At 37.9% G+C, this 72,089-nt stretch overlaps 3 protein-coding genes across 5 annotated transcripts; 2 read left to right on the top strand and 1 right to left on the bottom strand.

Moving 5' to 3' along the window:
* Positions 1-15,338: 15,338 nt before the first annotated feature.
* nsun2 (NOP2/Sun RNA methyltransferase 2) lies at positions 15,339-38,774 on the bottom strand. The gene is made up of 19 exons (XM_081377255.1): positions 38,503-38,774; positions 38,126-38,283; positions 36,263-36,367; positions 36,057-36,162; positions 34,598-34,669; positions 34,385-34,469; positions 34,087-34,279; positions 32,698-32,772; positions 32,063-32,193; positions 31,527-31,600; positions 30,502-30,632; positions 30,144-30,240; positions 29,704-29,912; positions 29,127-29,219; positions 28,519-28,654; positions 25,249-25,329; positions 23,756-23,894; positions 20,182-20,221; positions 15,339-16,040 (listed from the first exon to the last, which is right to left on the bottom strand). Exons 1-19 carry the CDS (start codon positions 38,584-38,586, stop codon positions 15,725-15,727), a joined length of 2,325 nt encoding a protein of 774 aa, XP_081233381.1. The 5' UTR covers positions 38,587-38,774; the 3' UTR covers positions 15,339-15,724.
* A 437-nt stretch (positions 38,775-39,211) lies between these two features.
* Positions 39,212-46,603, top strand: srd5a1 (steroid-5-alpha-reductase, alpha polypeptide 1 (3-oxo-5 alpha-steroid delta 4-dehydrogenase alpha 1)). Of its 2 annotated transcripts, XM_081376907.1 has the most exons (6): positions 39,225-39,370; positions 39,461-39,634; positions 39,759-39,925; positions 41,039-41,140; positions 42,138-42,288; positions 43,633-45,069. In XM_081376907.1, the coding sequence occupies exons 1-6, from the start codon at positions 39,324-39,326 to the stop codon at positions 43,697-43,699; spliced, it is 708 nt and encodes a 235-aa protein (XP_081233033.1). In that variant the 5' UTR covers positions 39,225-39,323; the 3' UTR covers positions 43,700-45,069. The 2 variants fall into 2 exon arrangements, with proteins under 2 accessions (XP_081233032.1, XP_081233033.1); XM_081376906.1 differs by having other exon boundaries at positions 39,212-39,634; positions 43,633-46,603.
* Positions 46,604-47,829: 1,226 nt separating this feature from the next.
* On the top strand, positions 47,830-69,578 carry tent4a (terminal nucleotidyltransferase 4A). Of its 2 annotated transcripts, none has more exons than XM_081376453.1 (13): positions 47,830-48,778; positions 52,624-52,747; positions 52,858-52,904; positions 53,703-53,823; positions 53,973-54,080; positions 57,142-57,270; positions 57,519-57,732; positions 58,925-59,051; positions 59,212-59,318; positions 60,551-60,732; positions 62,732-62,878; positions 62,970-63,125; positions 67,066-69,578. In XM_081376453.1, exons 1-13 carry the CDS (start codon positions 48,081-48,083, stop codon positions 67,210-67,212), a joined length of 2,307 nt encoding a protein of 768 aa, XP_081232579.1. In that variant the 5' UTR covers positions 47,830-48,080; the 3' UTR covers positions 67,213-69,578. The 2 variants fall into 2 exon arrangements, with proteins under 2 accessions (XP_081232579.1, XP_081232578.1); XM_081376452.1 differs by having other exon boundaries at positions 67,063-67,341.
* Positions 69,579-72,089: the final 2,511 nt, after the last annotated feature.

Genomic DNA, 72,089 nt, shown 5'->3' with positions numbered 1-72,089 from the left:
GAAATCTTCACGCATGTACATTTATGCTGCAAATCTTCAACATGGATGAATCTTAGCATTTTCTGACTGCAATCAAATATCCAGGTGAAAACTAACTTGACGAACTGGACCTGAAAATAAATACGTGCTAATGAGGTACAAGCTGACACATTGTTAACTTTATCCCTTCAACAAACAAACACAAATAAAGGGATATAAGGTTTGTATACCTCTTTTGGAGATATTTTTTGGTCATCTGAAGAAATTAAAGCTTACAACTTTTAATATATCACACACAAACAATTATCAAATATCAAAGTCAGGGTTTTTTTTTAAATCAGGAATATTACAGTATATATTATAAATTATTTATCTGTGCACATCATGCCCTCAAAATATCTTCTCCTCCCACTTGCAACGACATCTCTTGAAGGACAACCTGTCATTTACATGGCATCACAGCAATAGAAATCCACAATGATCCAATCAATTCCCAATGGACAAAATCAAATCATTTTTTCTAGTTCAAGTTGCCATTTCACTCGGATGTATGTCACAATAGTGAAGAAAAGACTCCCGCAGCTTATATTTCATGCCTTTTTTAAATGTATTCAGCTGCTTTTTACATGTAGCATATAGTTCAGCACTTACTTTATCTGAAGGGTGCTATTTAGCTTAACTAAGTGTTCTCTAAAGAAGTTTGTAGCTTATCTAACTACATTCTTTCATAGCTTGCCCAACACTAACAATTCCTTTAAGACCAAGTCTCTATGCGTTCATGATAAACAGATAAAAAGCCATTCTGCATACTGCTCTCCCTCAAAGACTAAAACGGTTTACTTTGAATGAGAACAGATAATCGATATGACAGAGAACAATTCATATACAACATTAAAGCCCCCCCTGGTGTACTCCCAGATCGCAATGCAGACCAGACTAGATAGCGAAATTCACTTTAAACCGCAGTAAACAAACACTGCTGGACGGCAAACAGCAGATAGGCAGCAGACAATACAGCTCCAGCCTTATTTTCCAGCCCTCTGAAGGTTTTTTCTTCAAAGAGCAGACAAGCCCAGTTGGCTGAGATAAAGGAGTGGGTGTATTTCCATTTGAATGCTGCTGGGTGGTGCTAATATGGTTTGCAGTGTTGCTGCACTTCCCAGAAGACAGTCACAATTCTGATTTCCTTCTGACCTTTGGGCCATGATGACTGTCACGGTCGACGAGGCGTTATGAGCAATGAGCGTGTTTCAAATCACACTGCTCTTTAATATTCATATTAGGCCTTCACAGAATTGTAGAAGCAGACCAGAAGGTCTGTGCAACCCCAACCCGAGTAATCATTGCTCCTAGTGAAGACATAAGTTACATTATTAATGAAAGAGGCGTCCATACATTTACATCTGAGAGGCGAGCAAAAGCATCCAGAGTGGGAAGTGAGCCTAATATGGTTTTATTTTGTTCTTTTATTCAAGTACTCTAACTCAAGGACTTCACGTAAACTAACTTAATTCAAATGTTCTAAATTCATATATATATAGTAAAAATGTTGCTGTGGAACGCAACAGTTTTCGCACTGCAGCAGTCTCTGCAATAATAATGTCCATGTAAATCTCTTTCTTAAAGGAATGGCCCTGGTTCAACACAAATTAAACTCTATTGACAGTACGGCTTGTGATTAATTAGCATAGAAAATTATTTAGGCACTCAGTTTAGACAACAGAAAATTTGTTTTCATTAATGCACATAATATAAATTTAAGCAAAGCCAATTCAGAGGGTTTAAAAGCAAAACGGTGCAGCTCATTTTTTAAAGCACTTGAATTTATTACATAAATTAAAATGTGTTTATTTTAGCTTTTGAGTTGTCTAAATGTTCCTTTTAGCAGTGGAACTGCTGTTCTAGACAAATAAATGTATGGTTTCTGGAAAGAAAGTTCTGTGCGTGGATGTAAAAAGTCAATCTTTCCAAGCATATAAGGTTACAGAGTCTATTGACTTTCAAGAATTGAAATTGGATATGACTTTGCACAGACAAGGTTACCAAGTGATTTTTTTTTTCATTTTGTCTAGTATAAAGTTAACAGTCTGTAACTACTATACTATACTATACTATACTATACTATAGTATAAACTAATAAGAAGAAATGTTTTGAAGACTGGAGTGATGATGCTGAAATTTCAGCTTTTACCATATGAATAAATTATATTTTCAAATATATTAAAATAGAAAACAGTTCTTTTAAATTGTAATACTATTTTACAATATTACAGTTTTTACTGTATTTTTGATCAAATAAATGCAGCCCTGGTGAGCATGAGAGACTTTCAAAAAAGCCTTCCCCAATACCTTCAAACGGAAGTGTATACAATTTACATACAATTTTCTTGTTTTTGGAATAATTTTCACAGATTAGTCATTCATAATAAGACCAGGAACACACATAAGTAAATATGAATGTATGCTATGTCTAAAATAGCTTGATATGCAGTCTTGTTAGCTATATAAAGCAATATATTTCCTCTGCTGTCACCAAACAACAGCAGCCACAGTGAGAAGTGAATGTGCATTTAGTCATTGTCTGAAGACCTCCATATCCTACACTAAAATATATTGATGTGAATGTGTGAGAATGTCCTGGTTGTATAAGACTGCAGAGAGGAAGGCAGATCGACAGCAGGGCAGAGATGAAGAGCGCTAATGTCACCATGCACTGCAGCATGAGGATAGACTGGCTGTTGATACGCGTGTCTAAACCTGCGCCCTCATCTCAGACTGCGGCTGGCGTATTATGTAAGCGTCTCTCTCTCTCTCTCTCTCTCTCTCTCTCTCTCTCTCTCTCTCTCTCTCTCTCTCTCTCTCGCTCTCTCTTTTTTCCAGTGTTCTCTCTGAGCCAACTAGCTAGCAACCTTGTGAATATTTCAAGACTGTTGCGTCAACGCCAGTGTAGCAGATTGTGGTGGACTGTAAATGTTTTATGACACAGTGCATGTGGGAAAATGTATTTTTAGAGCCTTGTTGAAATCATGAACGTACTGTAACTCTGTACATTTCTCTCTTTTTTCAGCCAGGATGAGGACACTGACAGTAATAAATGAGTCGCTGTCCCGCTGCATCATGCAGGAAGTCTCACTCAAGGTGATTCCACGATTCTTCAGCTTTCTGCTCTCCAGAAGGATTTCCGTGATTTATGAAATGCTCCAGTTTGGGAAGGAAAAGGACACAGAGGACAGGAAGGAGGGGGATTATAATGACATCACATAGGCAGAGCTAGAACACTATGATCTAGCGATGAGTGATAACATTTATTTTCTTTTTGATCAGATACCAACCAAGTACTTTCAAGACCCATTTTGATATCAGTACTGAGAACAGAAATTCCTGCTTTCTAATAGAGAATATAAGCGTATATATAATATTAAATAAAACAAACAAACAAATCTGTCATTATTTACTCACCATCATGTCGCTTAAAAGCTCTATGACTTTTCTTTTGTGGAACACAAAAGAAGATATTTAGCACAATGTGCAAGCTGCTCTTTTCTATATAATGAAAGTCAATGGGGACCAAAGCTGCTCTAGTTCCAAAAAGAAAAGCTTGAACATTCTGCTAAATTATATCACCTTTTGTGTTTCACAGAATAAAGTCATAATGCTTCTTTACACAACCAAGTTAAGGCTGCTCTTTGCCTGCTCAAAATTCAACATTAAGACGCAATGCAAAGCAGAACCTTATTTAACCAAGTGGAATCAACATATTTGTTGATCCTGGGACAACAATCCAATCAACCAATCAGGTATAAGGGACAGGTTTACAGTTTATGTCAAGTTTAAGCTTACAACCGTGTGTCTTCATCAGTGTAATTCACCTATCATTTCCCTCTGATTTTAGGGATAAATAACTTGTGGTTAGGTTTAGGGGGGATATGGTTAGTATTACATTTTCAGACAGGAATATAGTTCCAGGATCAACAAAATATGCTGACCCAGGAATGCATCTCTGCAAAAATCAATACGTGCCAATGCCACACTGATCTGACCCACTTAGTATTAAAGTATACAATTATAACTTGTACATTTTTGCCACCTCTGAACAGCATCAAACAGTCTATGTCAAGACACCTAAATGCCTTCAGAAGCGCTTATGTGCCATCTTTTCAGTATAAATTTGGCAAAACAGGTTCAAACTGACATAAATGATAACAAAAAATTAATTTTGAGGTGAACTACCCCTTTAAATAAATCTAAACGGCAAATTATCAGACGTTTTGATTGTTTTCCATTCAGTAATCTTAATCCAGTCCAAAGGAATGGAAGAAGGAGATAACATTTTCTTTCAAAGTTTTGAAAGATATGCTCTAAATTTCAGGGTAAATAAACAATGAATAAAACATCATATTAAAAAAACGTAGTATCAACATTATTACGTAAGGATTCACCCATCCAAACAATCCACACATGCTCAGTTCAATATGTGTAAAACACATATTGATCTGCCAATCTCAGTTATCTTTGCTCCGTTTATGAAAAATGGACTGTGGTTTAACATAGGCGAAGGAGATCATCCACACTGCACCGGTTGATATCGAGGTTGCTATAATGCTTCTGTAGTTTAGTTGAATAATCTCTGCATGTGAAGGAAATAATCCTGGGTAATGCAGGTCAGGATAATCTGGGCTGGTTATATTGGGCAAATAATCTCACCGCATCAATGTGCTGAGTAAACCCAAATGATTCTGCTCTGTAATCTTCAATGAGCTGAGTCAAATGGAGCTCTGAGAAATGTTCTAGGCTTATGTGGCAGTTTTCCATCTCTATATTTTAGACATTAATAAAGCAATAAACAAAAAGAGGATGTCAAGAGTTGTTATTATTAATAAAAATCTGAAGAAACATCTCTTGCACCAAGTAATACAAGTAATAAAAAGTTCTTGAACTTTTAAAAATCATGTCCTTCATTAAGTTGCATCAAACTCAAAATACAGTGGAAAGTATGAGGTCAATGCAGTTGTCACCAAGGATAAACTCAAGAGCTCATTTCCATATGTAACAGCCGTACAGGTTTATGCAGAGGGTCATAGGGTGACCATCAGTCATTAAGGCACATTAATATTCATATGCTTTGGAAAACACAAATGAACACTCAAACAATAGTGGAACACTTGACTGTTTCTGATTACCTTAGAAATAATTTGATAAAGGCTTCTGCTTGAATGCTTACTAAAATGCTTTACAAAAAGTAGTTTATTTCAGTTTATTACTTTGTTTAGATTATAATATATTATTACATGGCTTGGTTGAATTCCAATGTAGAATGCGGTCTGTTATGTAAGGGTTAATGCCCGACGAGGTGTCCATTATAAGGTATTAATGGACGACGGCGAGGCGTGCGCGTCGGACGGTTGCCTCCGCCGAAGTCCATTAAAACCTGACAATGGACACCTCGAAGGGCATTAACCCGCTTATACCATGGTCACGTACGAAAGAAAGAAATATTTAATCAATTAATAATACTTTAATGTGTTTTAGAGTAAAAATCGTGAGGGTTTTTATTTATTAAGTCGAGCGCACTATTTAATATCTCCCGTATACAGGCGTTGCCAAGCAACGTGGCCACAGCGACCCGACCGCAGCAGTTGATCAGTGAGTTTGAGCCAGCGCAATCATTTAGAACTGTCATCAGGCAAATTGACGGGACGCCTTTCCCAGGTGTACATTATCACTTTTTAACGGACACCCTGCAGCCAATCAGAATCGAGTATTCACCCAGACCATGGTATAATTCTTGATAACAGACCGCTGCGAATTATAACACACTGTTGCCATGAAAAACAGAGCGTTGCCATGGACGCGGAACGGACTATTTTCTTAAGCGGAAGCAATACAATCGTTTTTAAATCAATAAACTCCTTTTTAAATCAATAATTTGTGTCAAATTATTTATTTATTTTGTAGGTAGCCATGTAATAAGCGGGATAATGCTTCGCGTCGGGGTCCCGTTCAGCCTGTCGGGGTTGTTATTCGCTATAACAACCGCCTCGCTATAACGTTACATTATCCCTTACTTAAACACGCGATAATATTTTTATTATGGATTTTATATGGGTCTATTACGGTGGCCGAGAGAGCGACTGAAGAAAACACATGCAAAAAGAAAAAAAAAACAGCAAATTGAGAAAACATCTCCATCAGTTTGACAACACCTACTGTCTATGGACAACACGTGCTGCAAATACTCACAATGCAACCAAACACAGTTCAAAACGCTGCAAATATTCACAACGCACACATAATCAGGAAGTGAAAATAAGCGAAAAACTCACCTTTCAGGTCTTCAACAACACCACTGACAAGTAGATATTGAACAATAAGCATGTCAGTTCGTCGTTGTTGTGTCCCATTGAAACATTTCCATTGTGGTCTGTGCTATTTGCAGTGTGTTTCTGTATTTGGTTGCGTTGTGTATTTGCACCACGTGTTGTCAAACTGATAAAGATGTTTTCTTAATTTGCTGGTGTTTTTTCTTAGTTTGCAGCGTGTTGAGCTCTCTCAACCACCGTAGTCTAGGACAAAGGTAAAGCAATAAAATGTGTATATAAAAGCATAAAAAATTTTTTAAAAAAATGGGGGTTGGGAAGATTTTTTTCTTAAAAAATAAATAAAAGTATTTTATGCTCACTGAGGTTGCACTCCTTAAAGGAATAGTTCACTCACCCTCAAGTTGTTTCAAACCTGTATGAATTTCTTTCTTCTGTTGAACAGAAAGGAAGATATTTTGAAGAATGTTGGTCACCAAAGAGTTGATGTACCCCATTGACTTCCACAGTAGGAGAAAAAAATACCATGGAAGTCAATGGGGTATATCAACTGTCTGGTTACCGACATTCTTCAAAATATCTTCCTTTGTGTTCAGCAGAAGAGAGAAATTCATAAAGGTTTGAAACAACTTGAGGGTGAGTAAATGATGACAGAATTTTCATTTTGAAGTGAACTATTCCTTTAATATGTTTGTGGAAACAGTGATGCATTTTTTTCAGGATTCTTTACTGCCACTATTGATAAATTGAATGCATCCTTGCTGAATGACAGTAGTTTTAACCTCAAACTTTTGAACAGTAGAGTATATATTTAGAAAAAAAAACAACTACTGGGAACTTGATTCTCTTCATTCTACTTGATTCTCTTCAGAGAATCAAGATTGACATGCAAAATCGTCTCAACCTGCAGTCATAATAGACCGCCATGCAAAGAGAAAGTCGGTTTCAGATTTTCCTATGTTAGTTCAGGTGAGATATGAATGAATGCAGCAATACATCATCAGGACATGACAGTGTGCAAACTGAACTCCAGACAGAAGTGCAGAAGAAAAACCATGGCAACCCTCAATCGTTTATCATCTCTGTGTACAACAAAAGATTTCTTTGTAGCTCCCGCTCCACTTTTCTCTTTTTGTAAAAGATCCCTTCTCTAAGGCCCATTGAAAATATCACCAAGATCTGAAAATGAACACACTCTTCATTTCTCTCGTGGCTTTTGTGCCACCATTGGAGTTTGTCAAAAGGGTGATCAGTCTGGGGGAGACTGAAGGTTTGTGGGGTTGTGAAGCTAGATGTACGTCCCCTCGGGCCTCCACCCCCAACCTGTTACTCCTGTTACTAGGCAACACCTGCTGGCATGTGCTAAATAAAGATTAGCACCAGGCGAACTGCCTGGCAGCAATGTAAAGGCTTCTAAGAGACAAAAGCACAGCCCCTTACAACTTTCAACGTCCACCTCACAGTCTCTTTCTTAAAATTACAGATTAACAGCCAAAAGCACATGTTCTAGTTCCTGTGGAAAAAATAGCATGCAAGACCAGATATGTAATTATAGTTTTTATCCTGCATATATGGCAAGTACATAAGACATCAGTGTACAAAGCTGTCTACCTTACCCCAATTTGCAATGCTAAGCTAATAAAAATGATTTATAATTTGAGCTGTCGGGTCCGATTTCACTGTAAATGTCAATTTGACGTCATTCATCTTAGCATGGTCACGTTACGTCCGTAAACAGAAAGAAGACCATTGTGTTGAGTATTAGTTACGTCTCGTTGGTTTCAAATGGATTTGTTTTCGATTTGAATTGGTTAATTTTAAAAGTAGACATTTCAATGTCTCTCATGTCTGTGCGGCAAGTAGGTTTTGGATCATTTTTGACACGCTCCTGGAAGTAGTTCACGGATACCGAGACGGCAGAAAGCGCATGCTGCTTGTTTTCTTTATTTTACAAAAGCATTTTGACTGTTATCATGAAAAATCCTGTCATCTAGATGGCTGCTTTTGACAAGTCAATGCATGACTTGTCATCTAGATGGCTGCTTTTAATCTAGAAAGGTCTAAACAATCATCATCTAATCACCTGTTGTCAAAACCAAGAAACCTTAAACTGCGGAGAGCCTGCAGTCAACAGAGGAAAGCGACAGAACAGTGCTAAAAAGAGAGTAAACATCAGCATGGCTTTTGAGAGGTGGTGCCAACTTCGAGATCTGAAGAGATTGAAGACTGACGCAGAGATTTTTCCCCAACCCAAGACATTTTTGGAGTAGCTCAAAAGATAGCTAATTTGCTACAATTGCTTTGAGTAATCGTTAGATCTAATAGTTAGTAGTGATAAAAAATTTAAATAAAAATTCATTTCATTTGGTCAGAACAAAAGTGGCAGATCTGTTACTTGCTTGTTCAGATTAAAAAATGTTTTTTTCAGATATGCATACTAGGGCATACTTATTGGCTACGTTCAGGCTGCAGGGAAAAGTGGCCCAAATCACCAAAAAATAAATCATAACAGTGTGAACAGCACAAACTACATGTAATCTGATCTTTTCGATTCTGATTTGGCCCACTTCCAAATCAGATCCAGGTCTGATGTTTTGCAATGCAACCTCAGTCTGAAAAGAATTTTCATGCGAATTCTACGTCATTTTAGATCATCATTCGTCACAGTTCATCTGATGGGAGTCACACACAAGATTTTACATACCGGTAGTTCTTTCATCCATGCAGAGGAGCAACAACCCATGTAAAAAAAAAAAAACAAGAACTCCGCAAGTAACTTGCAATTTTATCTTTCAAACAGAGTTAACGAAAAAGAGAGGCAAAAGTTCCGTACTGCACCTTTAAGTACTTCTGAACAAGAACAAACAACAATCACAGACTTTGGGAACACAAAAAACATCAGCAACTAATCGACAGCATAGCAAAACTTATACCATAATGATTGATGGTTGAAAAAGTGTTGATATGTAGTTTCTAGCGTGTTGGTCAAAAGAGACATAATAATGATTAATACTGGTCATTTTACAAAGTTAAAGTGAGATGTCTAGGTATATTTACAATTGGAGTCGTGTGATGTTTGAACAGGTGTGACTGGGTGTACAGGGTGGAACGGAGTGAATGTGAAATGGGAGAAATGGGAGTGAACGTGAGAAATCTGCATGGATATAACTGCTGAACGACTGAAAACATGGAGGAAAAATGTGTCTAATCCTCACAAAAAAACACAAGCTCATCCGCCGGAGCTCTCCTTCTGTGGCTGGCAGCCATTGCATAACCCTTTCATTACATAATCCCAAATGTACATTCATGACAGAGGTTTATCTTTAGCACTTTTTAGCATGAGGCATCCTGGAGTGTCCTATATGAGAGGAGGGGAAGGGGAGAGAAAAAATGGGCCCACCAACACCCCCGAACGTCCTGTTTTAGCAGCAGAAGCATCATCATGATAAGGGGGACGCTCGAGTGATGCTTCACCCTCTTCCCACATACGAGGATTGCTTTGAATTTAAAATAAGAGCAAAACATGACAAAACCAAGCATGAACGTGGGGGCGTTCGGTTCAGGAAATAGAGACGTTTAAAGCTGGAGAATATAATATCTTCCAAAAATCATTTTGTCTGGGGCTGGTGTTTAAAGATTTTAAACTAGAGAAAGCAACTGAGTCAAAACTGCCCAATGAATTGAACCAAACTGCTCTAGATGGTGGATTAGCAAGACAACCAGCCAATGACATTGCAAAACCACTTTAAGCTGGTATATGTTTTTTTCTCAGAAGAATAATTTATTCAGAAGAAAAAATATGTTCGATGTTTGCCTTTTCGTACATACTGCGTATGCTAACTGCGATGGTTAGGTTTAGGGGTTGGGTGATGGAGCTTTACGCCTACTTTTTTCTAAAAACTCTAAATTTTACAAATTATACAAATTCGGCAAAACATGAAATAGTTGCGCTTTCTCATGAGATCGGGTTGGGGGGTTGCAATGCTTTGATGTAATTTTCAAGTCTTTTGCACCTGGGTTTCTGCCTAAAGGAATGTAATTTAAGACTTTTAATTAAAGACTTTTAAAGCAAATTTCAAAAAGAATTTAAGACTAATTCTACAACACAACACCAATAGCAATACAAAAGCTGATAAATAGTGATGTGTTAACAGGGAAACATAATTGTACACACCACATCAGTCAATGCTGTTCTTGTATGATTGAGATGAGGATGATTTAGCCTTTTGATGATATTTAATAAAAAAAAATTCTGGAACATAAAAAGATATTTTGTGAAATTTCTCACTGAAGAAAGAAATTCATATGAATGCCATATGAAAACTTCTGATACAAAAGATACATGAATGAAAGAGTGAATTTATCAGTCTCCGCAAAAAAATTAAAATAAAATAAAAATGTTTTTATAAGTCCCCCTGTGGTGAAAATCAAGTTTTTAATGTTGTCTATATGTCTATATGGTGTTTTTAATATGCTTTAAGACAAACCATGTGCAAATTCATAAGTCAACACCAGTGTTGAGTATTTTCTCTTTAAAACCGCAGTGAACTAGAGAGTCTCAAAATCGCTGGTGTTTCTGACTTCACAAACTACCTTGTAACCAATCACTTCAACGTGTGGATCTCTGAGCTGGTGCGAGTGAGTGGAGGCGGGGCTAATTATATTCATAGAACCGCATATACTAAATGAGGCAAGGGTGTAGAGTTACATGCAAGCTATTTTAAAGCACAAAGACATTTTTTCAAGGAAAAAACATTTAAATATGTAATTTTGGTGATCAAAGATGAGTTTTAAGGGATACAATTATTGACTACAGGGGGACTTGAGTTTCAGTTTTCAATACTGAAGGCAGTAAAAAGTCTTTGATACTTCAAGGACCTTGTGCATAAATGGTACAGGATATACTGTATAATCTGAACTTTTTCAGGTGGTAGAAAAGTGGTAGTTGCATCGACTGTCAATGGAGGGACAGAAATCTGTCAGATTTCATTTAAAGGGATACTCCACTTTTTTCGGAAATATGCTCATTTTACAACTCCCCCAGAGTTGAACAGTTGAGTTTTACCGTTTTAGAATCCATTAAGCCGAACTCCGGTTCTGACGGTACCACTTTTAGCATAGCTTAGCATAGATCATTGATTCTGATGAGTCCAGTAGCATTTCTTTCAAAATGACCAAAGAGTTTCAATATTTTTCCCATTTAAAACTTGACTCTTCTGTAGTTAAACCGTGTATTAAGATCGACGGAAAATGAAAAGTTGCGATTTTCTAAGCCTATATGGCTAGGAACTATACTCTCATTCCGGCGTAATAATCAAGGAACTGTGCGGCCGTACCATGGGTGCAACAGGCGTAATGATATGACGCAGCGCCTGAAAATAGTTCTAATAGGTTAGACAAACTTAGTCCCGTTCACGTTGGAAGAAGTTACCGAGCTGGGGACTATTTTCAGGCGCTGCGTCATATCATTACGCCTGTTGCACCCATGGTACGGCCGCACAGTTCCTTGATTATTACGCCGGAATGAGAGTAGTTCCTAGCCATATAGGCTTAGAAAATCGCAACTTTTCATTTTCCGTCGATCTTAGTACACGGTTTAAAATATTGAAACTCTTTGGTCATTTTGAAAGAAATGCTACTGGACTCATCAGAATCAATGATCTATGCTAAGCTATGCTAAAAGTGGTACCGTCAGAACCGGAGTTCGGCTGAATGGATTCTAAAACGGTAAAACTCAACTGTTTAACTCTGGGGAAGTTGTAAAATGAGCATATTTCCGAAAAAAGTGGAGTATCCCTTTAAAACATTTGTGTTTCGAAGATGAACGAAAGACATTTTTGGGTGAACTAAACCTTTTTATGGCAATGGAGTTGAGGGCATCTTGACTAGCGAGAACCTCTTCGGTCAGGACGTCGGTGTGACTCTGTTAAAGGGATACTCCACTTTAAAATGAAAATTCTGTCATCATATACTCACCCTCATGTTGTTTCAAACCTGTATGAATTTATTTCTTCTGCTCAACAGAAAGGAAGATATTTAGAAGAATGTCAGTAACCAGACAGTTTCTGGTACCATTGACTTCCATAGTATATATTTTTTCCTACTATGGAAGTCAATGGAAGTCTGGTTACTGACATTCTTCTAAATATCTTCCTTTCTGTTCAGCAGAAGAAAGAAATTCATACAGGCTTGAAACAACATGAGGGTGAGTATATGATGACAGAATTTTCATTTTAAAGTGGAGTATCCCTTTAAGGGGCATATTGGAAGGTGGATGCTTGGGAAGTAGATGGCTGGACCTCAGCTTTTTCATTCCCGTCGGCTGGGTGTGGATTTTCTGCAAGGGCTGGTGGAAGTTCTCAGATGTGATGTCCACTGCTTAAATGCATTTCTTAAAGATTTATTTTGGATTAAATTACCATGTTGTAATTGCTCATGGATTAGGTCACTTTGACCTTCTGTCCTTTCTATGCCACTCAAGCTTGAATGTCCTATTATTGTAGTCATCCTTTCGTCAAAGGCAGATACATCCTTTGTTGAATTGAAATGCTTCCTTTTGCATCAAACTTTATATCAAACCAAGTTTTTCTGGAAAAGCTCTGTGTTGCAGAAAGCCCTTAAATTGAGCTGGTATGGGCATGTATTATGCAAATTACTAACCTCGGTCACGTGGTCGCTCATTTAGAATACTCCGAATTCAACAACATCAGAACGTGGTTAGGAACAAATTGCTAGGTTTTAGTGAGAGTTATATTAGATCTCTTTCATGTGCTGTGCTATGACATTCCCTGCATGTGGTGGTTGTGTCTGTGTGGTTAATTATGTTCGAGCTCTCTGCAGTGACCATAGTAACAATCTCCAAGGTCTGTAGGATCACTGCCTTGTCTCTAGAACAAACCAACACGCCAGTGAAAAGAGAGAGGGTTGAGTCTGTCAGTCAAAGCAGGAGACCAGACAGCTCCTGTCAGTCCGAGAGAAAGAACACCAACTAATAAACAGGAAGTGAGATGGATGGCTGCAGGGAAACAATCACCATGAGCTAATGAAGGGAGATAAACCAAACAGCTAGCATTCAACCCAAGACAGACAGAGAATTAAAGGCTAAAAAAGGGCAAGATTGTGATCATGCATTACCCTACCCAACAAGTTTGAGTTAGGGAAGGACAGTGAAATAATACTGAACGGGATTGAACCACGACAGACAATACCCTGATCCTGACGAATCTGTGTGAAAACCAGAAGATGGATAGTTAACAGAAAGGTACGATTTTACAGACTTGCCCATCCCTATACTGCTGCATGACATGCTCACTAGAGCAGGGGTTTTCTAACCTATCCTGGAGGACCTCCTGCAGTGCACATTTTGTAAATCTCCCTTATCTGACACACCCACTTCAGGTCTTGCAGTCTCTTTTATAGATGTCATGAGTTGTATGACAATGTCTTTACTGCCTTTCTGGGGCTTGAAAGTGGTAATAACATTGCTGTCTATGGAGGGGTCAGAAAGCTGTCGGATTTCATCAAAAATATCTTAATTTGTGTTACGAAGACGAACGAAGGTCTTATGGGTTTTAGAACGACATGAGGGTAATTAATGACAGAAATGTCATTTTTCGGTGAACTAACCCTTTAAGGAAATCATCACTAGCTATGTTTCTACCCAAAGATGCGAATTTAACTTGCACAAAACCTTTGCTATATTGGAATACCACATAAAACATTTGCGAATAAAGCACCATTTCCATCCAGACGAAACGCAAAAACGTGATCTTGCTTTCAGAGGCGAATGCCTGCTGTTTGGGAACGCAGTCATGTACGCAGTTCAGGGAGGCATTTACACCGAACCACAGAAATCAGCATTTCAGATGCTGTGCAACGATATCTGTTCTCTGGCTAATCCAGTTATGCAGTAGAAGTTATTCATTAAATGCATTTTTATTTATTTTTTATCCGATAATTAAACTATCCGACTGAATTGAGCGCATACATTTTTTTAATGCACATTTCTCGAATATATGCGCATCTTGGCGTTTCTAACCAGTGTTTTTTTTATGTGATATCCCAAAATGTGCTTAAAAATAGGTTGATGGCACTTCTGCTCACATGTAGGGTTGTGGGTTTGTTGGAATCCATAACCCTGGTGTGTCCACTCCTGCTCCTGGAGGGCCACCATCCAGCAGTTTAAATCTAATTCTAATTAACACACCTGAACCAGCTAATCAAGGTCTTCAGGATGACTAGAAACTTCCAGACAAGAATGTTGAAGCACTTTGAAGCTAAACTCTGCAGGACATTGGTCTTCCAGAAGCAGGTTTGGACACCCCTGCTATTACTGTGAGCGTTAAAATTTGGCACCAACTCATCTTGAACCTTTTGTACTGTGAACATGAAAGATACCTCAAATCCTGTAGCTTAAAGAAAGACATGAGATTAATGTTAGCAACCAGACAACTAACAAAATACTACAGCCCTGAGTTTGGTTCCATTCCTGCGCCAACACAAATACCCCTAGTTTTCAAATAAGCCTGAAGGACTGGATTAGCTGGACCAGGGTTGAAGCTACACTCTGCAGGGTTGTGTAAACTACAGATGCACAAATCTTGGTTCCAAACAAGCCCCAAAAACTTGCTGGTCTTGAACTAAGGAACCCATAACTTTAGTGTGCAGAGATTCAACAGCTCTCAAGGGGAGGTAATTCTGAAGGCTTCGATTAGCTGCTTCAAGGAGATTAGTTCGGGTTGAAGCTGAACTCTGCAGGATTGCCCTCCAAAGCTACATCCAAAATCAGTAGGTACTACATTTGATGAGGAACGAACTTTGCAACTGTTAAAAAGTACATTCTATATGAATGTAATCCAGGGTGTACTACATTCATCATGATACCACTGTCATGTGATCTACCAGTATGTGTTGCTCTTCTCCTCTTGTCAAAGTGTCCATTGGATGTGCACTTCAGAATCTTGGGAAAAGTAGGTAATTCAGGTACTTTCATCTACTGTTATGAATGTGCACATACCACTTTAAAAAAAAATGCCAAACTATGCTAAGATATTGACAAATGCCGTTTATTTCAAGTATTATAACAATGAATAAGTTGGCATAATGTACAGTGTAAATCATGTACAAGTGTCAGAGAAATCAAAATGCACTGTAGGACTGAGCTGGTGTGCAACCATTAAACACTATAAATGCAAAATGACAGTTTAACAAAGTTGACTGAAAAGTGACTTAAATTTGTCCCTTAAACAAAAATGATAATAAAAACATATGCGACAGCAAATTCTTTAATCAATATTAAAAAAAGCTCTGATAAAATAATTGTTTCCAAATAAGTTCTTCAGAGGTTAGCCAACAAGGTACTCCTGTACAGGAAAAACAGTGAAGGTCCAGTCCATTTTTCTCCAGACCCATATTAACCACTTAGATATCTAACTTATAGGCCCATCACAAGTGCTGCCGACAGGTTCTGTGCTATTAGTGTTGGACTCTGAACCGTTTTGCTCCATTTCTGCACCTTCCTGTTTTACAAGATCAGACTCTTGGCTCAGGCCCTCAGCATCTTCTGTGCTTCCTTCCTGGGTTTCTGTTGAACCGTCGGTCCTCTTCCCTTGTTTGTCACGGAAGACTTCCACTCCAACCATGCGGAGGTAATGAAGACGCTCATTACGTGGGACGAAAGCCCTGATGGAAGTTTTCCCCCTCCAGCCGCACAAATCTATAGGACACTGAGGAGCGTCCTGATCCCTGGAGAGATGAGAAGAAATTAAAAGTTTAAGTTGATACAAGTGGGAAAAGAACCAAAGAATGAGTGACAAAGGGGAGGATGAGAGAAGGCAAGACAGAAAAAGGGGAAAGGAAAACAAGCAAATTATTGATCAGCTGCAGCGCAGACAGCGCCAGGAAACGGTGTGGAGTGTGACGGCGGCGGTTGGGGCACTTTTAAGAGCGTCTGTGATCAGATGGATGGAAAAAGAGAGTGAAAGATGATCAGGCGCGCTGTGCTGGAACAGGCAGACATGTTTTCACATGGGGAGCCAGCAGCACGCTGCCAACAAAGGAGGATGACACCAGAGCGCCACGCGCCGCTAAACACAGTGACATCAGAGCTGCTCTCCGCACTTAAGTCACTCACTGTGATGAAACTGAAGAACAAGTGTGCACATGTCAATGAGAAAATAAGTGCTTTATGGGGGCTTGTATTAATGCAAAAATAAACTGGCATATTCAGATTGCCTTGATGGTGAGGGGCTAATTTAGACATGTTGTATTGTGCAAAAGGAATTCAAGCAATGATGGTCTGCAGCAAACATTTATGAACCATACAGTATACAGTTGTCATTTTGTTGACATTTTAGTGTTTAACAACTAATTACGGACTAAGTGCATCAGTACAAGTTCATTCTGTAGTTGCATTATGGCTTGGCTTATTGTAATCTATAATAACTTTTGCATGGAGACAAGTGCCACTACCAGTGATTTTTTTCTTAAATATTTGCCCCCTTGAAATAATTTTAATGTAATTAACATTTATAAATGACACTTCGGTCCAACATTCAACACAGCATGTTGTACATTTCTTCAATTTAATAAATCAATTGTATACAGAGTCTAAAATATATTAAATACATAAATATCAAATAATTAAGTAAATAAAAAATTAAAAAATAAAATTTTCAAATAAACATCCAAGTAAATAAAATAAATATTAAAAACAAATACCTAAAACATAATTTTAATAAATATCAAAATTAGAGGTGGGCATAGATTAATTTTTTTAATCTAGATTAATCTAGATTAATTTTGAAATTAATCTAGATTAATCTAGATTAAAATGGCTCATTTGAATTCTGCCAAAGGCATTCAGAATATGTGTGCTACCCAAATAATGACTATAAAAGTAAGTCTTTGAGAACGGGTTTCTCAAGCCAGGTGGCGCATTAGACCAGGGGCTCATCTCCTGTTTCCAAAATGCATCACAAACTGCTTGAGAAAGCTGTTCTACTCATAGACTGTAAAAAGTTAATACTGTACTGTTACCGTCCGTAGGCAACATTAGGTAGGCCTATGTTATTATCAACTACTATAGGCTATCAATTAGGGATGGGCGATATGGCCTAAAATCCATATTGTGATATACATTGCAGCCTCTTGCGATAACGATATTGTAATAAAACCATTTCAAAACAGGTTACACAGACCCTGCTAAACAACTGCTAAATGTTTTTTTTTTTTTTTTTTTTTTTTAAAGGGTGCATGTAGTTTTGAGAACATATATTGTGCAAAACTGTAAGTATACAACATCATTTTGCAGATAAATAAAATTTAAGTACACTAGCTGCAGAGACTTAGGTCTAATGTTTATTATGGTTTGGAGCTTATGAAACCCCAAATTTAAAATTAGAATATTGTCTAACTGATGTCTTTTCAGTTAAAAAGAAACACAACAACGATTCTTTAAATCGGGCGCAGACAGAGATTATGTTCTAGCCTACACCACTCAGATATATTGGGAATAATACGCGCGCGCTGGTATTCAGTGATATGTTTCGTTTTGAATTTGAGGTGGTAGAACGGATTAGTCGTGTGTTAACTTACCGAACTGTTACAATACACAGTCTACGTCGGACGGCCTAAATCCGAACCAAGTCCAAATAATGGATGTTCCACCGATCTTTTACACCAGCTTTAACTTTCAGCCGTGTTTACTTAAGATGACGACGAATATGATGCGTTGCAGCCGTGTCTTCCTTGCGGCCGCGGGTAGATTGCGTCATCATAGCTTGTGTAGCTTGAGCCAGCTCCCAACCCAACTTGGAGAATAGATTAACGGCGATATTTTTTTATCGCGCGATAAGAGTCTCGCGTTAACGCAGTGCGTTAACGCCGATAACGGCCCACCACTAATCAAAATAAAAAAGTACAAATGATGAATAAATGTAAAATATCAAATTAATAGTTAAACAAATATATAAACATATATAAGTTAATGAATGAGGTTTTTGCGGCATGTATATATTTTAGAATAATTTCCTAGATTTGAAACCACAATCGGTCAGGTACATTTTAAACAAGAAATTAGTAGTAGCTGCTGCGAGTACCGATCATGCCTCATGCGCTGCGAGTTTACAATGATTTGGGGTTTGTTGCAGATTAGATTTACCGATTAAAATGTTGGGTGTGTTTGTGTGTGTGTGTGTGTGTGTGTGTGTGTGTAACAGAAATAGAGGGGGGAGGGGAGAGAGACAGGAGGACACACTTTCCCGCTGGATTGACTAGTTTTCCACACAGTAAGGGCCATCAATGTGAAACATGACTGTCTGGTTGGCCAAACAATGAGCTTTCTGCTGAGAGAGACAATCAAGAGCTATTTATCTGTGAAGAGGAAGCCGGGTGCATCAGTTCAAGCCCTTTAATTATCAGACAAGGGGCGTAATGGCTACAAAGCGCTCAATCTCCATTCATTTGTCTCCTGACTGGCAGATGAATGGCAGGAATGCCATCGCAGAGCCCTCTGTGTACGTACAACACTGTGAAAGTTCCTGCCCACCTAGCGAGCCGTCTACCTAGAACGCATTTTAAGACTTCAACTGATGAAGAGGCCGCTCCAGAAATAAAGAAAACATAGGAAACAAAGCTGCTCCCTAAAATCTAATTTTGATCAAAACCTTTTTTTGCAACGAGGAAGTAAGCTATTTTCTGTCAATATGTAAAACTTCTGATTCATTATCTGCTATAGGTAAGTAAGTAGAAATATAAATGCAGTAAACTGTAAAACTATCTGCGCTATAAATCAGTGTGTTTATACTTACGACAATAAAATATGGTAAGAAATACCCGTTTGCCTTACCAAGAGGCATAACGTGCTGTTTTGCACAGCTAAAAATAACTGGAGATGACACTGGAACCCAGACACATTCAATTTACAAATGGCTGCGCCCACTCTTGCATTAAAAAGGTGGATAGCCATCGCATATTAATCTTAGCCTGGTAATACCAAACTCTGCTACTTCGCTTTGCTTTGTAGACAGAGTCTGGCATGGCATAATTGAAAAGTGTTTTCTTTCTCGCGGGGGGTCGCTTGTCTGAAGTTTAAAATCATTGGTTACCCGTAAGCCAATCACATAACGTTCGGTTATGGCGTGTGTTATGCGCATGCTCAGCCACATCTAACTTCCACTGTAAACATGCTCAGCCACATCTAACTTCCACTGTAAACACATGTATATGCGAAAACAAGACCATCGCGCGAAATACCAGAGAAAACATGGATGTGAACAACTTTTGCAGATTATGTGAAGTAAATCTACGCATCCACGGTACAATCAGCATCTACGTCACGGCTCTCAGCCCGCCCTCTGTTCGTTGATTGGCCCGGCCGTCCGAAGGCCGCTGGAAAACTGAAAGATAGGCTGCTATCTCAGACTGACTACAGAAGCGAAATGAAATTGAGCGGAAGTAGGAAGTCTGATGTAGTCAGGCTATATTAATCCCTTTCCATTCAGAAACTTATTTCACTGAGCTCATCACAATACATTTAGGAAAATCTGTGTGCCATGCTATTAATTTTTTGTGATGTTAGCTTAGCAACACGCTAACATCAAACTCTATTGGAATTAATTAGAGTCATGTCTGTTGTGTGCTTCATTTAGAGCTGCGGCCTTTGTATTCCAAACCAGTCACTAATAGGTTATTTGGTTAGGATAGGTATTTTGGTTAGGATGTTGCCTTAGAAGGCAGTTCACAGATCTATGGTCTGTCATATGGAAGAATGAGGCATAGACTGCAGGCTAGATCAGAACTCAAGTGTAAAAGTTTCTTTACTCTTGTTCCAAAAAACAAAACAAAAAACAGTATGGTATTATGGATTATAAACACGAGCACTTACTTTGGATCTGGTAAGTATCGTAAAACAATGCTGCCCATTTCTGGAGAAAGAGAGAACAAAATGACAAACATCACAACTTTGTTGTCTATAAGATGATGATGATGCTGAACTTTATGGAAGGGATTCAAAGCAAATGGTACTGGACACATTGGCAATACCAACTACTATGACAATTATTACATGACATGATGTATTTGCATATTAATTTACTTATATAAATTAAAAAGTTATATACACACATACAGTATCTCACAAAAGTGAGTACACCCCTCACATTGCAGCAAACATTTTAGTATATCTTCTCAGGGGACAATACTATAGAAATGAATGAATGCTAATGCTAAATCATAAATCGATGTATGTACAATAACATTACGATGTCCAGCAATCGATTGAAATAGTGCATGGGTTTAATTTGTCGTTTAATGAGGTTTGATATATGTTGGTGTGGGTAAATCCATTATAAAAATATGTATATTGAAATGGTCCAGTGGTAGAACTTTTGCCGAGCGTGTCAGAGGTCGTGGGTTCTAATCCGCACTCGTATATATATATTTTTTTTTCATTAAAACCGATTATGTTTATCAGTGGTTGTATATCAGGCAAGCATACGTTTGTATGCATTTTGTTTTGTAATTTCACCGGAACGAATAGAGAGTCTCCACAATGGATTGAACACTGTGCGCGAGCCACAAGAGAACAAAGTATCTGCGCCTGTGTCTGTATCTGATCGCAGCGGCAACGAGCAATTTGATCACTTGATTTCAAAAAACAACACATTACAGTGCTAGATCGCCTCTTACAAACGAACTAAATGAATGCTCTGCTAGTTAACTGGAGATGTTTTATTTATTTGTATTGGTACATTCGTGCTGCGAGATGTTTCTAAAGTGGTGGGGACAATATCGACCTTAGCAAAAAGTGGTGGGGACATGTCCCACCCGTCCCACCCGCAAATTACGCCTATGGGACAGGGTCATACAGAGGTTTTCCAAGACGGGTTCAACTTGGAACAGGCCATGCAAGGATCAATCAAAGAAGTCGAGTCCTCATGCTGTGCGTCAGGTGTAGAAGCTGGCTTCAAAAATCAGACGCATGAGTGCTGCATTGCTTTAGAGGTTGCAGAAGCGGAAGGTCAGCTTATCAGTGCTCAGACCATACACCGCACACTGCAAAAAGTCAGTTTGCATGGCCGTCATCCCAGAAGAAAGCCTCTTCTGAAGCTGGCTCACAAGAAAGCCCACAAACAGTTTGCTGAAAGCAACCTGTCCAAGAGCATGAATTACTGGAACCATGTCCTGTGGTCTGATGAGACTAAGAAAAACTTGTTTGGCTCAGATGGTGTCCAGCATGTGTGGCGACACCCTGGTAAGAAGTACCAAGAACATTGTGTCTTGCCTACAGTCAAGCATGGTGGTGGTAGCATCATGGTCTGGGGCTGCATGAGTGCTGCTGGTACTGGGGTGCTGCACTTCATTGAGGGAAACCAAAATGTACTGTGCCATTCTGAAGCAGAACACGATGCCCTCCCTTCAGAAACTGGGCCAAACGGCATAAAGACCCCAAACACACCGCCAAGATGACAACTGCCTTGCTGAGGAAGCTGAAGCTAAAGGTGATGGAGTGGCCAAGTATGTCTCCAGACTGGAACCCTATTGAGCACCTGTGGGGAATCCTCAAGTGGAAGGGGGAGAGGCGCCATGTGTCTAACATCCAGCAGCTCCATGATGTCATTGAGGAGTGGAAAAGGATCCTAGCAACAACCTGTTAGAGCTTAGATCGGGCCCCCCCAAAAAAAAAAAAAAAAAAACCAAGCCCCACCCTACCCAAGCCGTGCACGTTGTGTTCGAGCCCGGCCCAACACATTAACTGTAATTATGAGGCCGAGCCCGATTTAAACCCGACCATTTTTTAATACGTTGGTCGTTATAACTGACGTTCTCAACTACAATTCCGAGTTGTTTGAACTACAGAAATCTGTTTCGAATTATCTTGGTGAATAATGCAACAAGGATGAAGCATGTAAACTGCGTTGTTTGTTTATTCAGAATGGAATGGATCGCAAATTAATCCGAATGAAAAAAAAAATAAAAAAATGTGAACACTCAACAAAGCCAACACATATGTTGTCACTGCCCACGACTTGTTTAAAAGGGTTCCATACCTCTGACTTTCCTCCAAACTTGCTCAAAGTTAATTCTCCTGTTTTTCTTTTTTTCTTTCCATCTTCAAGCTCCATGTTGCACTTAAGCTACACAATAAAACAAAGCAGGCCCGGTGTGATGCGTGCGAGTGGAGGAGACAAAGAGCCAAAGGATAGTGGTGGGAAATATCGGCCCGACCAGGCATTACTCACTTTTGTTGCCAGCTATTTTAACAATAATGGCTGTATGTTGAGTTATTTTCAGAGGACAGTAAATGTATACTGCAATACAAGCAGCACATTGACTACTCTAAAATATATCCAAGTTTCATTTCTATAGTATTGATCCTTGAGAAGATATACTAAAATGTTTGCTGAAATGTGAGGGGTGTACTCACTTTTGTGAGATACTCAATATAATACCACACTCTTATTGTTTTACAGATTTTCTTTTTAGAGCTTCTTTCTATACATCCATCCACCAACCTATAATGTGCATGTCATTTTTTAAATGCATACATTAAAATGTAGCAATGCATCAATAATTAACATCTTACATTTGTAATTACAGGGTTCCCAGACCTTGGTTAACTTCAAATTCAAGGACCTTTCAAGGACTTTCCAGGTCCAATACCTTCAAATTCAAGGACTCAATGTGGGGACACATTTCAAGTGAGAGCAAGGTTACATCGTGTTACCTTGTAAGATACAATGTTACAGTTTTCATGTCAAACACAACTATGCAAAAAAGCTTTTTTTTGCATTTATTTTTGGCCAAATGACAGAGATCTGATATTATATTTGTCGTATTTCTGTTTTGCATAAAACTGAAGAATATTCGGTACATCCTATGCCGTATTGATCTGATATTAACTTTTGCATGGATTTTATTGAAAAGAGCTTAGGCTCATGTAACCAGCCTATTTTTGCAATGTTTCACAGTGTGTCTGTGAAACGTTGAGGTACCATCATAGTAGTTTCGGGCGCTTGAATGTCACGGCAACGCACTACACAAAGTACCTCACGCGGGAAACACTTAAGGTAACGTGTAAATGCGCATAAGTAATGCAAATCAAGCAAGCTAGTATGCATAGGCCACGAAGTGTTGGCGAAATAACACATTAGTGGACAGCAGGGAATAATATGTAATTCTTTCCAGAAAACTTCTTGCACAAAATAAATTCAAGCACTTTCAAGGACCTGTATCTATGTATGTTTATTTTCAAAAACATTCCAGGGCCTTGAAGTTTTTTTTTTTTTTCAGATTCACAAACTTTCAAGGATTTCAAGGACCTGTGGGAACCCTGTAATAAGTGTGTGTGTCTGTTATGATAGCATAATGATATCTTTAGAGTTCACTCATCTTCTCAGCATTCAAAACTGCAAACCTGTCAATTTTAACATGGCCAAGAATTCATAAATGGCACTGACCAAGTTTCTTGGCGTGACTGTGAGCATCATCTCCAAGCTTTCTGAGGAAGGGGTTCTCCTGCGTGAGAAGAACCTTCACGTCCTCCACAGTGATGTTAATGATTCGGGCTCTGATGTAGGGGCACAGTGTGTAAATACCCTGGAGAAAGACATCAGTATAGAGTCAAGGATTGAAGTTTCTTGTCCTTTTTACACACACACACACACACACACACACACACAAAGACGTCTGGTTCACTATCTTTGTGGGGACTCTCCATAGACGTAATGGTTTTTGTACATTCTATCCCCTTACACTGCCCCTGCCCCTAAACCTACCCATCACAGGAAACATTCTGCATTTTTACTTTCTCAAAACAACTCATCCTGTGTGATTTATAAGCCTTTTGAAAAGTGGGGACCGCTGGCTGGTCCCCACAATGTAGGTGATCTCAGGTTTTACTATTCTTATGGGGACATTTGGTCCCCACAGTGTAATGTAAACAAGGGCGCACACACACACACACACACACACACACACACACACACACACACACACACACACACACACACACACACACACACACACACACACACACACACACACACACACACACACACACACACACACACTTTTGTGGGGACTCTCCATAGGCTTAATGGTTTTTATACAGTACAAACTGTAAACACTACGTGAACTTCAGAGAGAAGGAAATGAATAGTGGAATAAAGTCGTTATTTTTGTTTACTTTTTGCGCACAAAAAGTATTCTCGTCGCTTGATAAACTTAAGATTGAGCCACTGATGTCACATGGACTACTTTGATGATGTCTGACTCTGTACTGCCTTTCTGGACATGGACAGTATGCCGTCCATTGACTTTCAATGGAGGAACAGAAAGCTCTCGGACTAAATCTAAAATATCTTAAACTGTGTTCTGAATATGAACGGAGGTCTTACGGGCTTGGAACGACATGAGGGTGAGTCATTAATGACATAATTTTCATTTTTGGGTGAACTAACCCTTTAAGTCTAGTTCAAAATGCATTTCCATTTCTCTTCCCCATTAATTCAGCCCAGGAAAGTAGCAGACACATTTTAATCTATTTCTTCATCTATGGGAAGATGGAATAAATACACATACACAAATTCACATAACAGATCTTCCTTTAGTTAAAAATCAATACTTCGTTGTGGAAAATAGAAATGGACATTCCCTCTAGAGCACACAGAAAGGCAAGCCGAGGTTATTAATGGCATGTTGAGATTAACTCGTTTCCCTTTAGACCACTGAACCTAGTTTTTGAGCAAAATAACATCTGAGCGTTGTTTTAATTCTAGACAAATTATTGCCGTACGACTTAAAGCCTTTTTGGTTAAAATTGCATGTGAAATTAAACCATTTTACCTTCCAGAAATACTTTTTACAATATTTTGGTTGTATGCAATGCATGTAGGTTAATCAAACACAACTACTACATAAAACATTATTTAAATCAAACTGTTTTACCCACCTCCTGCGCCAGTCTGAAAGCACAACCAAACTCTTCTCCATCAGTATTTCTGGACCAGACCTTAACTCCTGTGTTTATAACCTGCAGAAAGACAGAAAATGTGAAATTATTATTTTTCTTATTACTTTATTATTATTATTATTATTATATATTAAAAGAGTACATTACAAGTAATAGTAACAACATTATTTTATGGATAAAATAATAATACATAATAATAAACATTTATAATATATTTGTTATTTATAAATAAAATGTACATATTAATAAAAGTAGTATTTGAGTATTGTGATATCAGCATCACCGGCTATTACATGGCAGATACATATTAAACATTTAACAACATAATATCATAAGTACAACATAATGAAAACAAACTTGGACAACAAAAATAATAATAATACAAAATGAGTACAATTATTTTATATATATTTATATATATATATATATAAGATAAAAAAAAAATGGATCCATAAATAAGTCTTTAAAAGTTTGTCCTGATAAAAAGACATCATCTCATAACATTAAACAATGTTTTACAGACAAGGTGTTACTACAGTATTAACATTTTGGTGCTTCTTCACCCTTCATATATTTATAAAAACAAATATAATTATGATAAAATAAGCAGATAGATGGACAGATAGACAGATAGATAGATAGATAGATAGATAGATAGATAGATAGATAGATAGATAGATAGATAGATAGATAGATAGATAGATAGATAGATAGGATACAGTGAGGAAAATAAGTATTTGAACACCCAACTATTTTGCAAGTTCTCCCACTTAGAAATCATAGAGGGGTCTGAAATTGTCATCGTAGGTGCATGTCCACTGTGCAAATCATAATGTATGATTTTTTAACTATTTATTTGTATGATACAGCAGCAAATAAGTATTTGAACACCTGAGAAAATCAATGTTAATATTTGGTACAGTAGCCTTTGTTTGCAATTACAGAGGTCATTTTCCTGTAGTTTTTCACCAGGTTTGCACACACTGAAGGAGGGATTTTGGTCCACTCCTCCACACAGATCTTCTCTAGATCAGTCAGGTTTCTGGGCTGTCGCTGAGAAACACGGAGTTTGAGCTCCCTCCAAAGATTCTCTATTGGGTTTAGGTCTGGAGACTGGCTAGGCCACGCCAGAACCTTGATATGCTTCTTACAGAGCCACTCCTTGGTTATCCTGGCTGTGTGCTTCGGGTCATTGTCATGTTGGAAGACCCATCTTTAATGCTCTAACTGAGGGAAGGAGGTTGTTCCCCAAAATCTCGCAATACATGGCCCCGGTCATCCTCTCCTTAATACAGTGCAGTCGCCCTGTCCCATGTGCAGAAAAACACCCCCAAAGCATGATGCTACCACCCCCATGCTTCACAGTAGGGATGGTGTTCTTGGGATGGTACTCATCATTCTTCTTCCTCCAAACACGTTTAGTGGAATTATGACCAAAAAGTTCTATTTTGGTCTCATCTGACCACATGACTTTCTCCCATGACTCCTCTGGATCATCCAAATGGTCATTGGCAAACTTAAGACGAGCCTTGACATGTGCTTTGTTTAAGCAGGGGAACCTTCCGTGCCATGCATGATTTCAAACCATGACGTCTTAGTGTATTACCAACAGTAACCTTGGAGACGGTGGTCCCAGCTCTTTTCAGGTCATTGACCAGCTCCTCCCGTGTAGTTCTGGGCTGATTTCTCACCTTTCTTAGGATCATTGAGACCCCACGAGGTGAGATCTTGCATGGAGCCCCAGTCCGAGGGAGATTGACAGTCATGTTTAGCTTCTTCCATTTTCTAATGATTGCTCCAACAGGGGACCTTTTTTCACCAAGCTGCTTGGCAATTTCCCCGTAGCCCTTTCCAGCCTTGTGGAGGTGTACAATTTTGTCTCTAGTGTCTTTGGACAGCTCTTTGGTCTTGGCCATGTTAGTAGTTGGATTCTTACTGATTGTATGGGGTGGACAGGTGTCTTTATGCAGCTAACGACCTCAAACAGGTGCATCTAATTTAGGATAATAAATGGAGTGGAGGTGGACATTTTAAAGGCAGACTAACAGGTCTTTGAGGGTCAGAATTCTAGCTGATAGACAGGTGTTCAAATACTTATTTGCAGCTGTATCATACAAATAAATAGTTAAATCATATATTGTGATTTCTGGATTTTTTTTTTTAGATTATGTCTCTCACAGTGGACATGCACCTACGATGACAATTTCAGACCCCTCCATGATTTCCAAGTGGGAGAACTTGCAAAATAGCAAGGTGTTCAAATACTTATTTTCCTCACTATGGATGGATGGATGGATGGATGGATGGATGGATGGATGGATGGATGGATGGATGGATGGATGGATGGATGGATGGATGGATGGATGGATGGATGGATGGATGGATGGATGGATGGATGGATGGATGGATGGATGGATGGATGGATGGATGGATGGATGGATGGATGGATGGATGGATGGATGGATGGATGGATGGATGGATGGATGGATGGATGGATGGATGGATGGATGGATGGATGGATGGATGGATGGATGGATGGATGGATGGATGGATGGATGGATGGATGGATGGATGGATGGATGGATGGATGGATGGATGGATGGATGGATGGATGGATGGATGGATGGATGGATGGATGGATGGATGGATGGATGGATGGATGGATGGATGGATGGATGGATGGATGGATGGATGGATGGATGGATGGATGGATGGATGGATGGATGGATGGATGGATGGATGGATGGATGGATGGATGGATGGATGGATGGATGGATGGATGGATGGATGGATGGATGGATGGATGGATAAGAGGGATAAGAGGGATAGATAACTACCCAAATACCATATTAATGGTATTAATTAACCATATTATGTTAATTCATCTGAGCACAAATAATGCATCAAAGGATGAGGAGTATAAGTGTTTACAGTGCGGTTCTTTGTTCTAACGTATCTCCAGTGATGTCTGTTTACATTAGCAGCAGATGGTTGTTTCATACTTGATGAATGTGAAGGCACTAGAGCACAGATAGAGATGAGATCATAGCGAGGCTGCTGTCCCCATCTGCCTATACGCCATCCTCAATCACTACAAGCACTGATGAAGGACCTTCAGACAGACAGAGACAGCAGAGAGAGAGAGAGACACCAGAGAGAGAGAGAGAGAGAGAGAGAGAGAGAGAGAGAGAGAGAGAGAGAGAGAGAGAGAGAGAGAGAGAGAGAGAGAGAGAGAGAGAGAGATCTTGCCTTCATTCTCTCACTGTTGTTGAGCAGAACATTGCGGAGCTCTTTAGACACCATGTACAGGTGCCTCTTCTTCCCTTCGTGGGTTCGAGTCAACACGTTAAGCTTGGGGAAATCTGGAGACAGGTCGTAGAAAGCTCTGGAACAGACAAAGAAATATCACAGGATAAAATAAATGATGGCTAAACAGAGGGGGAAAAAAAATGCACATATGCGCACAGCACTGAACATTCTGCGACATATGGAGCAGAGGCGTTGTCTCCCACAAGTCAAAATGGCGGGGTGCCAGCGCTGTGGCACTGTGCATCTGTGTGAGAAAATAAATAAAATTCATCATAAACAAAAGATGGAGTCACAATGACTGAATGATAATGATCACATCATCCATTCATGTGATTGGTCACATAAGATGAATAGCGCAATAACAGATAACCACTCATATTTTTAAACACATAAAGCTCCAGCCTACTCAGTGTGAATATATTCAGGCGTCGGGAACACAGTGGCATCAGACAAATAAAACATAAAAAAACAGAAGCAAGATAAAATTTGTAAAAGCAGTATGTGTGTTGAGCAGCGAGGTTTTGTCCATGGAGAGGAGAGGCACTCACTGGATGGGAGGAAAGATGGGGTCATCCTCTGTCAGAAACACAAAAGGATCCTCTTTGAAGCCAAAGAGTTTCATCTTCTTTGGAGGAGGGGGGCTGGAACAGACAGAGCACACTTCATGTCAATAGAAAGCACAGCAAGTGCAGAAGAATGTAACACCGTCCACCAGGGGGCACTGACATCGACACTACAAGTTAGGCCTGAATATGGCTGTTTGGAATGGTTGCTGCCTGCAAGCCTACTATTATGCCTACCTAGTATGTGAAACAGATTATGCAAGGATGTAGGCATTTAAATGTAGTCAAAATAGTATTATTCAAATGAAATTGTGCCAGTTGCAACTCAAAATAATATGGCATCATGTTTTTATTAAATACTACTTTTATTTTCACATTAAGGAGCCATTTAAAAGTCGGATGAAACGGAAGTTGTGGGGTTTTTTTTCTCTATTGTGACGTATATCCAAGTGAAATGCACAGCACAGAAAGAACAAAATTAATGAACAGCTCAGAGAACAATAGGGTGACTGAACAAGGTGCCGGCGTGCGCCCACATATACACCTGGCTAAGGACACTCACCCACAGACATTGTCTTTCTTGACCTCTGAAAGGTCAGGGGTATCTGGGACAGACAGGTTTCCCTCTGCAGGAGTCTCTCCCTCCACTGCTTCAACAGGGGTGTCAGTAGACAAGCCGTCTGATGGAGAGACCTCAGCTGGAGACGCCCCCATCTGTAGCTCTTCTGCGGGAGCCACATCACTGGAAGCGTTCACATCCTTATTACGAAGCTGCAGAGACACAGACAAAGAAAGGACAGAGACAAAGGCATCGATGAGCATACGCTAGCCTCCCATTTCAAATGCAATGAAAAATAAGGTGGATTCATCCAAGAAAATGGGCTTGCTAGTAAAACGGCAGTCAAAAATAAAAAAAGATACCATAAATGTACTTCCATACAACTTCAATGCTCTGTTTGCATTTTATATAATATGATGTATAAAGTCTGTATTTTCTAATACCTTTGGGTAACGGCGGTTCCACGGCATGGGCTCTTTCTTAACTAACACAGCCACAAAAAACCCGCCAGTGTTCTGGTGATGGGGCAGTATTCTCATACTGAAAACACAAATCAAAGCACCATAACACTGTTACAACTTAAAATCAGAGTAAATTGGGTTCACACACTCCTGTGAGAGTTTACTCAACATTCGTATTGCTCCACTAGTACTGTGGTGGTATACTACCATCTGGTGGAGGAGTTTGGTAAAACACACAGCAGCCCTAGAGGCTTGTGAAAAGCATTTTGTATCATAGGACCATACAAATATATATATAGAAATGCATATATATATATACATATGATCAAAAGAAACTTGCCATCTCTCCAGTCTCATATTCGCCAGCTTCTCGGGGTCTGTTGGTGGAAACATGGTGGGTCTGATCTGGGTGTGTCGACTTTTTGGCACCTCTGACCAGTCAGAAAACCACTGACCCTCTTTCGTCATTACCTATATAAGAGCAGAGCAAGATTGCACTATTGTTCAAAACTTTGGGGTCAGTTATTTGGAAATACAATTATATTTTAAGCAAAGCATGCATTAAACTGATTAAAAGTGACAGTTAAGGCATTTATGCAAATAAATGCAGTTCTTTTGAACGATATATTCGTCAAAGTACCCTGATTTTTTTTTTACCATGGTTTCCACAACAATATTTGGCAGCAAAACTGTTTTCAACACTGATAATAATAAGAAATGTTTCTTGAGCACCAAATCAGCATATTAGAATGATTTCTGAAGGATCGTGTGACACTTAAGAGTGGAGTAATGATGTTGAAAGCTTTGCCACAACAGAAATAAATTGCATTTTAATTTATATTCAAATAGAAATGGTTATTTTAAAATTGTAATATATTTTACTGTTTTTACTGTATTTTTGATCAAATAAATGCAGCCTTGCTGAGCCTTCTCTTCTTTTAGTATAAACCACCAATGGTGTAAAGTTTGCAATTAATATTTATTAATATTTATAGCCAGTATGTGTGACAAAGTTGATTTTGGACCAGCTTCATTTTGTAGCTACATTTAAGAAAAGTCCCTACGTTGCCAATCAGGTCATATTCTCTCTGGGTTTAGACAGTATATATTCGATTTGGTTAGAAGGACTATCACAGGTGTAGACATGTTATTTTAATATAATGTTACCAAGATATCTTGGACTATCAAAACAGCCTCGCTCCAGTGAGAGCTCCAGTTACCAACAGTCTAATGCCCCTGCTGCAATGAATGAAGAGAAATGACTGCACTAACGAAAAAGACAAACCAATGCAGACTCAACATTCGTAAGCAGGAACAGCATGAACAGAAATTAATGTCAGAGAGTGGAGGATAACAGTTCATTACTTTCCAAGATGTTATTCCAGGCATATATTTGAGTCCTGGGAGATCTGCAGAGGCATCTGCTAACTCTAAAGCACCTGAGAAATAAACAGAAGAGTGAAGAAGAAACCACAGGAGGGAGAGGGGAGAAAAAGCAGAACAAAGTTGAGGTGACATGGCAAGGGAAATGCGTCCTATCATGTATTAAATGCTTTACCCAAAATTGCATTTCCCACATGTTTTGTATTTTATATCAATGAAGATACACATAACACGTGTGAGGGTGAACCATAAAAAACAACCATTTCAGTTACTTGGAACAAAATATATAACTAAATACACTTTCAATTATACAAATTAAATAAATAACTGAAAAAAAAAAAAAAATCAACATTCATCATGATTTAGTTTAACATGAAGTACTAAAATACCTTAAAAATACAAATTAATACAACTGAAAAAGACAAAAACAACAAAATAAGTACACATTTTAAATTAACTTAAAAGAAAATATACAGATAAAATCAAATTCATGGGGCAGAAATGTTTCCTTCACGTACCTTCACTCTTCTCCAGCAGGGCAGCGATGACTGCTTCATCCTCGATGGGGTTCAGAGAGCAGGTGGAGTACACCATCCTGCCCCCTACCGCCAACTGCTCCACACCTCGCACCGCGATCCTTATCTGCAGCCTGACAGACAAGGAGACAAATTGAAAATACACACACACACTTAGAGCATAACAAACTGCTCTTTTCTGCAACCACTGCAACCTCAGAATGGAGAGACAGCACGCACACACACAGAGACCCATGCTGACAGAGCAACAAAGAAATTAGATGCAATGCAACATCCCGTTTCAGTAATCACGTACAGAAAACACATCACTGCCGCTGCCAAATAGCTAAACCTCCAGACACAATGATCATCATGCATCAAGACTTGGGTTTACCTCAGAGCATAAAGGCTCTAGGCTGTGTTCAGAATGAGTACTAGTGTACTGCTAACAGAACAGTACACTCTGTACTGTAGTACAGAAGTATGATGCATTGTTGTCACAGGACTTCAATTCAGTTGTATATAACAACAAATACCCAAGAATCTAAAAATGTCTTTATTGGTCTTGAAAAGATTTTGGTCATATCGGCCACACCCAATATTCTGAACATAGCCCAAGTGAATTATACTGGTCTTACCCATGGAGCTGCAGGCTGTTACTGGTTGTCCATTTTTTCCACACGTCAATGTTTTTCCTCATTGTTCCATCTCCACTGTATAGATAAAGGTGCTGATTTTATTGTTTGCAGTTTAACTGTAACTCCATATCAGATCATTTCATGTGTTTGTCAGGCATAAAGCAGACTTAATTAGTGGTTCTTCACAATAAAGCAAAGATGAAAGATTGTTATCACCACATGTATTTCCTTTAAGTAATTTGAAACTGGAATTGATAACTAAAGAGAGTTCCTGTGGTCATATGAGATCATATGGTATTTCTAAAATCAATTACATCAGTGTTTGGTTAACAAGGCAGCACATTTTGAATCAAGGAAACTACAGTCCTATACGGGCCAAAACACAAGCCATAATTACACCTTTAAAGTCAACTACAAATAATTTCATCGCCGAAAAGAAACCAGGCTGACCACACTGTGTATGTGTAAGATGTTTGGCCTGCTGGTACTGAGCAGACTATATTATGCTTGGCACCTGATTCTGCTGCAGGCCAAGTATAGACTCCACCAATTATAAACTTACTCTAGTATATGTTCTAGTATATGTTACATGCTGGGAAGAGACTCACCGCTCAACCGAAAACACAGAGCTCTGGTGTTTATGTGTGCCTCTATTATTGTGATGCCTATATTTACATAATCATAAACTTCATATCTCTGTAAAAGAAAACGGACTTTTTTTTTTTTGGTATGACAACACACAATAGCTCTAGAAAAATCGCAAGAAAATCTACAGTTTTTGTGGTTTTAAAGGGGTCCTATTATCCTTTTTTTTTACATTTTTAACTTTCTTTAGTGTGTAATGTTGCTGTTTGACCATCTGACGACAATATTTAAGCAACCAATAATTACATAGAAACCAGCCTATCAGGTTGAAGCTTCCGCAAAGTTTTTTTCCAGACACTTAAAAGTAACCAGACTTTTTCTGTCTGGCATTTAAAGCTCAGATTAGCTCAAACCTTGCCAAAATATTTATTATTTTTAAGGTGGTTTGGATGTTTGTTTGTTTTTTTCAGTTTTTTTTTTTTTGTATTTATTTTTATATTTATATTTTAGCTTAAGTATTTGATATGTGCTTGTAATTTTTATTAGCTTTTTTATTTTTATTTTTTTTATTTAGCTTGAATTTATTTTAATTCCGTTTTAGTAATTTTAGTACTTCACTTAACTTTGTTTAAAATAAACATTTCATTTCAGTTACTGGCCAAGGCAACATTTCTAATTTTCACATACGTTTTTCCATCTAATATTTTTAATGAAAAACTAGATCATTTTCATAAGACTCAATAAAAAACAACTCAAGTAGCATCTCTGGGTCTAAGCCGAGACCCTCATCATAAAATTCCTCACCTGCAGGGTACGTCACACAGGATCCGGTCATAAAACAGGACCTCCTTCTTCCCGTCCTGATCAAAGTGCAGACGTGGAATGCTAGATGCATCATGGTTTACCACCATAATACATGGACTGTTTAATCTCTTGGCCTGGTGGACCAGCAGGTAACAGCGCTTATTATCCACATCATTGGCAATTACAAAACCCTCTGGAGACACAGAAGAGACAGGAGACAACTATAAGATATGATGATCATGTTACATCTGTATTGAATTCATTATATATGAACCCATACTAATAAGCAACAGTTTACCAGGGAAAGGCACATCCATATCAGAGTGAAGCATCTCTATGAGTTGAGCAGTTTTGGACCCTGGAGCAGCACACATGTCCAGAATCTGGTTATAAAATCCAGAAAGACGACAGAGACAAATTATATAAAAATTTCCAGTGAAGAAAACACGCTATAGAGAAAACATTCAGTTGGTATTCAAGGAAGCTCATGATGATGTTGTTGAAGATGTACCTTATGTTGAGAATCGATTTTCAGTAGAAGAGGAGGAATCATACTGACTGCTTCCTGTCTGCTGATATTACCCTGATGGAGTAAATAACATAAAAAAAAAAAAATTATTATATTTGCATTAATTCGTATTTTTATATATATATATATATATATATATATATATATATATATATATATATATATATATATATATATATATATATATATATATATATATATATATATATATATATATATAACCGCTAGGACACGTTTCTCAAAACTTGGGTCACTTTTTCAAAACTCTTCATACAGATCTCCCAACCAACTTCAGCTCAGCACAGCAGTTAACCTCACATTCAAAATACACGAACTACCAAAACAATTCATTTTGATAGCATTTCATTTTTTTAATTCAGTATACAATTCAATATGGTATTACTGTAGAAATATATCAAACTGCAGTCTTAATTTTGTATTATTTTAGGTTTTTAACTTAAGTTTAAAAGTTTTCAAAAGAGTATGTAAACTTGTACAAATTGTTTTGTAGGTATATAGTTTTGGTGGTGTTAGTGTCTAAGTGAGAAATGTATTCATGTTATTTGAATGCATTTTGTGCCAAAGCAATGATAAATGATCCACAGTTTAAAGGTCCTTTCACATTGGACGCGATTTTGACGCACGAATAATTCGCGCGATGGTTTAACTTTTTTGATCAGCTGTTTGTGTAATGAGCGCTTCCACATCGAACGTGAATGTGCTGCGATGATGCCATGATGCAATGATGCCAATCGCATACTACAAGGACAATGATTGTGTGGCGTAGCATTGCCAACCAACTCGGTTATCACGACTGTGAGTATGTTGTGTGAGTATCTTCTGCGGTTAAAAACGAAGCTCTGAAATTCTCAGAATTGATCCAGAATCGTGATGCATCGATTTTTTTCTCCCACCCTTAGTATACACTATTGAATATCTGCAGACACACGCCTTGAAGTGCACCAAAATTTTCATTTACCGATTCGGTTTCGCTGACCAAGAACTGGTGGAATTTCTCCAGGAGTGGAGACTTTAGTCGTTGTATAGTCCTGTGCTGTGTTGGCTAGAAGGCTAAACTACATTTGGGATAGAAAGCTAATCGTCAAAGATAGAGATAGAGACCGTGTTTACGCAGCTCATGTGATGGGTTTTGACGCAAACTATTCGCACGCGAACTATTCGCTTTTTCGTAACGCATCCGGTGTGAAAGGGCCTTAACCCACATAGACTGCTGTTGTGCTCACTGGGTGAAGAGAAAAATTGACCCAAGAATGGAGAAATGTGTCAGGCGTCATCACGCTTCTGCGGTTAAAAACGAAGCTCTGAAATTCTCAGAATTGATCCAGAATCGTGATGCATCGATTTTTTTCTCCCACCCTTAGTATACACTATTGAATATCTGCAGACACACGCCTTGAAGTGCACCAAAATTTTCATTTACCGATTCGGTTTCGCTGACCAAGAACTGGTGGAATTTCTCCAGGAGTGGAGACTTGCGTAAGATCTTTCTGCTAAGATTAGTGTGCCACGCCAGTTCATCAGGATACCTATAACAGCATAATGAGAGTAAAAATCAGATCTGAAGTACTATGTTCTACAGATTTCCAACTCATAAGTAAAACACAAACAAATTGTTCTCCATCTTACCAACTTAGGGGCTGAGGAGCCTCAATCTTCTGCCCATCCACCTCAAGATCTTGTACCTCTTTGAAGTATTTCTCTTTAAGAGTATGAAGGATTTCTTTTGCATGACTGAAAATTAAAGGAGTTGAGAAAGGGAAAAACATTATTGTATAATTGCATCGTCCTCTGAACTATCTACAGGACTAACTACAGGAAAGTTGTTAAACAATATGGCCTTGTCAATGGTCAATGCTGATAACAAAGCAGGATGGCTAATGGCGAATAAACTGAAAGTTTCACAGAAGTAGAGAAAAGTTAAACCATTTTTTAACCATCGCCCCTGTTTTTGAGCATAGAGCTGAACTTAAATGGTTGGAATTCATGAATGTTTTCAAATACAGACCTAAGGTTGGTCTCTTTTTAATGAAGATACTATTTAACATTTTATATTTTATCCAAAATATACTTTTCACAAAATTAAATGGGACTCTAAAATTGCTAGATAATCCAAGTCATATCACGTTTAACAAAGCTGTGTTCCAAATTTGAAGAGGATATCACAAAAATGTTGGTTCCTGCAAGAATTTGTTTAGGCACTATACCAAAAATAGCCAGCGGGTTAACACCCGCATTCCATTGAATTTTTTTGACCTCCTTTTACAAATTAATACATTTTTGTCACAAAATCTCTTCTATAAAAAACAATGGCCAATATGGAACCTTGAGTCTCAGACCTATCCAACAATGTGTTTTGTCAATATTAGATTTTAAAAAAGAGCAGTAAGTAAGTAAGTTTCCACGTCCAATTTCAAAAAGGTTTCATGATGAAATTTGAGTCTTTAGAGTAGGCATGAAACAGAAGCTGTGATAGTCTTATCTTCTCATTGTGACCTATCTCTGAGTGAAAGTGCATCTTGAACAAGAAAAAAAATGTAGGGCAAGACTTGATTTTGTCCATCGGGAATAGATTTGATCTAGCCTGGCTAACGTCAGACCTCTTTCTCATTGAGACGTGGTCTGGGAACCATATGTTCATTTTCTCGTATTTGAGGCGTGGTTTACGAATGCCCAGAGCCATTTATTGGGTGCTACAAATGTCTATCAAATGTGCCTGTACGTAGCACATAGCCAATCGTTTCAATTATACCAGATGACGTATGTAGAGCGACAGAAATTCGACGAGGAAGAAGACGAAATAAACTTGCGTTCTAAACTACTTAGAACACTAAGTAAGGCTGCATCGAAAGGTAACTTCACGTCTGATGCCATGTTGGATCCATAAGATATAAACAAACTGCTTCGGTGTGTCGCATAGACGTCGTCATCGTCTTGCTGCTCCCTCCCCATTCAGTGATTGGTTCCCTAACTGAGGCGAAAATCTGGTCAATGGTGTCCAGGCTGAATAAAATCACGCTGCCTGTAAGGCAGCATGGGGAAACCCAGGCTAGATTTGATCAGTGTGGGTTGATATTTCTGTGATCTCAAGTGAGTGACAGGTTGTACTGGCCTGGCTCCATCAGGGCAGAAAAGAGATGTTGTTGCTTATGTTGATTAAAGATTACGAGTGCATATGAATTGAAAAAAAAAAAAAAAACAATGATTTGCACGGATAAATCTTTTATAATAAACACTGCAATATTCCACAAAAAATAATAATTGTCAATTTTGATTTAATAGTGACTTTCAACTTTTGAATGACACCTAATTTTTGATGATTAATAGAATATGTTATAGGGAAAAGAGGCAATAAAAAAAAGTGTGCCAAGTGTCTTGCTACTAGGAGACTGACAGTTAACAGGTTAACATCATAATTCAAATTGTGTGGCAGCAAAAACACTGTTTGTCATGTAACGTAAAACGTTTGGACCTGCAGAAAATGTCAATCACCTCTTGTATCCTGTGATTCGTATTGTAGCTGGCAGTGGCTCCCTCATGGCCTCCATGAACTCCTCAAACTCTCCATCTGGGACAATCTTCAGCTCTTTGTAGTAATGCTCAAAGAGTTTGTTTTCCTTGATGATCTCAGAGTATCCAGCTCCCCAACCCTGCAAAAAGAACCCGTGAGAGGACACCAATTTTAAGTATACTACCCACATCCCATTAACCACGAGATTACATTGTTATATAAATATATATATCTACAATAATTTTGATGTGACTATATGATGTGTGTATTTACAATGTAGCATAATAAATGTATAAATGAATGTGCAGCATTGGCACTGAGCAGAAAAGTGAGAAGCTAGAGAAGTTAGCAAACTCACAGCATCATCTCTGCTCCTTTTCGCCTCTGGTTTTCCATCTCTGAACTGCTGAGGTTTTTGTCTGTTTCTATTTCTTCTGCCCATGTTGCAGACGCATACAACTCTGGATATAAATCTGCGTTGCGTGTTGACTGAATATCTTAATAATGTCTAAGTAACTGTACTTCTTCTCAGCTCCTGCTGAACTCAACTCACGTGTATGTGACGCAGTCCAAACAAGCGCACATTCAACTGAAAGACCCCTTCTTTGGTGTCCGCAATATTGCCCGACTGAAAGACTCCTTCTTTGTCGGATTTAAATGCAGTAGTATTTATTCTAAACCTTTGGCATTCAATCCAAATAAAAGTATTGCCAGATAAAAATAACACAACATTATATGATGTCAATATATATATATATATATATATATATATATATATATATATATATATATATATATATATATATATATATAAAAAAAAAATATGCCTAATTAAAATTTGAAGTCTCACCCGTGACATCTTTAGAAAGTTAGATTTGTTTTTGTTTTTTTGTATTTTCTCAGAAACACTACTAAATTGGTTCTACATTTTAGTTAAATATATTGCTTCTTGCTGTTCTTGCTTATTTATTGAACATTTATTTACTTGCATATATGAAGGCGTGTTTTGACACAAACCCCGCCCATTGGCTCTCCTGATTGCCTAAAAACAAGTAGTTGATGGGCGGGTCTCCTAGATTTCCATGGAGTCAGTTCGTGCACGAGAACGAGTTACACACACACAAACAAACATTACCTAAACCTTTCTTCTGCTTATACGTAGTATTTCCATTAGCAATTATGGACGCTATTCTGAAGATATTATTTTCTTCGGAGGAGGAAGAACGGTACGTTTTGGATTGTTTATCGTACTTGATGATGGTGATGGCATTCATAACTTTTGTGACTTTACTCTTTGAGCACGTGCCCTATGGCAGATATGCATCCAGCAGGTTTGGATTCCCTGTAAATGTCAAGTTCGCCTGGTTCGTTCAAGAATTGCCGGCTTTTCTGGTGCCTTTGTGTTTGGTACTATGGAGTCCATGTGCAAAGATAATACACCTGCCCAACCAACTGCTTCTTCTCATGTTCATTTGCCATTACGCGCAAAGGTAGGATTTGTTTTGTTACGCAACATATAAAATGGGGGTGGGGAAAAGTCCATACATGTGTCAGTAAATTATTTTATATTGTATTGCAAGTGGCAACTTTATATTAAACATGTATTTCTCCTAGGTCCCTCATCTACCCATTTTTAATTCGAGGAGGAAAATCAACACCATTCTGCTCGTTTGCTATGGCCTTTGTCTTCTGCATCTATAATGGGTACCTGCAGGCAAGATACCTGAGTCACTATGCAGATTACCCACCTGATTGGGTTACACATCCCTGTTTCATCACAGGTGGGTGCTAGTGAGTAAATTATTCACGGTGTATTAGTGTCATTTTCAATCATCCTAATATTAGGATCCTAGTATCCTTATTCTCTTTCATATATGATAGAATCTAGTGTTGATTTCTTTTGTAACCTTTTAAAGTCGGCGTGAAAAGGACGTTGTGATCTCCTTATTGTGACTTATATGTGAGTGAAACCGCTTCTCAAACAAGAAAAAATGCAGGGCGGGACTTGATTTTGTCTATTGGAAATTGATTGGATTGTTGGATCTCTGTTGCTCGCTATTGCTGTGATGTCATGTGAGTGACAGGTTGTTCCGCCCTCGCACCAGTAAACACGTCATGAGAGAAGAAGAGAGATTTTTTTGTAGAAGGGAGGGGAAGTTATTTTGATTAAAGATTAGTAGACCATATGATTTTTTTTTTTTTTAAATATATAATTTGCACGGATTAATCATTCATAGTAAATACTGAAATATTCCATTTTAAGAGCTGACACTGGAATTCATCCATAACCACCAGGCCACCATCAGCATGGATATGAGAGAACACGGCACATTCAATGACTCTAGTCAAGGAAGAGACATAAAAAATCACTTGTCAGGATTATTGTTACTCTCACGTTCTAGATCTTTTCCCTGAACCCTAGGTCACCTGACCTGGTTACTTTGACCACTGCAGAGTATATTGTTTTTTCTTTCTGAACTCTAGCTGACATGTCATGGTTGACTGAACATGAGCTGTCATTCACTGTATTCATCTGCATTCCCTACATGCTTTTGTAGCCATTATCTTATTACAGTATTCAAATATATAACCTGGACAAAATTCTGTTAGTATTTAGATTTATCTAACATGTGTGTGTACGTACGTACGTACGTACGTACGTACGTACATACATTTCAACAGTTTTTCATGTGAATATATTGTAAACTTTAATTTATTCCTGTGATGGCAAAGCTGATTATTTCAGCATCATTATAGTCTTCAGTGTAACGTGATCCTTCTGAATGCTGATTTGAATGACATTTCTGATCAATCAGATTTCTATCAATGTTGAAAACAGTTGTGCAGAATGTTTCATATTCTGAAACTATTATGCGTTTTTTTTTTTTTTTCAGGGTCTTGTATGTGGTTCCTGGGATGGATCATTAACATTCACTCTGACCATATCCTCAGGAAACTTCGCAAGCCTGGAGAGACGGGCTATAAGATACCTCGAGGTAAGACAATAATTTTTAAACTGACAACACCATTTATGATGTTAGAGAGAGAAATGTGGCCTAAATTGGACTAAAATGTTTTGTGCATTTTTACCATTTTCCACATAATTACAAAACAATCACAACATGTTGAGTGACAGCTTAGGAACATGGCATGCAGCTTTAGATTTTAGGAATAGACTGTTTTGACTCAATCACACTATTTAAATACTCACAATTCATAAAATGTTCATAAACGCACAGTGCCAATATACATACAAATTCAAGAGTATTCAGAACAGCACAAATCATTTGAACCATACCACATGCATTCAGCTCAAATGGGTGGTCAACGCTAGGGCGTCCTCTTCAGTGCTGGTTTGAGTGTTGACGTAATGCTAAAACATCTTTTGAATTTGGCTTTGACTCGGAGTGAAAATAAAAATAGATGCCCTTGCTGGTCATGAGTCATTTCCTCAGCAACTTGTCAGGACCAACCAGCTCCAGAGATCATAATAATCTGTGACATGCACTTCTATCTCTTTTCCTAAACACTCAGTCCATGCAAAATATAAATCATGTAAATCATCTCTTATATCACTGACTTTTTATTTTTTAGTATTTTAAAGTATTTTAAAGCTGTCTAACATCACAACTTCAGATGATATTATCAAAAAATATTATGCTTTTTTTTCAGCAAGTCAGTCAGTCAATCAGTCAGCCTTCAAAGGGATTTTAAATTATTGTGGTATGTAAAAGTTGTTTTAGATCCAAAAGCTTGTTCTTGTTTTATTTGATGCAGAAGTGATGACTGACATGACGAATCAGACATGCTTTATTTCTGACAAATTAAACCAGACAGCATGCTGGTCAGATGGTTTCACACTTCATTAGACACGTGATGCAGTTTCACTGCTTTAAAACTGACTTGAAATTAGTTTCTTATTGCTTTGCAAACAGACTGTTTGTGTGATGTCTTCCATTTGAGTGTCTCTTCATAACTATTTTCTGTTCATAGGGGGCATGTTTGAGTATGTATCTGGAGCGAACTTCTTAGGTGAGATTGTGGAATGGGCTGGATTTGCTCTGGCCGGTCACTCGGTCCATAGTGCAGCTTTCGCTCTCTTCACTCTTATTGTGCTGTCCTGCAGAGGAATGGCCCACCACAAGTAAGGCATTACAGTCTGAAACAATGGATTCTTTCTCAATGTGACTGCAATTATCCAAAAAAGAAAAAAAAAATGCTTTCAGTTCCAATTTATCAATTCTCATATGTCTGATTTAATTCCAGAATCATAAGAAATATAAATATATATTTTAATAATATATTATAAATTAAAAAGACGAAGCCTGTTTTAGGACAGTCAAGATTTTCATCACAGTTAAGCAAATTATTTCCCCCATAAATTGTGAGTAATTTTCATTTTCCCAATGATTATTTTCATTAGATTCTCATTCCTGTAATATTATATAATAAATAACTGATTTCAATAAGCATAAAGGATTTTCAACAGCTACTACAATGACATATAACTATTTAAACATTTAACTTGTTAACTGTCAGTATCCTGGTAGCAGGACATTGGTGCACTTTTTTTTCACATTTTTTATTAATCCTCATATATTGGGTATAATCGAAAGCGTAAACGCTCAAAATTCATCCTGTGAAAATTTCATATTGCCTTGACATGGAAACAGTATTTTAAAACCTTTAAGCGGGCTCAATTTTTGTGATATTAAATTTAGGTTAGATGAATTACTTTTTTTCTAGCAATCAAAATTTTAGATTTTGAATTTTATTTTGGAGAAAAATAAATAAATAAATAAATATATACATACATACATGCATACATACACACACACACACACGCATAAACTAAATTTTTTTTTATTTTATACAAAAAATTTAATAAAAATGATATTTACACATATACATATACATACATATGTATGTATATGTATATGTGTAAATATCATTTTTATTTAATTTTTTGTATAAAATATTTTTTTTTTTTAGTTTATTAGATTGATTTTACATTAAACTTAAACTTCTATAATGTTTTTTACACTTTCATTTAAAGGTGCATTGCGCAACATTTCATGTTAAAAATACCCGTTTTTCTAACCCATACATGCTTAAACAATTGCCTGATGGGCTGAATGAGCCCTTCTCTGATCACTGCGATTGCCTCTATAATCCTGTACAGTAAAATAAATAAGAGGGATTCGGGTCGGAATTTGAGACTGGGCGTGACGTCATGCGCGTTCAGTTGCAGTGTTGCAGTTTCGCTTGTCGCCAGAGGGGGCATAGTTCTGCAAAAACTCATAGACTTGCGCAATACACCTTTAATGAAGTGCTTTCACATCTGCAATACTATATTAATCAAATTTTATTTTTCATTATTTATTTTTTAGGGTGAAATATGACCTGACATGACATGTTCTTTAATAATACATTTTTTGATATCAGTATGACAGACTGTTGTTTAAAATATGCCATTTTATTTTTACAGGTGGTATCTAACAAAATTTGAAGACTATCCAAAATCAAGGAAAGCTTTAATACCATTTGTGCTCTGATCCCGTGGTAAGCCCAGCGGCCACACTCCCACAGTGTTTCAAAGGAAGTGGTGTCGTAACATACAGAGACTGGGGAAAATGCATTAAACTCAGTTTTACAAGACACATTTTTCTTTAAGTTTTATAGCATTTACATTTATGAAGTGCAAAAACAGCATTACTGTGAGAGATCTCACAGTTTCTCAATGGAGAGATCAGATACACATGGCAGACAGCTGCTACCATAATGCAGAACTTCCCTATATTAACTCTTAAATGCATGAACGTTTCTACAATCGGCAATTATTACATATTCGGGTCTTCAGCGACCCGGATCTACATCTAACACGAATGGATCTCTAACTGCCGCAATAGTATAAAACTTTCTTGATATTTTAATGACAATTACAAAAGAATAAATAAGCATATTTTGTTACCTTTTGGAACTTGGAAGGGTTCAATTTGACAAAACATCGCTTATCATTGTGTATCAGACAGTGCCACCTTAAGGAATAAAGGTGAATTGCACTTATTGAGTCATCAGAGATTTAACTAATGCAGAAAATATACACTATTACATACCTCGGGTATACCTATACGCTTAAAAAAAATAATTAAAACAGATGATTAGATTGAGGAATACTAAGAAGGTTGATGTCTAACTTTAAAAAATTAATGAGGGGGAGGCTAGTGAATGACGTCCTGGGTCGATAAAGTCACTCAGTCGTTTTTTTTGTTGTTGTTTTTTTTACTGTGTAACCCTGGGTCAGCAAAACATGGACTTTTTGAACTGTGCTGCTGGTCATGCTGGATTGAAGGTTTTCTGAGTAAGGCCTCAGAAAAGGTGAAGGTACACATGATTTATCTGTTGGAAGAGTGAATACTTTAGGTGTGGCCATATATCATTTTACACAGAGGCTGCATCCGAAATCGCTTGCTCTCTGAGTAGGTACTATTTTTTTGAATGAGTAATTATTTTCTGACCTTAAAGTAAATTCTATATAGGATGAATGCAATCCGTGTATTATCATGTTGTCTTTGTCATGTGACCTACCATTTGCATCGCTTCACTGCTACTGATAACTCCTCTTCTGCGGCCTCATGGGATAGTAAAGTGTCCATTGGATGCACACCTCAGAATCTCGCCAGAAGTAGTAGGTCATATGGGTACTTTTTGCCTACTGTTTTATGAATACTGTGAATTTAGACACTCTACTCTTTTTATATACTGATTTTCACTTACTAGTAGGGAATTATGTGATTTCAGGTTCAGCCCATATCCAAAATGTTCAGCCCTTCATGGCAAATTTGCATTTGTGTAAAAACTCAAAATGTTCCTGGTTACTGTAAAAAGAGTGTTAAAATAAAATCTGTTCAAGTTTTCAAAAGTGTAATGGTGTTATGTTTACTGATTACTTGTGAGGTTTAAGAAATTACATTTAATGAATTCCAACAGAGGCACAATGTGTAAATTATATTGTCATAGATGAATGGATTTGACTGTCTTAGATCTTAACACAATTAAATGCATCTTCTGTCAAACAGGTTTTCCCTGACGTTTACCAAGAACTTTTAGGCAACAGATGGCAGGGTTAATACACTGTAGGGTCAGTACATGAAGCTGTCAAAATGAAGTATTAAGATCAATAACCAGAAGTATCCCAAGTCCGAATGCTGCTCTCAAAGAAAAAGAACTGCATACCTTGCCATAAAAGGAAAGCTATGGTTATTTATTTTTTGAAATGCCTGAATATATGGGACGATGTCGGGGAGGTTTTTTTTTACGTCATCGTAAGATAATTATTGTATGTTTACAGAGATCATGCAGGTCATGGTAAATTTACCATAATACTACTATCTTTGCTACATCGAATGTACAACAATATTATCACAAACTCATGAATTCTTCATTCCCATTATAGCTACAACTGTTTTTGTATATAAGTTATGCTTGTAACATCATCATTTACCATCGCTGACATGTTTTGACATGCTGCAGGTTGGCTCATACCTTCAGACAGGCACAATGTGAAATATGGCAAGAGTTGTGTGTTGTATGTCAGCACTGTCAGCAGGGAAAGTGTTCATTTACTATGGAATGTGGAAGGTTATATAAATTGCTTCTAAATATCCCGTTGTCTGTTCTGTAAAACTGTGTGAAATAAGTATTTTGTACAATTGTATAATATACCTTATCCATCTTTTTAATAGTTCAGCTCCTCTGTTTTCTTTTACTTCAGCATATGCCTAGACATACTTAAGGTTTAATTTATTGACATTGAAGTTCAAAATATCCTAGTTTATTCCCCTCAGATGTTCATGGTCAATCTGTTGGAAGAGTCCGGTGGAGCAGTGAGCAATCTGTCAGACCGTTCTTTGGATAAATAACCCCAGCCTCAGGCAAAGCAATGATGAAATCCCCCTGCAAACCACATTGCACGCATACATGACCTTTTGCAACACCGAGCAACCCCCTCACTTGGGCTTAAGGCTTTGAGTAATGTAGGAGAATGCTAGAGCTTGTTATAACACTGAAGAGCAGCAGGATGCACAATCTGCTGTATGGATTAACCATCTCTGCGTTTCTGCATGTGCTGTGAGAATGAGCACACAAGATGTCTGTTCTGACTGTGAGGGGCTTCCTTCCTTCCCACACCGTTCTTATACTGTCTTTGCACCGTACACACACACATGCTGCACGTGAGCTGAAGGCAAAGCACTCCTTGCGTAATCACAGTGGGAGGAGCTTATCTGCTCTCTTCAACATGTCAGATTATGATTTATTATTACCAACAGAGAAACCCTGTTCTTTCCTCGAAAGCATGAGGGCAATTTAACATTTAGGCTTGCCTTTTATTTCCAGTCTTGCTTGCTTATTAGGATTTTTTTTTTAATGTCATTTGCAATAAAAGGAAAATTGATTTCAAATTAGAGCGTGAAATTGTTTCACTTCCTTGAAATTAATGCATATTTTTCATCGTTTTATCAGACTGGCATTGCTTCCTTTTGCATATTTCTGTGTACATCTTTAAAAAATGTCATTTAAGGGACAGTTCACCCAAAAATATTTTGAGGAATGTTGGTAACCCGACAGTTGACACAAGCCACTGACTTTCATAGTATTTTTTTTTTTTACTATGGAAGTCATTGGCTACCGTCAACTGTTTGATTACCAACATTATTCAAAATATCTTCTTTTTAGTTCAACAGAAGAAACTAATACAGGTTTAGAACAACATAAGGGTGAGCATTTTTGAACAACATTTTTGGGTGAACTCTCCCTTTAAGGATTTGCTTACCATATTATTTACCATTAAAATACTGGTTTTCAGCCTGAACTTTTCCCAGTAACACATTCTGCATCTGGAGAACTTCTGCAGCATAAAGAAAACAGCTTTGTTGCGTGTCTTTTTTTTATTTTTATAGAAGAATATATATAAAAAAATAGATTCATTATTAATTATTTTTGATGTATTGTTAATCCATCAAAACAATTAATCAGGATTAATCTCTATAGATTTTTAAGGCCATAGTTTCTGTTGATAAAACTTCTGTTTAGTTTTTTCTTTGAAGAATTTCAGCAAAAGTAGGCCTACAAGAGAGAAAAAAAAATCCGCCTTGATAAGGAAGCCTTCGATTACTGACTAGAAGTTTGATTAATGACCTTGAGGTAAGATTAGCCACCAAAACAGATTTTATTCTTTAATCTCAAAATAGTCGATTTAAATAGGCTACTTTTAGATAGTTAGATGTCCACTTATTTTGCCTTTTCCACAATATTTGACAATGCAACATTGTATAATATTATATATTAATGCACATAATGCAACTTTATGATATTAAACAAAGATTCTAGAGGCATCTCTTCATTATTATTGCGCACATCAACAAGAACGCGGCCATTTACAATCACGAAGCTGCCGTCGTCGCCGCTCACTGAGCGCGCGCTGCGTTTTATCGCGTCGCGGAGTCGCGATGCAGATTGGTTTTAGCCAGGGTTGTAAATTCAAATGTGTCCTCGCTTGGATGCCGGTTAGAAGGGTGGGGTTGCTGAGCCTGAATAGACTTCGATTGCGCTTGCTCGGTGTGGAGTTGTGTGGGGGTGTGTGCTGTCCCGATGGTTTAAATCCTACACATGCGTACTGGATTTCGGGGTTCAAGGGAATATACGCCATATTGGAAACACTGTATAGTTTAGCTAACAGTTTAGCTAGCGGGAGGAAAAGAGCCACTAATTGATTCCCGTTGGTCGGTTGTGGCGTTTGGCACGTCGTTATTTTCCCTGTCGTCTCGCGTGACCCAGTTTACAGGCACATTCTCGCAGTCCGGACTCAAACTTATCCGCTGAACGGGGTGAAAAGGCGTTCGTTTGTTTGACAGGGCTGTTAGAAAGACAAGTTGAATGGATCCGAGGGTCGCTTGGATTCAGCCGGAACAGAAAGGTCCTGCGAACGCTTTATGGATGCGTGTGTGGGAAACGTCTCAGGTAAACCGGACTAACACAGGTCAGCACCAGAACCACCATCACCACAACAACATATGTGTCAAATCTCCTGCGTTTGACGTTTATAAGACTGTAACGTCCAATGCAAATAACAGCACTATCATTAAAAACAACAGCACTGCGATCCCGGGTAGCGGCTCTGTGGCTCACCCGTTAAATGGAAACACGGGAGACGGCGATATGACCCAAAAGACCGGCTCGGTGGTGGATTTGGCGTCCAGTTGCTCTAAAATAAGGACTACAAGCCCTAATGTGATCGCTGGGAATATGAACAAGGGCCATCCATTTTTTACTTGCAGCGAGAACGTGTTGAATAATGTCAACCATCATCATCATCATCATCATCATCCTCCTCATCCTCATCTACGGCATTTCAATCAAGAGCAGCAGCAGCAGAGTTGCATGAAGCGCCATCCGTCCCATCCAGCAGCGATTCACAACCACCATCACCACCACCATCACCCGGGCCGGAGGAAAAGCGATAATAAGGCCAGCACCTATGGGATAAACTACTTGCTCTCTAACTGGACTAACGGCAATTATGAGAACTCCGGCACGCCGTGGAAGACGAGGAAATATAACCCAGGGGTTGACGGGTGAGATGAGCTTGATTTATAACAGCGGCAGCGCTCGTTATAATGTTACGCTATTTTTTTCTGTGGCCTTATGTGTGTGATACCAGTGTCACTGGGCCTTTTTTTGACGTGTTGGACTGGGACTTTAGCTTTAGCACGATAGCCGGTTGTCCTATGTTTGGTGGGTTGGGTCACTTGTGGAATGTGTGTGACTGTGCGTGTGTTAGCAGTTGTAGGCTAGCGATGTCCTATTCGTCAACGAATCGTTCTTTTGAGTCGGATCTCTTCCGGTCTGTACGATTCATTCACGAATTGATTTGAATCACTCGGAGTTACGTTGAGTGAACACCCACTGATTCGCTGAACTAAGAACCATAGATGTACATTTTATTTAAGCGAATTTCTTTTAATGCACTGAATCATAGTAGAAAAAAAAACACAAATATGGGACACATCAAATTACAATAAACATCCTTATTAATAAGGCTTAAAACTAATAATAGGCGTTTTGGAACGTTATAAAGTGCAACAGGCTGGTTCCGAGAAAAAAAAAAAAAAAAAAAATCCTGTACATTTTCTCCGTGATTTTTACAGTATCTTATATACTCACATTAGATCGATTTAACTATAAAAGTCTTTAGTTAAATCGATCTAATGTGAGCTACGAGTAGGGCTGCACGATAATAGTTATACTGATAATCACGATTATTTTGTTCAAATTATAATCGCGATTATTCTCATTTGAGAAATTACAGAGAAAAAGTTGTATGTATGTATATATGTATGTGTGTGTGTATATATATATATATATATATATATATATATATATATATATATATATATATATATATACGATAGTGTAACAATACCCTCATGCCACGATTCGATACATATCACCCACAATACGATATTACTGCTATACTCCAAGACATATGGTAAAAAGGTTAACAGAAAAATTACTGTTGATTAAAATGCTAAATTTGATTTTACATTGGGGGTGGAAATGAATAGACTTGGACTTAGTCCAGGTAACCCAATGCACAGGACAATTGTGACACCAGAATAAAAATATTGATGATTCTGAAGCTGAAAATACAGAATTATTTTAGACGAATATGCTTCACTCTGTTACTGGCTAGATACATTTAAAATAATGTAGACCACTTTTTACTGGTAACATAAGATATTTTGCATTATCAGGACACAAAAATATCCCCCCATTATAATACAGTATATTCAACATTATAGCCTAGTAGTTTATTGTAGTACTGACACTAAAACTCTGTAAACTTGAATTTTTTCTCACACAGAAATTTTCTTTTTGGGGGAATATCCACGATACATATTGATGCATTTTTGTGTTGCGATATATTGTGGCACGATATATTGTGTGTGTGTGTGTGTGTGTGTGTGTGTGTGTGTGTGTGTGTATATATATATATATATATGTGTGTGTGTGTGTGTGTGTATTTTATTATATATATAATATGTTACAATTTTGTGTTAATTTGCATATTTTGTACAAAGTATCAATAAGGTGTATATTGAATTTGGTCTTTTAAAGTCCCTGTCTTACTACATTAGTACTTACAACAAATCTGGTAAAATTGACTGGCAGGCAGAGGAGGAAAGCCTTGATTTGCCCTCCAGGTGGGCGTTCCTATCACGTGAAAACTATGAATTAACTGTCTGGTTTTTACAAATTCCACTCAGGAGCAAAAATCTGCCTTTAAATTTGAAAGAAATAAAGATTTGACATTTATCGTGATAATTATCGATATCAACTAATATTAAGGAAATGTATTTATTTATTTTGCCATATTGTCCTGCCCTAATTCACATTATCACAATGTACCTGGATAAAAGTTTAGGTTACGCTTTATTTTACAGTACGTGCACTTGCAGTGTAGTTACCGAAGAAAGTGCTGGTAATATAATGTAACTACATGAGTTACCGTTAGTTTTACAGATAGGTTTAAGGTTAGTACCTAGTTATAACCCACTTATTATAATTGTTTTAAGTACATAGTACATATATACGCGGAACAGGACTGTAAAATAAAGTGCTACCAAAGTTTATAATTCGATATAAACACTGATGTCAACAGTAGCGATCAAAATAGGGGCAAATCACATTTTGAAAGTAACTTGGCACTTTAAATAATGATTGTATTGATTACATGGTTATATGTAATCTAGGTGGTGGCAAGTGACTTAAAAAAAAAATTGGTTCAAAAACACTGATTCATCCAGTAATGAAACAAGTGAAGTCTTTGAGTCATTCAAACAAATTAAGTAATTAACTCAAATAAATTAAGCATTTTAAATAGACTGCACCAGTTAATATTTTGTCAGAACCTCAAAGTTATGCTATTTTGTTCAATTGTCTTTTCAAAATCGTCATTCTTAATTTATTCACAATCGTGCAGCTCTACTTTTAACTTTATGTTTGTTACATTTGTTGTCATCTGTCTATTGCTGTTGGCTGGATTCATGATTTTAGTGTTTGCTGATTTATGATTGGCCCTGTCCCAAATGGCAGCCTAAGCACTCGCGGTCTTCCTACGAGTCCGCACTTTTGTGACGTAACACCGCTTTGACTGTCGGGAAGAAGTCCGCGGAGCTCGCATCAGTGCAGGCTCGGCAAAAGTGCGTATCGAGGGCGCATATCGACTGCATAGGGGGTGCTCGCGAACACCCTTCTGAGACCTAAAATGACAACTGGGACAACCACGTTTCATGGACTTAACTGACACTCGCACGCGTGGCAGCCATTGTAAGTCCACAAGACCGAAAGTGCATATGAAGTGTGCCATTTGGGACAGGGCCTTTATTGCACTGGGCACTTAATACAATACATGTTTAGTCTTTAGTAACCCAGCAATTGTAGGCTTGCATAAGAAGAGATGAATCTGTTGCATGAACTTGTTATATTTGTGGTAATTTTTCCACAAAAGATTCTTGAAACAAATGAGGCCGGAACTGTGTCTCTCAACCTTGTGAGTGGCCTATCTAGTCCCAGACACCATTTCTGTGTATAGGTGCAAAAGGCTGTTTAGGTATAGGCTGCGTTTTAAAGTTCGTAGCAGTCTTTGTTTGATTTGAGTTTTGGTTGTTTTCTCCAATTATTAGTGTAGCCTGTAAGTAACTGTAAGTTATCTTAAAGTTTAAATTCAGAGACTTTGGTTCAGGACAGACTACAAGTGTTGAAAATGACAGATTTTTTGAGAGAATATAAAAAAAATTGTTTAAAAAAAAAACTAATAAAAATCTAGTCAGCTCATGTTTTACATTGAGGGGGACCAAATGTAAAGGTTCATGAATCAAGTAATTATATAACTCATTTTAATTAACCACTGCACTAAATTTTGCATTTCAACGTTCTTATTGCTCATTTTTTCTGTTTGGTTAAGTTTTTAATTGATTAGGGTTACCTACATAATGGGTTTTTACACATGAATTTGTCAGCACATCATCATTTTTACTCTATTGTATTGTACTGGGGCATCTTTTCCATGTTGCAAACATTAAATACTTCTGGCATTTGATTTTATCCATCGGGAATTGATTGGATTATGAAACGTAGCTGTTTCCATACCAAAATGGAGCCAGATGAATGTGAGTTTGCTAAAAAATGCCTAAACCCCTTTTGGTACACATTTAACCAGTCAAGTTCTTAATCTTGTGGCCCAAGTATACTTATTGTACAGGTTGTTAATGGATTTAAAAAAAAAAAAAAATGTAATCTATAAAAACAAATCTCAAGATTCTTGCTTCATGGGTTGTTTATGTGATAGATCTGCATGAATGGCTTCTTAAATTGTACCAACTTCATTTCCATAATTTCCTTCCTTCATTTTTCCAAGGTTGCATGAAGAAATCATGGACTTTTACAATTTTATGTCTCCTCGTCCTGAGGAGGCCACAATGAGACAGGAGGTGGTGGACAGGATAGAGACGGTCATCAAGGAGTTGTGGCCTACCGCTGATGTAAGCAAGCTTAGAGCTGATATGTATATATTAAAAAAATTGGGCTGTTGGCATTATAAATGATTAGCCCAAATATACAAATGTAATTGTTTTTACTTTTATCTATTTAGGTCCAGGTTTTTGGCAGCTTTAGCACTGGACTCTTTCTCCCAACCAGGTAAATAAACATGTGCAACAGTGTGTTTGATCTTGCACATTAACACAACAGTGATATTTTGAACAGAACCCTAAGCCGTTTTCAACACGCACAATGTTGCTCTTGTGATCTGTTGTTGCTGTACGGTCATAACACTATTCTCAGTAAGATGACTCTCACAGAAGGATGGGATGTGACCAAATACATCACAATCATAGCATGCTAGCCTATTTTGGCTCTGAGCTGTCTTTCAGGAACTGAGCAAACATTTTGATAATTTGCTAAATCTGTGGCCCAGTTTCACAGACAGGGCTTAGATTAAGCCAGGATTAGGCCTTAGTTCAATTAGGACATTTAAGTAGCTTTTTTTTTTTTTTTTTTAAACGTTTATTATCAAAAAAACATTACTTGTGTACATCTTGAGACAAAACAATAGCAGCGACTTTAAGTTTTGTCAGTGCAAGTTGCTTTCAGTTAAAACTAGGCTTAAGCCTTGTCTGTGAAACCAGGGGTAAATATGACTCTCTGTGTGTAGATTTTTTTGGTTTGTATGTCTCTGAAACCTGAAAGATTTTCATTGTGTTAAGTCATTAGGCCCCATGTTTTTGGTTGAACACTATTGAGAAAACATTGAATGGGAGTTTATTTGACAGCAAAAACACTTTGATGTTTGGTGGTTTTGTTTTCATGTGGAGATCTAGGCCTCCCTTAGGCTTATTGAAAAAAAAATTGATTTTAACAATTTGCCTAAACAGAAAATTGCAAGGTATTTGTATGTGGGGCTATATGAAAGATTCTGTCTGGTTCTTTTTACTGTAGTGACATTGACCTGGTGGTGTTTGGGAAATGGGAGAAACCTCCCCTGCAGCTGTTGGAGCAGGCCCTCAGAAAACACAGTGTGGCAGAACCCTATTCCATCAAAGTTCTCGACAAAGCTACGGTATGTATTTTTCCCTCTACTGTCGATTTAACATTTGCCAAACTCAATTTAATGGTTTCATATGCAGAGGTTGTTGCTTTTTTGTAACATATTTGTGGGTTTCTTGGCAATATTAATAATTTTATATTTATATCTTTTTAATTTTGAAGGTACCAATCATCAAACTGACAGATCAGGAGACTGAGGTGAAAGTGGACATTAGTTTCAATGTGGAGACGGGCATCAAAGCTGCTAGCTTCATCAAAGAATATGTGAAGGTAATGTGTAGCTCATTTTGTAAATCTATGTATAGTCCCAGGAGTGAGTCAGATCAGTAATATTTTTGAATATTAAGTATTCCCAACTAAGCAAGCCAGAGGCGACAGTGGCAAGGAACCAAAACTCCATCAGGTGACTTGGGGAAAAAAAACTTGGGAGAAACCATGCTCAGTCGGGGGGGCTCGTTTTCCTCTGGCCAACGAACGAACACGGTGTCATTATGATTCAGGCTGCATCACATGTCAGAATTTAGATCGGTAGCATTCATATATTCACCCAGTTCCTTTTGCTTGAAGATCAGATTCATCATGCCGGTATGGAGCCAAAGCTGGCCATAGGGTCTGTGTGGAGGACCTGTCTGGTTCTTTGCTGAGGATCTGTGCCGATGGCTGTCGTGTCAACGAGGCCTTCACAGGGGATTGTCTAGTAGACGCGGTCTTTGCTGACAATCAGGGCTGGGTTTTGGTCGTGTCTAGGTGCAGATCCACCATCTGATCTGGACCGGATCCGGCTGACTACGGTAACCTCGGGATAAGGATGAGACAGACAGACACTAAAACCCCTTTCACACAGAGATTCCGGAAAATACACGGATAAAGTGACCCGGGATTTGACCCGGACGCGTTTGATTTTGGTTCATTCACACTGCCAGTGATTTTCCGGAATCAGAGCGTGCGTTCACACACAACCCGTAAAAATCCCGTAAAGACACGTGACATCGATGTGACTTGTAATGTTTCAGCAGCGCCTTAAGTTTACTTATGAGCTGCGATTTCTCTCTCGAGAAACCACGCTTGTGCATTTTTTTTCTCTGATTCGATCATGAACATGCATATTACATACCGTTTCACTAGCTGGCGAACGATCCCGGTTCAGTGTTATCACTACGACACGCCATTATTACGGCTTTTGTTCACACAGCGCGCGAACAACACGGCAATGTTACTAGGTCCCCAACCCGGCATCGATGCCGGCATCAATCCCGGGTCGTGTTTGAGTTCACACAGAAGGCATTCTGGCAATTTCCCGGCAATTTGCCAGGATCATCGCGCTGTGTGAAAGGGGCTTAACATTAGCATAGATGCTATTCTTCTTACAATGTAACAAGTACATTGGGTGTTATAGGAAGTGTTCTTGGTTCCGGTTGACCTCATTTATGCAGCCTAACAAATCATTTAACTGATTTGAATAATAGAAATTGATAATGTGTTATGTGTAAAGAGATGTGTTTTTAGTCTAGATTTAAGCTGACAGCGTGTGTCTGCTTCCCAAACAGAGTTTAGGTGCTAAATAGGAAAAGGATCTACTGCCTGCAGGTGATTTTGATGTTCTATCAACTGGCCAGAATTTTGAGATTGCAATAGAGACGTGAAGGACTATAATACGTTATGTCTCTTACAACTTTTGTGGTAGTACAAAAATGCCAAAGTTTGGTTAGTCAAAATTATTTTTTTATTTTTGTGAATTGTTTAGCTGCTAATAGAAAAGCATGAAAAAATCACGATGGTCTTAATGTTGTGAAAAGTGGTGTTTTGCAACTGAGTGTGTGTGATGCTGGTTATGACGTGCTGTTTGTCCAAAATATTCAGGAAAAAAAAAACTGATTTTATCATATGTAAAATACTTCATGGCCTGATAAAGTTTTTCAGTTCGTTTGCCACACCTGCTAATGGCAAGAAGTAACTTTCTTTCTTTTTTTTGGATCCTGCTTGTATTTACATGTTCTATGTGTCCTAGATGTACTCCTTGTTTGCTGATCTCATGTCAGTCTTATAGTGGCATTGTTTGACTAGAGGAGGAGAGTGAAGCATAACTTAAACATCTGTCAGCAAGCTTTCAACGCAGAATTATGAATAAGGAGATGACCTTCATAGCTCTCATCTGTGCAACCACAAGAGGAGATTTTTTTTCTTACCATTGAATATATGATAATATTGTACAGTTGCAATAAAATATATGACGATTCAATTTACAGCACGTTCATAAATTGAACAAAAACATAAGGCAAATATAGCTACAAGCAGCAATTCTGGGCCATATACCAAAGGCTCTGCAGGCACAACAAATACAGCAAGCACATCAAACAACACAAGGAGCTTTCAGAAGGACTGCAATGTGCATCACATAGCATGTGTTTTGTATCCGTATTCAACGTAGGTCTGTTATAATTTGTAGGAGTGGAAAACTGTTTTTCATATACTTCCACATGGCGGGTGAGCAAAATGTTGGAAAATGACAAATAAGATGTTGTTGAAATTGGCATAAATCAAGGAAGACGTAGAGAGAATTAATTTTTTTATAGTTTTTTTGTAAAAAGCCAAACTCGGTGGCGCTGTCTGAATACAATACATTTTAAAATGCCGATTACTGTAATGGGTCTTAATGTAAGGTGTTGAATGTGATCAACATGAGGAGAGTAATTGGGTGTAATAAGAATTTAGTTTATAGGACAGAAGAAAAGTGAATATTTGAACTGGTGATGTGTGTATATATAAATTTGGTCCTAGAGACCCCAAAGTTGGTCAGGGTTTTATTCAAAACCAGCCCAATAAATATGCCAAATTTAATAATTTTCCTATCCATGGTTCATAAGGTGCCATACACTTCCACCGGGGAGGAATAATAAGAATACTCTCAATTATAAGCATCATTAGGGAATGAGACCCAAAGTCTTTAAGACGATGTCGATCTTACATGGAGGAATGTTAGATTTATTGGCCTGTCTCCAGTTATCATAACACATTACCTCATGTAAATATTTCTGCTGCTTCTGAACAGCTGGATGTTATCTCCAGTGAAAGACAGCTGCATATGCAATTGCCATGTTTTGGGCTTTTGAAAACACATAAATGTGCAAGACTTCACAGAAACCCGTTTGATATTCCTGATGTCAACATGTAATGACACTGTTTTCGTAAAAAGACTAGAATGGTGAAATCTTTGATGTAATCTTATCTCAAGTGGTCACGGAGTCGCCTTTGAGTTGCTTCTTAATGCCTGGTGTAAACTGTCTTTTTTATGTTTTAAAGTCTTAAATATCTTTTTTTCCCTCCCACACAGAAGTATACCGTGCTGCCTTATTTAATCTTCGTGCTGAAACAGTTCCTGCTACAGCGAGACCTCAATGAAGTCTTCACAGGAGGAATCAGCTCCTACAGTCTCATACTGATGGTCATCAGCTTCTTACAGGTGCAACATTAGCAGCCAGTCTAGTTCTCAAGCGTGTAAACTGTTTCGACATTTAGGCGAAGAGAAGAACCACAGTGTTTCACATCAAAAATAACTTGTTCTTGTCTTATTTGGAGATCTGTCATTGTCAAGCATATTTTCCTATCTTTGTTTGACTGCATCAGCCACACTCATTTCATAAATGACTGTGCCAAACAAATAAAGAGAATGTCTCGACTTGCCTGCTGATTTTTGGTTTATACTTGCAGTTACACCCAAGAATTGATGCCAGGAATCCCAACATGAACCTTGGCATTCTGCTCATCGAGTTTTTTGAGCTGTATGGAAGACACTTCAACTACCTGAAGACAGGCATCAGGATAAAGAACGGTGGTGCTTACATGGCTAAAGAGGACATCATGAAGGCCATGAGTAATGGCTACAGGCCCTCCATGCTGTGTATTGAGGACCCTCTTCTTCCTGGTACAATTACAAGCTATTTATTCAAAAATTGCTCCATTAATGCAAAACCTAGTGAGCTTCTTACTTTCTACTACCTTCTGAGGCAGCGTCCTTTCTGAATTGAAACTTTATAAGTGACCAGTTTAACTAATTCCTCACATGAAGCACACCGAGACTGATCCCACAATTGATTTCAATAGAGTTTGGTCTTAGCATGTTTGCGAATGAGACTTTGAAGAAACAAATTGTGTCTGATAATATTGTACTAGGCCTATTTGTTTGGGCTGGGTATTCACAAGCTTGCAATTCGATATTGATTAATTTGGATATATATCCAATATATATAACGCTCTTAGCTTTACAGGGAAATAGTTGGTTCTACGTTATTAATGTATATTCATATCAATTCTCATATTCCTATAATAATTCATATGAAAAGTAATCAAAAACTAAGCTTATTCTGATTTATTATATGAGGCGGCAAGGCACACTACAATGTTATGTTCATTCATCAGATGAAAACGGCATAGACTAAAAGATCGATTCTTGGGATTTAAGAATCCGTATCGGTTCTTAAAAATGAGAATCAATCAAGAAATTGGAAGTATTAACATATTCCTATGAATGCACTTCAATACAGAATCAGTCGTTAATAGAAATTTAATTGAATCAAATCTCATTGTGAATCGAATATTCTGCATTTGAAAAATCTTTCCTGAATTGAATCAAAAATCTATAAATTGTAAATCGAATCGATTCACTGTCTACCCAAATATTTACACTCCCATAATAAAAACATTAGCACATAAAGACATTTCAAACTAATTCAATTCTATCACCATATACTTTGGTATATTTTGTTCTCTCAACTTTTATTGTTTTGGATTTTACTTAGTCACCATGCTTTCCACAATACATTTGTTGTATTGTCTTTTCCTGGAATCTAAATTTGGCCAAAACACAGTATCTCTTAAAAGGCAGCTGCCTATATTTTAGGACAGACTTTAAGGAATCATTAGCATTAGCTTCAGCTTCAGATGCGATGCTGTCATTGATGTGACACTTTAGGAATTGCTTGAGAAAATGAGATGTTCTGTCTCATTAGTTGCATTTAGGCATTAGTGAATTTCTTTTAAACTTAAGAAAAAGTAATTTACTGCAAGTTGTTTGGTTAAGTAAAAACCAAAAACCTTTTCTTTGTGTGACTACTCAGGTAATGATGTGGGCAGAAGCTCTTATGGTGCCATGCAGGTGAAGGAGGCTTTCGACTATGCGTATATAATACTGGGTCACGCCGTCTCACCTCTTGCACGTTCTTACCCCAACAAAGACAGCGACAGGTACAGCTCTCATGGACATACAAACATGTTTGTATTGTTATATTGTATATATGTATTATATATATATATATATATGTGTGTGTATGTATGTGTATATATGTATTGTTATATTGTGTTATATTGTATTTTATTTAATTTGTCATTTATCTTGTCCCCTCAGCACTTTGGGCCGCATTATTAAAGTCACCCAGGAAGTCATTGACTACAGAGAGTGGATCATAAAGAAGTGGGGTGGCAGACACAACTCCCGCTTGGAGAGGAATCCAGGTACGTTTCAATGTGAAGAATTTAGAATTTATCTAATGACTGCAGATACTAGGTGAATTTCATTTGTTTGTTTTTGATTGTACTTCATAATGTCTCCCGGTGCAATAAGTTCTCATTGAGAAGGCATTATAGATAGTTACTGATGTCCTGGGGTGGAGTGTGTTCCAGACGTTTTACAGCATTGTAATGATGCCTTTTTAAGATGTTGCAAGGCCCCAAACTCCATGCAGGGCCGCATAGCATTGATCCTTAAGAAAAGGCAGTCCCAGAATGTGAATACAAAAAGGTGTTCCACTTTGTCCTTCTGCTGCATTTAAAACATTTATTTATTATTATTTGTAGAAACTAGCAATGATCATAGATTAAAATAAGTAACTAAAGTAATTATAAACTTTCAAAGTTTTAGAAGCCACACATTTTAAGAGCTGAATGTTCTTCAGGGATCCCACTCTTTTTAATCAATGAATTTAGATTATTTCTTCAGACGTTTGTGATGTACTGGATAGGGTTTTTAGCTTTGCATGACTAGAAAAACATTTTTTCCTTATGAAAGTGGGTAAGGCGTTTTCATCATTTACATGACTTTTCATGATCTTTTTAAGTTACCCAGGTTTTTCTAGACTGTGGGAATCCTGGTTCTTCAGAGTCAAAATGCTCGTTTTGCCCTATTTTAAATCAAGTCGTTTTGAGGCCCCCTAGTGGAAGCCGCTGTCCTAGGTGTTGGTCGAAGTAAGATATGACTTATGAATGTATCAAAAGTAAATCAAATAAATTAAACCTGATATTTTGCCTAATAAAATAACATTTCATTGGTCAATGAATGCCTATGTTAGTGCACTGCAGAACTTCTGATTGCAGTGATGAAGTGTCACTTTGGCAAACCCTTTCATTTTGTTCTCTGTTCTTGCAATGCATTAATATAAATTGGATTTGAAACATTTTCTGACAAAGTGTAGCTTTGTAGGTGCCCTAGAAGTGAGAAAGTGTCCTCCTCAACAGCATTTTATCCCTTTCACACATCTTATTCATGACTTTGACTGTGATTAATTTGTTATATTAAACTAAAGCTTGATAGATCAATTTGGTAATGTGACCTTTTGAAATGTGGCCGTCGAAGTCTGGTTTGACAGACGGATAGTTGCTTTGCAGTGAATCTGCTTATTTCAATTCAGCCATGTTTCAAATGAAACCTGCTTTGATTTGGCTGATGTTTTGATGGCTTTTGCATGCAGGTCCATCTCATAAAGACTCAGTGGATCAGGTAGAGACGGTCACACTGCTGGGTGTAGGTGTGGAGGACCAGCAGCAGAGGGACTCTGTGTCCCCTCACAGCGCAGACTCACCCATGTCCCTGTCCAGCCCTCAACAGCACTCCTCTGCCTCTTCTGCGTCCTCGATGTCAGGCAGCGATATCGTAAGCATCATCCTTCATCTGTGTCCATACTTTAACCCTATAAAGCCTACTCAAGTGTATCGTATTTATGCCAAATTATCCTTTAAACTTAAACCTGTTATAAATCCCTTCTATATCCCACTGTACGAAAGGGCTTTCCCACAACTAAAAGGGCTTTAGTATAGTTATAAAAATTATAAATATAAATAAATAAATAAAAATAATATATATATATATATATATATATATATATATATATATATATATATATATATATATATATATATATATATATATATTAATTCCTGCAGTTTATTTAAAAATATATATAATTAAATTAAATGAAGAAAAAAAAAATGTTAGAATGAATGACTTAAGGTGCCGTACACACCGGAACGAATATCGGCTCGCGTTATTCGCCAGCGTTTTTCAACGCGTTTTTTGTGTTCACACCCAAGCGATTTTCGCTGACGATGAGCCGAGTGATTATGCAAATTCATTCCCTGACATTAGATGGCGCTTAATACCACTCCATAACAGTTCTCTTTTATCAAGATTTTTGTAGTTGCTGTCGCGTTTGTCATATAGTTATTTATGTTCTAACACCAACGAGACCAGCAGCTCTACAATCATCTTGCCTTGCATCTTCCTCGTCTTATTTCTTCCCGGCAGTGTAGACGCTACTCGGCGTATATCTTCTTCGCCGTTACGTATGTGTGCTCGGCAAGACCGTTTTGTGTTTGAGTGCCCCCAAGTTGTGTTTTACTGTAACTTCAGAAGCTCCAGACACGTGAGCAAAAGCGCCAATCTCATTGGTCGGATAGTTTTTGACGCGGTGCGTCAAACCAAAAAAACTAACCCGAGGCGTTTTAAAAAAAATGACGCTTTTACGCGTGGCATTTTTCGCGTCGGTGTGCACACTCACATTGGCGCCGTTTGTTTAGTCACGAGGCGTTAAACATCGGCGAATAACACGCGTGAAATTCGTCCTGGTGTGAACAGGCCTTTACTCAGACTTCACTGAATCAGCCTTTTTGAATGAATCTTTTGAATGATTCAATAAAATAAATTTAAGTCACTTGTCGCCACCTACTGGTGTAACAATGTAATAGATACAATCTTTTTATGATGCATCGTTACTTTTAAAAAGCGATTTACTCTATTTTGATCGCTATCGTAGACATTAGTGTCTATGACTTTTATCCTAGTACTTCTGTTACAATAATTCAAATTATCACAGAAGTAATGATGATGTATGGCTGAACAGACTGTGAAGATGTTTCATACCTAGCCTACATGACAATTGCTCTCTCTGGCTCAGCGGCAGTGCGAACGCAGATTTGAGTGTTCCGCTCTGATCAAACTTGTCAGGTTTAATAAACCTAGCTGATTCATTGTCATTTAGGAATTAATCACGTGGGTGCCTCAATCGGAAATGTGATCTTTTAACGATTAACCGTGCAGCTGTAGTGATACATCAGGCTGTTGAGGAACATTTATTTGTAAATCTCAATTGTATTAAAATGGATTGGATGTTTTGACCCTTCACAATAGAAACGACAGAGTTTTGATAGTAAGATGATATTTAAATGCTTAGATTTATTACTACCCATTATTGGACGATATAGGAAAAAATTATATATATATGCATTTTATGTAAGTAGTATAAGATCTCATTGATTTACATTACAAGCTATCAGGATTTCATCTTACGCTTTGGCCATATAAATATCAGTGACTGCACCAAATTGCATAATTTTTGAGGTGAAAAAATTGAGGTGTGCTATGAGTAAACTGAGCTTCATATTCTTCCTATATTATATTATATGAACCATAAAAGCCTAATCCATCGTATGATACTCAACAAAAATATAGACATTTTTTTGTCTAAAGGTTCAACGAACTGTTACATAATATAAAAAAAAAAAAAAAAAAAAAGATTATTTTATGTCAGACTTTACAGGGCTAATATGCCTTAGGTTGTCATTCCCTCTCACATAACTGACTTCTGCTCCTCCAGGACTCTGACTCCACACCGTATGTCACTCCACCTGTAGCCCCCTTCCCTCTCCAGATTCTGCCGGCGGGAACCCTGTCATCAGCGCTTCAGATGGGCACGGGCAAAGCCAGCATCACGGCAGCACTCACCATGTCTCCGGCCCCCCAGGTGAGGGGCGATTTTGGTTTGGTAGCTAATTGTGATGATGATGACTGGCATGTTCTTGAATCCAACTTCCCCTCTCTCTCTATTTCTCTAGGCGAGAGTGTCAAACACAGGCAGTCTTTCTCTCCACGCTCTACCTGGCAGACAGGTGTGTATGGCAGATGGACCACCCCCATACCTCCACATGCCCCCCCCTGCAGTCCCCCCAGCTCCCCCCAGCCCTCTACCCAGTCCCCACCATCATCCAAAGGTAGGCTGTCCCACGTGCGCTCTCCTCTACATGCTGTATCTTGACAGTGAGCCCAACTTTCCCTCCTTCATCTAGACTTCACAGACTAGTTTAATGACAGGATAGGGTACAATTATGAAATTTAATGCCCACCTTGGTGTTAATGTAATGTCCAAACAGGAGCATTCAATAAGACTGTGTTTTGAGAAGTTTATTTTAATAACTTGCTCTGTATGTATTGTTTTTGTAATTAATATTAGATCAGGGATGTGATTTTTCCGGATTAATCCGGAATTCCGGATTTTCCTACCTGAAAATGTGACCTACGTGAATCATGCAGATCTGTAAAAAAAACAAAAAAAAGGAGGGGGGGGGGGGCATCTCACAGCCGTCACTATGGTAACCCGGGACGGAACCACAATCGCCGCGAATCGCCGTCCCCGCGCAACAGGCAAAGTCAACATGGTGGTTACAGATGGCAAAGAGATGCAATTTTCCTTGGAATACCCGCCCAGCGAGTGCTTGAAGTGTGTCAGAAACAGAGCGCGCGCGCGATCAGTTGTTGGTATTTTTTTGTGTAGCGTGCGCGACGCCGCATCCAATGTAGACAGCATTGCTTTTTGTTTTGAGGGCGCTTAACACACAGGCTCGTCTCAGTATATTTTCCTGCTTTTTTGTCCTTAGCCAATCACATGCCTGATTAGATAAACATTACATTTTAATTAAGTACACTTTTCATAATAAATATAATTTTAAAAAGCTGCTGTACTTAAAACAATGCCATACAATAAGTATGATGATTGAAATGGCCAACAATTACTTAGAAAACATAACATTTTGCAGTTTATTTATAATACTTTTATTTCATTCATGGATTACTTGTGACAGCGCTGCATGCATCTTCAGAACACTCTTATCACGTTAGCCTTGCCCGGTACCCTTGTTTTTGTTTTTTTGTTTTTTTTAGAATTTTGACAATGCGTTGTTGTAAGAATGTGATATATCTTAGTGTAATCATCAAATTGCAACAGTTGTGATGTAATTATATAAATATATAGTCTGACGCGCTGCGTGATTAAATTGCTATATCTTAGTGTAATCATCAAATTGCAACAGTTGTGATGTAATTATATAAATATATAGTCTGACGCGCTGCGTGATTAAATTGCCTGTTTCCTAATGTTGTTTGAGTCTCCTACAACATGTTTACATGCATCAAAGGTCAAAAAACTGGTTAATTTCTTCATAATATACATTTTGCACATCACCACATTTTCAATAATTCTCAAACGACTCGTCAGATGAATCAATCTCTCTAAATCCCTCCTTTCCGTGAGCTACTCTGCTCTGGTTGGCCAGACAGCTCAGTCTGTTGTGATTGGTTTACCGCATACAGCATGCGTGTCGAAAACAAAAACAGCCAATTACCATAACAACATCAGGTGTGCGTGTCCTGAGGATTCCTACACCATAAACTAAACACAGTAATGAACAATGACGTTGATTTTTACCATATCAATCCGAGCGTGAGTCCGATGATGAAACATTGGAAGAACTAGTTATTCAACCCGAACCTCCATCACAAGCACAACTCGAGCAGGACGTTTCTCAGTGATGCACTACTCAGTTTGAGGCACATTATGAGATGTTGCAACTGTAATTCCTCACCATCAGCATGAACAAGTGCATGACCATCAACAAACCGATTATTTTACTTGTAATAATTTATTATTTTTGTAATATATTGCGGTGAACACGTGGAAACTGTATCAATAACAGTGCATAAATGCAATGTATACATTAGCCGAGCTCTAGCGTGAATGACTGATGTAACTTAAACGTTGGTAAAACAAATCTTGCTCCATGCTTAATCTTTACACAAAGTAGTGAGAACGACAGACAATCTGCATAGACTCAGTTTTAGGTAATAGTAGCCCACAACTGATTAGCAGAAGTATTTCAGTAAGACAGTGATAATGTGAGTTAGCCAGTTAGCAGGAGACCTACACAATATAAAACTCAAAACTAAGTATTTTTTACACCATCTTTCAAGAGCAAGCGGTTTGCAAATCCTGCATTGAACTCAGAGATTTGAGAAGCAGCCGTCAGTAAAATAAAGGGAACACAGCAAAAGTTTAGGATTATACTGCTGTGATATCATGGTAAAGATGAATTTTAACCACTGATTCTTCACATGCTCGTCCTTGGGCAGTGAAAAAAAACTGTCTTTACCTTCACATTGTAGAGCACAGCGTCTTCTCCACATGATGCAATCCAGTATCCACAGGAATCAGCTGCTGGTTTGAGGTTCAAGTTTTCCCTGGTGTCTGCGCGCGCAATAATTGGGCGGGCAATATGCTAATGTTTTGTCTTGACGTCACAACGAAATGTCTTATGACTCGTTTGAAAAATGATTAATATAATTGTCTCAGTCAACTCTTACTTTTGAAAGACAATAACTTTATATACGGTGCACTGTCAGATTTAAAACTTTGCAGGATGTTTTCATTCATTTAGAGCTGTGTTACACACTACATGAAAGGTCATTTTCAAAAATTCATTATAAGGGCCCTTTAAGAGTAAAGCCTGTGATTTTCCGCCAAAATAAAAGCTCATTAGTTTATAGATTGAAAGCAAAGAAATGAAGAGAATTCCTGAGAATTCCATAAATCGTTCACATGTTGTACTTTATTTATTTGATTATTTTAGATACGCCAATCCCTTTCATATGTTTAGGAGGGTGGGTTTTAATGAAAAACATTTCATGTTCACCAAGGCTGCATTTAATTAATTAGAAATACAGTAAAAACAGTAATATTGTGAAATAATTAAATAACTGTATTCAATTTGATATATATATCTCAAATTGTGTACAGTTATTTAAAATTATTTCACAATATTACTGTTTTAAAAAATATATATTTTTATTTTTGTCATTTAGTCTTGATAGCAAAGCTGAATTTTCAGCATTATTACTCCAGTCTTCAGTGTCACATGATCCTTCAGAAATCATTTAATTTGCTGATTTGCTGCTCAAGAAACATTTCTATAAATGTTGAAAACTGTTGTTGTGCTTAATATTTAGATACATTTTGTTCATGTCTTTGATTAATAGAAAGTTCAAAAGAAAAGCATTTTGAAATGGACATATTTTGTAACATTATCAATGTCTTAAGGGCCGTACACACCGGGACGAAAATCGGCGCGCGTTATTCGCCAGCGTTTTTCAACGCGTTTTTTGTGTTCACACCCAAGCGATTTTCGCTGACGATGAGCCGAGTGAACATGCAAATTCATTCCCTGACATTAGATGGCGCTTAATGTAAAACAGAAATACCCCGGTACACAAGGTGGCTGCGCAACTTTACGCTTTTGACACTCGCTTGTCACTCAGAAGAAGAGATCAAGTATTTACGCGCTTGTCAAAATCATACCAGCAGCTCTACATTCATCTTGCCTTGCATCTTCCTCGTCTTATTTCTTCCCGGCAGTGTAGACGCTACTCGGCGTATATCTTCTTCGCCGTTACGTATGTGTGCTCGGCAAGACCGTTTTGTGTTTGAGCGCCCCCAAGTTGTGTTTCACTGTAACTTCAGAAGCTCCAGACACATGAGCAAAAGCGCCAATCTCATTGGTCAGATAGTTTTTGACGCAGCGCGTCAAACCAAAAAAACTAACCCGAGGCGTTTTTTTAAAAAATGACGCTTTTACGCGTGGCGTTTTTCGCGTCAGTGTGCACACTCACATTGGCGCCCTTTGTTTAGTCACGAGGTTAAACGTCGGCGAATATCGCGTACGAAATTCGTCCCGGTGTGAACAGGCCTTTACTCTTTTTACCGTAATTAAACGCTGAACTTTAAAATGATAGTGCATTTGTATTTTAAATTATGTATATTTAAATCCAGTTTTTTTCAGATGCATGCATGATTCTAAGTCCCCTATCTTGACTTATCTCCAGCAGACAGGTCCCAAGTTCCCTCTGAAGAGCTTCCACAATCCCGCCGTGGTGCACAGTCCCGTCCTTTCCAACCGAAGCCACATTCAGTTCAACCGCAACACCTGGCGCCGCAGAAAGAGGGACAGTCTGCCGGCTAGCGTCAGCAGATAAAGACGACGACGCTCCCCTATGGGCGCTCCCTCTCCACTTGCTTCCTCTTTCACCCCTCTGGTCCCATCTTAAAACGATGAGAAACTCATTTAGCCCTCCTACTGATGGTGTGAGCACAGAGAGACCAGCGTTTGAAACCCAGCTCCTCGTTCAGTAGTTGTGGTGATGGTGGTGCTAAGTAGTTCAGTCTGCCACTGAATCTGTGCATGTATATGTTGAGACATTTGTTTGTTTTTTTTGACCTGTGCAATCTTCCTGAGGAAGCTTCGAGAACAGGAACTGTTTTTTCGGTCGTCTACTCCACAACTTCCAGGTTGGCAGGTGAAACGTTCCTTTTTTTTGTATGTGTTTCATGCTTCACATTTTTGGTCTAAACGTGACACCCTTCACTTGTGGGACGATCTAGATTCAGTGGATTTCAAGTGTTTGTTGTATCGGGTGAGGATGTGTGTTTCAAAGGTGGTGTGTGTGTGTGTGTGTGTGTGTGTGTGTGTGTGTGTGTGTGTGTGTGTGACGTTGGCTTCAAATTCTGCACTCAAAGATGCTTCCAGAGACCCCCACCGTATTGACTGTATACATCACGCAACCTTTACTTTTTTTTGTGCAATAACTTCTTAATTTCTGTATTTTCCTTCACTCTGGAAACATATTTAATTTCTTTTTTGGTTGTTTTTGTGTCCAGCCTTTTGTTTGTTTGTTTTTGTAAAAATGTTTTTATTTTTGTAATGTTTTTAATTTTGTTCATCGTTTACAGATCCTGTCAGACAGGCTCCTTAAGGGGAAAAAAAGTCTGTTTTAAAAGAGTTTTTTGAGAGTTTATATTCCCTCTTCCCCTTTTTCTCGGCATAAATTGCACCTGGACAAGAGCAAGTTAAAGCAGCCAGTCTAGATCTCGCAGAACGACTTTCCACTCTTTACCAACAGGTGTCGCCATTTCTCACTTTCTGTGTTCCCACATTGAGCTTCAGAATCTCAGCTGTTTCTTTTATTCGTCTCGTTCGTTTTGTCATTAAGGTTGTAGTTGTGTGGCATTGAGGCTGTAGGACTTGGGTTTATCAGACTGAGAATCGGAAAAAAAGCTTGAGCTCTTGGTCCTAATGCGCTTTCATTTATATGTGTGTCTGTCCTTTTTAAGTCGCTATAGGTAAGTGTGAGATGTGAATTATTTTAGGGAAGCTCTAATGGACGTGTGAGCGGACTCCAGATCAGTGCAGCTTTATGCAAGGTGCCCTAATCGGACCTAGTTCGACTTCTGAATGGGCACCCGAATCAGACTAGCGGAGAAAGGGAATTTATTTTGATTCCTTTCTGGAATCTTGACGTGCATTTATTGCCAGGTACTTGCGCTAATATATGCCTTTTTGGTAATAACCTATTCCTGTACTGTATTGAATTGATTTTTTTTTTTTTTCTGTTTGTATATGGCACACTAAAACTGTATTGCTGTTGCTCAAAACGTCACAGGCATACAGGTTATTGTTACTATGCAAGTGGAGTTTTGAAAATCTCTCTTCCTGTGTCCCTCACGATGGCCATTTGCTTGTAAATCTTGTCAAGAAACTAAATCGGAGTGACCGTCAACGGACTCAGGCCTGAGATCGACGCACATGTGAACAGTTCCTGTATGCAAGTTCAGACTGTTTTAATGGCGGAAAAACACTTGGACGTCTTGTCTGGAGTTTTTGCAATGCAAATATTTCCTCCTGGAGATCAACCGGACTACATTTACTGCTGTTACAACGCTACAACTATGTCCTGCAGTCTGTATTGAATGACTTTGACTTGTGTGATGTGTTTTACAAAGTCATATCTGATACAGAGACTGTGGATTGTCCTTGTAACTCTTGACTCACCCGCCTATCAATGCAATAGGGCAAATGTAACTCTAATAGCAGTTTCTGCTTTTAGATAGAACCAGCATCTTTTGCAAAATGAGTCAGACATTGAGGCAACTCTCCCCCTCCTTTCAAATAAGGACCTACTTTATTGGTGATTTGTCTAATGAAAATGGCTCCGTTTTTCCTGAGTGAATCTGTAGATGTGTTTGAAAGGTGGAAATATTTCACTCTGTAATGGTTTGACCTTTTGAGGTGATGTACTGCTTGATACAGTGTGGCACTCCTCATTGAATATCAATGATGGATTTTAAATGTTACTTTTTTTTTTTTTTTTTTTTTTTTTTTGCTGACGTCTGTTATGTCGCAGTGGCCAAAAGCACTCCTGAACTTGTCAATCGTTATACTGAAAGCCCTCAATGTGGCCGCAAAGCATCTAAGAGGTCAGACGGAGGAATTGTTTTTGTTTTCCTTCAATATTTTTATGTAATTTTTTTTCTATTTTATTTTTTAAATAAACATCTTAAAACCATGCATGCAGTTGCTTGCGGTTTATTTTTGCTCTGTTAATTGTTTGAATAAATTCTAAAATGTTCAATCATGCTTTACAGCTCAGCGCTGAGAAATGTTAGATTTGTTAAACTTACTGGTGTTTTACCACTAGATGGTGAGCTTGCACTTCAGAGATCTTCTGCTCATAAAACCCCAAAGAGAAAGTTAACAAATTGCTAATAAGGACTACGACTAACAAAAGGCTGTGAGTTTGCGTGCATGAATTGTAAAAAAGGTTTAGGCTTTAAGTTAGTTAAAAATTCATGTTTTAAGCATGACTGTGTGTGTTGTAGAACAGTTATTTTAGTAGTATTTTTGCATTTTTATATTTTCCATTTTAATTGTAAAGTTTTATTCATTGTGTTTAAGTCTGTATAATATATATTTTAGTTAAATTAAATGAAGAATTTTGCTTTAGCAGCTAACTGAAATAAAATAAGTTTATATATTATAATTTCAGTTGAATTTTGTGTTTTAAGATTCAGTTAACTAGTAACCCTGGTAGAACAAAATGTGAGTCAAGTATTAATTTTATTTTACCCATAAATTCAAAATCCTTCTGATGATTTAGCATTGTGAGCCTACAATGATTTTTTTTTTTTTCTTCTTTTTTTTTTGTATTGCTTGAACATTACAAAACGTACCTCAATAAAAAGGTCTTTAATCCAAGGAGCAGCCAACCATAACTACTGAATAAATAAATAACATAAATAAAATGCACCTCTGTGGATGAACAGTGAAAATGGTTCAGTTACTATTTTCTGACTCTTAGAATAGCACACTAAATGGTTATAACTTATAAGTGATAAAGTGAATCACTGAATCGTTCACCAAATCGATTCAATCGGTTTAAAACGCCAAACTGTTGCTGGAGACATGCCGTGCAACGGTCCTGCTGTGGTGTCGTTTGGCAGTAGTTTCGTCGACGGGACAAAAACGGACAAAGTAACTGGGAAATATTGGATCTAAAAAGGTAATTTACAATTGGATTGAATCTGAAAATGTAAGTAAACAAACTTAAAAAAAAAATGCTTCAGTGTGTGTGTGTGTGTAATGGAGCACACATTAAGCACTCATTCCAAGAGACGCGTAGAACAGTTGCAGTCTCTTTGAACTTTAATATTCACAGACACTAGTCCATATCGAGATTGAATTCATTATACAGCCCTACTTTTGATTTATTAATTCAAAAATGGCCAAATTAAATTTGTGACTGGATTTGTTACGTATATCCTCAAGCTTTTTTAAGTGGGTATATGGAAATCCTTGGCCTTTCCTGGTGGGCGTATCACGTAGACTACACCACTGCCCTTAGCTGTTATAAATTCACTGTAATCCACGGCTTAACGTGGCTAATTGCTTTTATAAAATGGTCATTTCATATACGTAGCTTTAAAAAATTGTATCAATGCAACTTTCATCACTTTTCATTCATTTTTTAAAATCACCAAAAAGCAAAAGCCTTCCACTTCCTTCCGTTAACAGAAAAAAAAACGTTAAAGGGATACTCCACTTTTTTTGTAAATATGCTCATTTTACAACTCCCCCAGAGTTAAACAGGTCCGTGTACTTGGCGGCCAACGGATTTTCGTTTTAAAAGGAAAAAAACAAAAACGAAAAACGGCCGGTTTCCCAATTAGTAAATAGGAAAACGAAAAACGGAAAACAACCCATTATTCGTTTTTGTTTTGATATTAAAAAACGGAAAACGAAAAACAATCTCGTTATCCGATTGTCTTTGATGTGTTTATAGATGGAAATCGGAAATCAAAATAATCCGTGTATCATTCGTTCAGTCGTTTTTTATGCAAAAATGTTTTCCAAAAAAAACGAAAAACAAGAATTCAGCTTGATTTTTCGTTCTGAGGTAGAAAAATGAATAAACAGCTTGAATATTCGATTTCTACACGTGGGCGGGATTGAAACGCCCCTTTCCTCTGATTTGTCAGCCGAAGATCAAACTGTCCCGTCATCAGTTCTTCCTCAGTTTTCCGTTTTTTAATATCAAAACAAAAAACGAATAATGGGTTGTTTTCCGTTTTTCGTTTTCCTATTTACTAATGGTAATTGGGAAACCGGCCGTTTTTCGTTTTTGTTTTTTTTCCTTTTAAAACGAAAATCCGTTGGCCGCCAAGTACACGGACCTAAACAGTTGAGTTTTACCGTTTTCGAATCCATTCAGCTGATCTCCGGTTCTGGCGGTACCACTTTTAGCATAGCTTAGCATAGATCATTGAATCGGACAGGACCATTAGCATCTCTCTCAAAAAAAATGACCAAAGAGTTTCGATATTTTTCCTATTTAAAACTTACTCTTCTGTAGTTACATCGTGTACTAAGACCGACGGAAAATGTAAAGTTGCGGAACTATACTCTCATTCCTGCGTAATAATCAAGAAACCTTGCTGCCGTACCATGAGTGCAGCAGGCGTAATGATATGATATGGGGTGGGCAGCAGTTATATGCTTTATCAATGTTTAGTTCACCCC

This window comes from Scardinius erythrophthalmus (assembly GCF_964197995.2).
Source record: "Scardinius erythrophthalmus genome assembly, chromosome: 10".
NCBI lineage: Eukaryota > Metazoa > Chordata > Actinopteri > Cypriniformes > Leuciscidae > Scardinius > Scardinius erythrophthalmus.
This window is presented reverse-complemented; position numbering and strand designations above follow the sequence as displayed.

Bases quoted from the DNA above. Each gene is read 5' to 3' on its own strand.
- nsun2 (XM_081377255.1), bottom strand. From the start codon at position 38,586: ATGGGCAGAAGAAATAGAAACAGACAAAAACCTCAGCAGTTCAGAGAT. The intron at 36,163-36,262 runs GTAAGATGGAGA...ATGCTGTTATAG, and splicing joins GCTCCTCAGCCCCTAAGTTG to GTATCCTGATGAACTGGCGT. The intron at 16,041-20,181 runs GTAAGTGCTCGT...TCATCTCTCCAG, and splicing joins CGATACTTACCAGATCCAAA to GGATCAGGACGCTCCTCAGT.
- srd5a1 (XM_081376906.1), top strand. From the start codon at position 39,324: ATGGACGCTATTCTGAAGATATTATTTTCTTCGGAGGAGGAAGAACGG. The intron at 39,926-41,038 runs GTGGGTGCTAGT...TTTTTTTTTCAG, and splicing joins ACATCCCTGTTTCATCACAG to GGTCTTGTATGTGGTTCCTG. The intron at 42,289-43,632 runs GTAAGGCATTAC...TTATTTTTACAG, and splicing joins AGAGGAATGGCCCACCACAA to GTGGTATCTAACAAAATTTG.
- tent4a (XM_081376452.1), top strand. From the start codon at position 48,081: ATGGATCCGAGGGTCGCTTGGATTCAGCCGGAACAGAAAGGTCCTGCG. The intron at 54,081-57,141 runs GTAATGTGTAGC...CCTCCCACACAG, and splicing joins TCATCAAAGAATATGTGAAG to AAGTATACCGTGCTGCCTTA. The intron at 63,126-67,062 runs GTAGGCTGTCCC...ACTTATCTCCAG, and splicing joins GTCCCCACCATCATCCAAAG to CAGACAGGTCCCAAGTTCCC.